The sequence below is a fragment of the Leguminivora glycinivorella genome, chromosome 18 (genome assembly GCF_023078275.1).
Source record: "Leguminivora glycinivorella isolate SPB_JAAS2020 chromosome 18, LegGlyc_1.1, whole genome shotgun sequence".
Classification (NCBI taxonomy): Eukaryota; Metazoa; Arthropoda; class Insecta; order Lepidoptera; family Tortricidae; genus Leguminivora; species Leguminivora glycinivorella.
Genome location: NC_062988.1, coordinates 7,531,783 through 7,603,871, shown reverse-complemented (window position 1 = coordinate 7,603,871; position 72,089 = coordinate 7,531,783). Strand labels below are relative to the sequence as shown.

At 37.4% G+C, this 72,089-nt stretch overlaps 1 protein-coding gene across 1 annotated transcript; it reads left to right on the top strand.

The window, feature by feature from the left end:
• The first annotated feature begins 42,235 nt into the window (after positions 1 to 42,235).
• LOC125235960 (aldo-keto reductase AKR2E4-like) lies at positions 42,236 to 51,819 on the top strand. Its single transcript, XM_048142621.1, has 7 exons — positions 42,236 to 42,446; positions 43,003 to 43,095; positions 43,648 to 43,815; positions 48,919 to 49,035; positions 49,435 to 49,602; positions 50,029 to 50,229; positions 50,776 to 51,819. The coding sequence occupies exons 2-7, from the start codon at positions 43,006 to 43,008 to the stop codon at positions 50,962 to 50,964; spliced, it is 933 nt and encodes a 310-aa protein (XP_047998578.1). The 5' UTR covers positions 42,236 to 42,446; positions 43,003 to 43,005; the 3' UTR covers positions 50,965 to 51,819.
• The last annotated feature ends 20,270 nt before the right edge of the window (positions 51,820 to 72,089 follow it).

The window sequence follows — 72,089 nt, the reverse complement described above, 5'->3', positions numbered from 1 at the left end:
AGATGGCGCCACAAAAAATGGCTTGTTGCCACCGATTATTTGTAGATTGGCATTAAGTGTCAATTCCGAGCCGTAAATCTATGTCAAAAGTGACACTTAACGCCATCTACAAGTATAATCGAAAGCTACAAGACATTTTTTTTGTGGCGCCATCTATGTGTGGTGGAGTGTAAGCGCGATCTTAGGCAGTCGCATTTTAATGTATGGGATGGTATGATCTTGTTATATTTAATTTATGGTTTAGGTATGTATAAAAATATTGTTAGTTAGTTCTACTATACTCCTAGCTTAGTTTCCGTTTTGAGTTTGAAGGTAAAACGGAATGTCGATGTGTCTTTGTTTCTGAACCGTTATAACTCTTCCCAAAGTCAGCTTATTCGAAGCTTAAGCGAAAACTTTTATTTGTTGACTCAAGGATTACATGAGAGGGCAGCTGAAAATCCTACAATTTATATACGAGGCTTGCGAGTTAGGAAATCACGGCGTTAAGATAAAGCCTGACGTTCAGCGTAGGCCCGGGAGTCGGCAAAGGATTACGGGCTGAGATAAAATGATGTTGCGGTACGAAGGAGAAAATGCATGGAAAATTTAAAAATCCTAATGGAATTTAAAAATAGAGGGTTTACGAGGTTCTTTCTCATATTATTGGAAACACACCATTTGGCCCCGTACGTAATCACCAGTTCCTAACTAGTTGCAATAGAAGAATTTTTGGTTTACGAAACCGGTTGCGATTCGAGAATTTTATTTTTTGTGCTATTATTTGTTTAGTTGCGAACATATTTTAAATACGCGTATTTCGTCGGTTTTCCTATTTCTAGCCTACCGGGTTTTCTACAAAGGATAAAAACTCTAAAGGATTGCAAAATTTTCATAAGTAGGTACAAAAATATTTTTGCGGTGTTCAAAGTCATGATAAAATATGGCAATATTTTTATTCGGTTCATAGAACAGTAATAATAATATAAGAGAGACTTTAAAATAGGGTCAAGTAGCCTATTCTATAGCTACAAAGCCAATATCAAGACCATGTAGACAGAGTAACTAAAATAGATAGATAATAACGAAGCATATATTAATCAAGGGAGTGGGGTTCGATATGGCACCGATACGCATATAAATTTGCATCAGACATCGCGTAGGTGTCAAGTAAGTATATACGTGTTCGTTTATAATAAAATATAATCAAAATCTCAGAGATGTATAAAGTCTCTAAGTGTCCAAAAGCTAAAATTAACTAAATTAAACGACAACGTGATGGTCTCTAGTGTCACCCTTAAGACATTACTTACTTAAGTTTAATTCTTACAAGAACCGAATGTAGTGTCTCGCAATCCGCTCAAAAGTAAAGTTAAATAATCTAACAAAACATGTGGCCCAGGTAAGCTTGAACAGACCAGTCTCCACAAACAGCACCCGTTCACGAGTATGACGCGTATCTCAGCCATCGCCTCCCTCAACCTCCATTCGGGAAGGTGGCGACCCGATCAACACGCCACCGTAAGCAAAGACTTTTAAGCGAGCATGACATGTTCAAGCTAACAGCAAATTGACAAAAGAAAAATCGACACAGTGAAACACGACATTAAGCTTGTAGGTGACATTAAAGAGGGCAACAATGCCTAGTATAGCTATACATAACTAATTACATGCTCAACGTGACTTAGAGATGTAAAGGTCTCTAAGGGTCAGTGTACTATCATACTTTAAATAAATTTTATATAACTACGCTATATAATGAAAACAAAAATCTTAGAGGTGTATAAGGTCTCTAAGCGTCCTACTAACATAACTAATGATACAATACAATCACATGAGAAAAATTACGCTGTGTCATTTTTACTGGATACTAGTACGGTTGTATTACAAACTTCTGCTACCATAATCAAGCTACTGGCTTAAAGGCATTTTTATCATTTATAAAATCATTTACCGTATAGTAAGCTTTACCTAGCAAACAGCGCTTAACATGTGACTTAAATTTGCCGAGTGGCAAGTTCACTACATCAATGGGGATTTTGTTATAAAAACGTGTACAGTTCCCAACGAAAGACGTACTAACCTTACGGAGACGGTGGAAGGGCACGGCAAGTTTATGTTTGTTTCTAGTGTTATAGTTATGGATATCACTGTTAAGCTTGTATTCATGGATGTTTTTCCTAGCATACATAATATTCTCAAGTATGTACTGAGAGGCAACGGTAAGAATGTTCACCTCTTTGAATTTCTCTCTTAGGGAAGCTCGAGCGCCCAGTCCATATATGGAACGTACAGCTCGCTTTTGCAGCACAAATATCGTCTGAATATCTGCGGCTTTACCCCATAACAGAATTCCATACGACATAACACTATGGAAGTAACCAAAGTATACCAGCCTGGCCGTCTCTACGTTTGTTAGCTGTCTGATTCTCCTTACTGCGTAGGCAGCTGAACTAAGTTTGTTAGCTAAAGTAGCAATATGTGCGTGCCATTGCAGTTTTGAGTCTAAAGTGACTCCCAGGAAAACAGTTTGGTCTTCAAACTCCAGCGTATCACCTTTTATTTGGATTTTGCTGTTATTTATCTGCTTGACGTTAGGTAACGCAAACTTGATGCATTTGGTTTTCTTGGCGTTCAAAAGTAGATTGTTTGCCGTAAACCAGTTAACTATAGTTGATAGGGCATCATTAATACTGTCGAAGCTATTTTCCTTCCTGTCCACTTTGAATATAAGAGAAGTGTCATCCGCAAATAACACTATATCATGTCTGCCTTTAACAAGAGTGGGTAGGTCATTAATATATACTAAAAAGAGGAAGGGACCAAGAATTGAACCTTGAGGCACTCCGAGGGCTACCGGGGACCCCGCCGAATGAGTTCCATTAATAACTACTCTCTGAGTCCTATCCGACAGATATGATGAGACTAAGTCGAGGGCACCGGCTTTTATCCCGTAGTGGCTTAATTTTCGTTTTAAATTTTCGTGATCTACGCAATCAAATGCCTTGGACAGATCACAGAAAATTCCAACAGCATCTTGAGCTTTTTCCCAAGCGTCAAAGATGTGCTTTAGGAGTACCGCACCAGCGTCAGTGGTTGATCGACCTTTGGTAAAACCAAATTGATTGCTATCAAGCAGTTTATTTCTGTTGAAATGCGACAGCAGTTGATTTAAAATAAGTTTCTCAAACACTTTGCTTAATGCAGGTAGTATTGAAATCGGCCTAAAGTTCGTAGGATCTGTCTTCGTTCCTGATTTAAACAACGGGATAATTTTGCTATGTTTCATAATATCTGGAAAAGTGCCAACATCAATGCATCTGTTGAAAATCTCAGCTAAATATGGTGCAATAGATTCAATAATGGAATGCAAAACTTTGACTGACAGGCCCCATAGATCTTCAGTTTTCTTTAAATTCAGTGATCTAAAAGTCTTAAGAACTATGTTCGGAGTGATATACGAAAATTTGAAGAATTCTGTACATTCCGCTACATTTCTCTTCAAAATTTCTTCAGCGACATCTGGCGACGAATTAAGAGACTTTGTTGTTTCTACCGGTATATTCGAGAAAAACTGCTCAAAATGATCTGCCACTTCACGGTCGGAACTTACTAAAGCGTCACCAATTCGTAGCTTGTAGTGCGGATCCTTCATTTTACGTTTCCCAGTTTCATTGCCGATCACCTGCCAGGCAGTTTTAACCTTATCATTAGAATTTAGGATCTTTTTAGACAAGTGATTAGCTTTCGCGGCGACACACATCATCTTAAAAGATTTTGAAAAATTCCGAACATGCTCCAGAAATTCCGGCCTTTTATCAGTGGCTTTTAAATCGTATAAGTCGTAGAGTTGGCGTCTTGTCTTATGAATATCCGGCGTAGCCCAGTCGCTAAATTTAGTCTTGGTCCTGCTTTTTACTTTCTTTTTAGTGAAACAGACATCAAATTCATTTTTAATGCAGTTAAATAAATCAGAACTCAAACAATTGGGGTTTTCTTGCGTACATGAAAGACAACATAATCGTTTGGTAACATTACGATTAAATAAATCTAGGAGCCTTTGAGAGATTGGCCTACATAAAGTATCTTGCGGAATTTCTTCTGTTTTCTCATTGAAAGAAGCTTTTAGACCACAGTGATCAGAACTTAGGTTGTTAATAACAGATTTACTAATCGCATCCTTGTTACTAAAAATGTTATCTATACATGTAGCACTGGTTGCTGTGATTCGAGTGGGTTCGCAGAATAAGTTAACCAAGTTAAAGGATTTGAAGGTGTTTAATAACCTTCCACATAATGGCGAATGTTCAAGTATGTTGACATTAAAATCGCCACACACAATTATACTTTTTTGGGTTCTAAAAACACTACTAAGTACGTCATCTATTACTGATTCAAATACATTATAGTCCGCCGAAGGGGGCCTGTACACGCATATAATGATAAATTGGTCCATCTCAACACAAGAAAGTTCAATATGGCGTTCTACAGACATGTCAACAATGTCTCTGCGCTCTTTACTTTTAAGTTATGCTTAACCATTATTAATGACCCGCCACGGTTACTAGATTTCCTAAAAAAAGAACTAATTATACTATGATTCTTAAAATTAAACATAAATTCATGTTCTTTAAGCCAGTGCTCAGTAATACAGAGTATGTCAATATTCGACGACTGCAAATACAAATCAATTTCAAGTTCCTTACAAGTGAATCCTTGGATATTTTGGTGAACCAGGTTTAATAAATTGGTTTTACCTATCATACTAGCATCGCAGTGATCAATAAAAATGGAGCCGGCTGGTGCACTCGTTGTCGGAGCTGTTAGTTTAAATTCAAATCACCAGACGGCTTCATCTCGAAACCCTCGCTACCGGGGCATGAAAAATTAAACCGTTTCATATTATTATTAAACGCCGTGCTAGCCACGTCGGGGCCTTTAATGTTATACGCTAACAGGTCAGCACATTCTACTAAACATCTCCTCGGTAGGTAGGTTTTCTTATAAGGCATAACAAACTCATCTATAAATTTATTCGTATCAAAATACGAAATCGTACTACTGTACAACGCCAAATTATATAATAAAGAGTTGTAGTGAAACACCCTCTTGTTGACTTTGCTAGACATTCTGTACGGGAGCGCACAAATAATGATCTTCGCAACCTCTTCTCGGTCGACCTTCGACAGAGTAGCGGATAGTTTTAAAATATCTCGCTTAGTACAGTCGACACTGTTCCCTATGAAAACTACGAGCGTGGAGTCGCAGTCAAACTCGCCTGCAGAGATACATTCGATCAGTCGATCGACGGTGGCCCCGGGTGACAGTCGTTGATGACTCGGTGGTGGAGGCGCTCCGCCAGCAGCGCGCCCAGGCCGACGCCCGCCTCGTCACTGTACAGCACGGTGCGGGCGGCGCGCGGGCGCGGGCGCGGCGGCGGTGCCGGGGCAGTGGCGGGCGCACGGCAGGGTGCGGCGCCCGGCGGCGGCGGCGGCGCAGTGGCGGGCGGCGACGGAGAGGGCTCGACGTAGGTCAGCAGCGCCAGAGCCAGCTTGGCGAGGCTCGGCGGCGAGGGAGCCGACTCGACGCGCGCGGCGGCGGCGGCGGGGCCGGCTCCGCGAGGCGCGACCGTGACGGCGGCGAGGCCGCGGTGCGGACGGCGGGCTCGGGGTCGCGGCGCGGCTCGGACGCGAGGGAGAGGCGCTTGGCGAACAGGGCGCGCAGGGAGGGTGTCCCCGGCGCGGCCAACGCGGCACGCAGCGCGGGCGACTCCGGCTCGACGGGGCGCGTCGTAGGCCGCGGTGACTCCATGCGCAGCGGGTACCCGCTGCCCGGCACTAGAACATCATTCATAAAAGCTATGTATTCCTGCAATGCTTTACTTGAGAGTTCCTCTTTATTATTGAGGTCTTTTAACTTTAGTTCTAATTTTCTTATTTCATTAGAGCGATGATTCAACTCTTCGACTGTCTGGTCCAATTGATGCTGACAAATTAAAAGTTCATCACTTAAGGCCAAATTACTTAACTTGGAGTGAAATTTCTTGAATACTAAATTATGGCGTTTCAGTAAAAGTTTTGATTTCCTTATGAATCTACTTAATTTTAGATATTTTTTGATTTTGTTGGATCCCTTCATACTAATTTTATTAACCTCATTGGCGGGACATTTTACAGGACTTGTTAAACTTTCTACTATTGGGGAACACACTGTTTCATTATGAACAAAATCTAACTCAAAACTATTAAGTTCTGCAAAAATACTTAAATTGTTATCCGTCGGTCTGGCCTGGCCCGAGCAATACTTGCAAGTCATTTTTGCTTCTGACTCCTCCAGCTGCTGTTCCAGGTCCTGGATGCGTTGCAGTGCCTGCTCGTGTATCTCCTGACATTGCTTGAATCTGTCAACGATGGCCTGTAATTCATCTCGCTGCCCCTGCATATCTTCGAATTCGACATCTTGAGTTGCAAGCTGGGCTTTGAGACTTGTATTTGTTCGAACAACAGACTCAATTTCCTGCTCACATTCTTCCTGTTCTTGAAGAAGTTTTGTGTTCAACTCATTGGCCGTTTTGAGCTCTCTCTGTAGTTGTTGCATTTTGGCTAGTAGGACGTCCCTGCGTGTTGTCATTTTAGTGGTTGTTGCTGGAAGCATATTTATATGTGAGATATATGAACAAAGAAATGTAATAATATGTAATGCTTCTAACAAAATATGGTGACTAAAAAGAAATAAACTATAGTATTTGCAGGTTTTATTTACTATATAAGAAAATCATTGAATAGCCTTTAAAATTCACTATTTTAAAAGTTAAATGATTACCAATGGGTATGATTATGCTGTTTTAAAGTGATCCACAATGGTATTAGTATGTAATTCAAATGTTAAAAACCTACTATGTTTCAATCAAGTTTCTCCTCTAAAACATGTAAAGTAACCACAAAAGGAAGTATGGCAATGAGTAATTCTTTGCAATATGGGCTAATAAACTAAATACTAGGCTTATAGATAATGAAAACAATACTCATCTGTAAAAATCTTCGGCGAAATACAGTATAATTTTAAATCTGGAACGTTAGGCCGTTGACAGTTGCCTTGTCCTCTGTCGTCGATATTTTGCTTCTTGCGTTTGACGTAATGTTAAAATAACATTTGAGCACTTTAATTACGACGTGAACTTTCTAATTATCACTATTATTATAAGAATAGACATTTACTTACTCAGAAATAACTGAGCTGCGGAGAATGTTTATCAAAAACGCAGCAGAGAAATACTGTACCTAAATAGTTAATCATGTATCACATCAAAAATAACTAATGAAACATCATATGACAAAGATAATCCAAAATTTAACCAAAACAGCGACTTGTGGTTTCAATTGTCTTAGGCCGATAGTCCACTATCATTTGTTTATCATAGAAATATGATCATAGGTCTGTCAGCCTCCCTTTTTTTCAAACGTGAAGAAAAAGGACGGCATGTTGCCTATAATCATATTTCTATGATAAACATATGATAGTGGACTATCGGCCTTATGGACGACAGGCTAGCAACCTGTCACTGCAATATCACGATTTTGTTAAATCTCAGCAGCTTTCAACCCGTTAACTGCTGAAAAAGGCACTGAAACTGGAGTATCTTCATGTGTTCTGCTTACCACTTTTGGCAATAAGGCGTGAGTTTATGCACCTATAAATATAAAGAACACTGTATGAGCGTTTTTCGCTGCATTTCTGTTTCTTCGCGAAAATTATTACTTAATGCTTATAGCTGCTTATTACTACTAAACAAGACATTAGATACTACTAAGTTGGTACAATTATGGCTTCTGGATTTAGCAATATACTTATTTAAGTTACTGATAAGCCCTTATAACAGTTAAGATATACAGAGTGGGGCCTGTAACAAAGGCGAAGAATTGAACTCTAGCCTATTCTCCTTATACTGATCAACATTTGTTCGGCGACTTTTAAAAATAACTTGTATTTTGATTTTTATCACCCTTGAAAGTTTTTTCTAAGAGGTAATGTATTGCGAATTCTGTTAAGTCTAAAGTGTGACAGACAACGTCAACGACAACAATAATGGCGTACATTGAAGCTAATATTTATTTTGTATGAAAAATTAAAAATTTAAAGACTTCATAATGTTTAAAAGTCACTGAACCAATGTTGATCAGTATAAGGAGAATAGCCTACAGTTCAATTCTTCGCCTTTGTTACAGGCCCCACTCTGTATATCCCTCTGCTCTAAGTTCAGAACACGTAGCTCAATTATGATTCATATCCACGCGTTCGAGAGATATCGTTATTACATTCACACTAGAACTGAGTCAAAGGGGGTAAGCCAGTGGGGATTCTGAAATAGAATATAGCGATATGTTCGTTACAATGTTACGAGGGGGGTCGCATCTTTTACATGTCTGCATTTTACTCAACATTTCTAGCATTGGAATGGTTTCAAAGTTTTATCAGTGTTTTTGGAAGAAGATAAATTATGTATGCATTAGTAGAAGGTAAATTATGTATGTAAAAATCGTTTTTGATTCAAGGTAAAGCAAACGAATACAAACAATACAACTATTTAAAACTAAATACCCAACCTACAAATAAATATTTTTTAAGATAAAAAAACCGCTGCCTTTGGGGTTCTGGTGAAAGCTACTTGCGAATGTTGGATTATGTAGAAATGTGTAGGTATTTTTTTAAACTGCTTTTAATGCTTTCATTATTTGATTGCAACAAAAATCAATATACGTATACCGTTAAGGATTGAGGAGTTTCCTCAATTCCTCATGAATCCGATTATAAAAAACCGAAGCTTGACAAAATTTGACTTAAAAGTCAACATGCTTAACAAATATATCTAAATAAATGTTACTGTTCTGAACTTAAATGCATGCTGTTCTTATAAAAATACCAAAGTCACTATAAGTGTGCCGTTCAGATTTGAGGAGTTCGGTTCTGACCATCATCTGCAGTTCCACTGCACCAAATGTCACTATTCTGGACGTAAGTGCATGCTGTTCTTAGAAAAATACCAAAGTCACTATAAGCGTGCCGTTCAGATTTGAGGAGTTCCGTTCTGACCATCATCAGAAAATACCAAAGTCACTATAAGCGTGCCGTTCAGATTTGAGGAGTTCCGTTCTGACCATCATCAGCAATTCCACTGCACCAAATATCACTGTTCCGTAACGTAAATGCATGTTGTTTCTTTAAAAACATAAAAATCGCCATAATGTATGCCTTTCAGATTTGAGGAGTTCCCTCGATTTCTCCAGGATCCCATCATCAGAACTGGGTTATGAGAAAAATCGGACCAATCTGTATGCAATACATTCAATGAAAAAAAAAACATAATCGGTCCAGTAACGACGGAGATATCGAGGAACAAACATTTAAAAAAAATACAGACGAATAGAGAACCACCTTCTTTTGAGAGATTTGAGGCGGCGGCTAAAAAATGCCATAAATCGCCGTCAATGGGCAAGGCAATGAGTGGGTGGGTAGGCTGGTAGCATTTCCACGCTGTATAGCGATACTTATTCGTTGCGCGAAATACTGGCCAGCCCTCTCTGGTCGCTTGAGATAAGGTATTAGGCGAGCCGACAAATCTTTGTAGTACCTAGTAAAAACAGACATTGAATGTTTTGGAGAGCCAACTTTTTGACCTACAGTTTTAACTTTCTCTAGAGTAACCCACAAATTAATCGAACTTCTAATGAACAAAGATTCAGTTTAACAGTTAGAGCCTTGAATGTTTTAACACACATCGTAAAGTGAGAATGTCCATTATTAACGGGTAAAATTTATAACGAAGTTTGAAATCCGCGAATATAATTGAGTCGATCAATTAAAAGATGATTTGTCCTTAATCGATATTCTGATGTGCTCTTACTTTCTATAGAACAACTAACTTCATTAAATTTGCAAACGTGCACTACTGCACAAACTAGTGTACAAGTTGGTAGCCAGGACCAATTGACAACGTTTCAAAATTTTCAATGTCCCTAAATCGAAAACCATTTCGACATATACGCTTGTAGATCACATAAATCATTTTTTAAATTTTTTTTCCGCATTTTTAGTATAAAAAACCTTAAAAATAGTTTAAAGGGGAAGTGACGTCAAATAGCTGATTTAGAGCTGCCAGTATATCAAAAGAATCTTCCAGTTGGGATGTCACTTTAGTTTGACAGTGAAACTTATCACAGTTCGTAGCAAAGATATTAAAAAAATCATGGCTTAGTCTATGATTCGTAGACATTCACTAGTGGTTGACAGTGACACTTGACAGTCAGACATACCGGACTGTTTAAGCTGACTGTTAAAACTTTTTTTTTAGGAATGATTTTGTCGTTTTCTTAGGAGTATGAAACAACACATGTGACGTCACGAAGCTGTGTCTTGACGTTTGTAACTTACGCTCTTTCTGCTCGAAGCAGTAATAAAAAGGGAATTTCTCATTAAAATAGCAGTTTTTGGAAAAATAAAAAAATACATGTAGGTATCTTCCTCCCCCCCCCGCCTCCGCCTCTTGTTTTACCTCTTAAGTTGTTGTTTATACTTGCTATGTTGTTTCGAGTATTGTATTGTATTGTATCTTTTAGTATTGAGTTCTTTCAAACCAAACAATAAAAAGTAGTACTCAAAAATATGAAATGTTGTCAATTGCGGATAGTTCGAAAAACTCGTATAGCTAGAAGATGTCGATGTCAACTTTAGCCAGTCTGCTACGAGACCACGGGGACAATGCCGTCCTTGAAACGTCGGAGATTAGTGTTTAAAACATAGTAATACGCGATTAAGCCCCGTTTGCAATTTTAAATAGGTATATGTAAAAATCGTGAAAGTTTAAATAAATGTACTACTTTCCTTAACGCTACGATATTCTAGTATTTGCAGAGATATACTTACACAATATAGACTTGTCGGTCTGTTTATTACACCCTTGACCTGAGCTGTCCTGTCTCCAGAATGTCTCAAGGGAAGTTAAATTGCGTAATAAACTTTATGTCCCATTGGTTGCAAATATTGCCAGGGTTTCGGTCGGTCTGTTTCGACCGCCCACTTCAATGACGTCCAAGACTTCTTGACATGTTAGATTTTTAAGCATCATTATGTTGGGATACTATTTTATATTTACAATGTTTTAGTTAGTAAAAACGTTTTTTTTTTTGTCTATTAAAGCTAAGTCATCATCCTCCTTGCGTTATCCCGGCATTTGCCACGGCTCATGGGAGCCTGGGGTCCGCTTTGACAACTAATCCCAAGATCTGACGTAGGCACTAGTTTTTACGAAGCGACTGCCATCTGACCTTCCAACCCGAAGGGTAAATTAGACCTTATTGGAATTAGTCTGGTTTCCTCACGATGTTTTCCTTCACCGAAAAGTGGCTGGTAAATAAAATGAAAGAAAAATGCTCCTCATTATGGAGCGAAACATGTCGAGCAATCTTCGACAATTTCATGTGAGTGACCCACAGATGTCATATATACCATAGATCAAGCAAACGTATCTACTTAGCGTGTCAAATGATCTCAGTGAAATCCACTGAGTTGTCCGTCTTTAATCGCAGCTTGCAGCTTTCGGGCGTCAATTTTTGTGAAGTCAATCAAAACATAAAAAATGCCTCGTTACGTGATATTCAATTGCAACAACACAAAAATTATGAACAATCAAGAGCCTGAGACATATTTAAAATTACAGGCAAGAAACAACTCAGTACAAAATTTGACACGCTCGGCCCCTATACAAATAGATGAACTTGTTTCTTCTATATAAATAAAGTTCTGTGGAGTGACCCAACTTTAAAGTTTCATGTTTAATATGTCAGTGTCTCACGGTAGTTTTGTTATTAAAATAATCTGTAGGTTTTAAAGGCAAAATAAAGATAAAATGTTATATGAGTCAAGCAAATTTCGCCAAAAAACTTTTTTTGTGTACTTAAGGTAAGATGGGGGAAGATTGAAGGGTTTTTCTTACGGGTTATAAAAGAAAGCCGCCTGTAGGGTTCACGATACAGAACATATTTCTTTACCTTACCTTATTTTTATTTTTATTTTTTTGGATATTGTTATTCATAAAACTGGCACTTTCTAAAAAAAAACACATTTTTTTTTCTAAAAAAATACTTTTTGCAATGAGTCACCAGTTACTTTTTCTATCAACGAGGATAGTTAGATTATGTCCGATAACGACATCATCGCCATCAAAACAGCGTTTGGTTCTGAGAAGTAATAAGTAATTATAATTTTTTTTATATGCTTACTCTGAAAGTAGGCGAAATCCAGAAAAGTTTATATGACGTTTTACTCTTCTAATATGATATTTTACTCTTCTAATACGCTGTTAAATTATTCGGTTTCCTCGTTTGTAAATTCATTGAAGACACTATTGTGCCTGAGCTGTAAGTTCACATTTTTGACACATTTGTTTTGAAGTATGTTGCGATAAGGCCAAGACGTATCCTTTGCCAAATCTAGCGATTATTTACGAATTAGTTGAATCGATTAGGCCTTATGTACAAGAGGCGCTTAAAAAAATATACGATTTCTATCAAATTACTGAAATGTCATTAGAATCGAAATGACAGACTCTGCCACAGCACTAGTTTAAAAATAAAAATGAATGATAAATGACATAATAAGTAAATCCTGCGTGATAAATTAATATCGTAAAATACTCACTAACGAAGATCCGCAAAAATGTAACATGTGTTAGATTATGTTTAAAGTAAGCGATATATTGTTTTTAAGTACTTGAGTTTTTTAAATACTATCACAGGATTTTGTTTAAAATTTCATTAGGTCGCGCCAGTTTACATTTTGTGGACGCTGTCATGTGTCAAAAATGTGAACTTACAGCTCCGGGACAAAACGTTGCTTATCAAGTTATCAGTAATGATCCCACGTTTATGCATACAGATCTGCATCCTAATGTGATCATACCACATTATGGTATATATTGACACGCATTGTGTTACGATATGTGCGATGCGATGCGACGAAATCAAACCTTCTAACTCTATGGACTTGTGTGCGACGCGACGAACTAGCGATGAACATGCAAATGTTAAGCGACGCGATGCGAATCAAACCGCTGTGTATATAACCATCTATTTTATTACTAGTCTCACATTTCATTCTTTATATTTTCTTATAATAAAAATTCAAAATATTCAAATTAACATAAGTTGACCAAAGGAGAATTTTCATGCACAGAGTTTTGTTGGATGTCGAGAGAGCAGAAGCTTCTACAATTTTAACTTTACTGCGGCTGTCGTTTGTTAGGCAACAAAAACAATTTCTATTTTACACTCATTGTAAAAATCAAATTATTGTATTAAATATTTTTTAACCAGAACTTCTTTTTTAAATAGTAACACTACTATATATTATAATATGTCTTTCCCATCACGGAACAATGGTATTCCGGACCTTTGGGAGGCGTGCGCGGGGCCGAAGCCAACGCGTAGAGGCTCCTTTCGACACTTTAATGAAATGTAACGGGGTAAAACACCGTGAACGGCTGTTGCCCTTACCCGTATCATTGGGACACACGCAGAGGCAATGTTATTATTATATTTTTGACGACCGGTCTGGCCTAGCCCAGCGGGGATTTTTACAGTGACCCTGAGATTGCTACGCCGTGGTCTCGGATTCGAATCCCGGTAAGGGCATTTATCCACTATGTTTGGGCTTATTACATTTGTGTGATGAACACCGATATTTGTTCTGAGTCATGAATGTTCTCTATGTATCTAAGTACTTGTATATTATGTATGCCATTGTCTGAGTACCCACAACACAAGCTATTCTCTTTCGAGCATGTTTGACCATTAGCCGGGCCAATAACTCAGTAAATCTTTGTGTAAGTTACTTACAAATGTCCTGTAATATTTATTTAATAATATTTTATAGCAATTATTCAAAACTATTCATTCTTGCCTGTGTGTTTTTCTCGCGTTCTATCAATGGCTATTTCAGAAATTGATTCTAAGGAATATTTAACTGTCAGTCGACACTAGATTTAAGAATTAAATTACATTTCAAATCGATATTAAATAGCATACGTTATAAGTAAATAGTATACGTTAACTACCGTGAAAACAATACGTTTATAATATTAGTATGGATTAAATTTTTATAAACATTAAGTTCATAAAACAGGTAAATAGTATTATTTGATGTGATAACTTAAAACTTTTTATCCTTGTTAGTATAAAATACCGGAGTTCTTAAAAAAAATAAGTAGAATCTTGGAGCAAAGAATTCGAAGCAGGTAAACAAAATCAAATAATCCATACTGATAAAACTGGCAAAGTGTGTATGAAAAGTTTGTTTGTTAATATAATTCAAGAGTTGAAGGCAAAAGTAGTAGAACATAAAATATAAAAAAGTAAAAAAAATGCAAAAAGATTGCGTTTCGAACTCACGACCTTATTCATTGCGCAAACGATTCCACCAAGAATAAAACTAGACCATTTGCACATTGTGAAAGATCTCGGCGAATCTTGTGATTCTAATCATCAAAATGCTAGTGCCGAAGTTTCGCGCGATGGATACGCGATGACCTTACCCATCGCCGTCGCATCGCGTCGCATCGCGTCGCGTCGCGTCGCGTCGCTCGTCGCTCACGCAAGACGGAGCGTTAGAGTGAATTTAATCAACCCTATTATGAAGAATATGCTGCGCCGACCCCAAATGAATGGGGACTGGGGTAAGGAGCAAATGATGATGATGATGAAGAATATATCTACTAAAAATATACGAATAAATATCTGGAAAAATTTAAACTATAAACTTCTGCGAAATCCAACATAATTTAATAAGAATGAGAAAAACAGGTATTTAGGGTTCTCAAAAGTCGGCAACGCATAAGTAGATGGCGTTAAGTGTCACTTTTGACATAGATTTATGGCTCGAAAGTGACACTTAACGCTAATCTACAAATAATCGCTGGCAACAAGGGATTTTTTGTGGCGCCATCTATGTGTGGTGTAGTGTATGCGCGTTAGACTTATATTGACCGGGATATAGACCGTGATTACCTTTTTGATTTTTGTCGAGCTCCCGATATTTCGACGCAGTTGCATGCATCATGATCACGGAAAACTGACGAAGGCGGGTGGATGTTAAAGTTGTATAGACAGCGCGCGAAACCGGTGAAGTCAGAATTGAACAAACGTAGTGACACTGTGAGTGTAGTGTGTTTGGACAGACCATCGAGTGTGAACGCGACCAGTGGTAACGCTGAAAGTGAACGCAGCCGACGCGCGCGAAGGAGGGTAGATCGCGCGCTGTCTATACAACTTTAACATCCACCCGCCTTCGTCAGTTTTCCGTGATCATGATGCATGCAACTGCGTCGAAATATCGGGAGCTCGACAAAAATCAAAAAGGTAATCACGGTCTATATCCCGGTCAATATAAGTCTAATGAAAATAACCGTGAATCATTCAAAACTCTTATTGTATGCGCGTTCTTAGGCGGTCGTAGTTTAATGTATGGGATGGTATGATCTTCTCATATATCTATGCTGTTATCGAACGTCACGGAAGTAGGATGTATCTAATTTTTGGTTCCAGTTACTAACCGTTTGAGGGCGCTATTAAATTTCTCCATAGATTTCATAAACTGTGCCAGACTGGCAGACTTGAATGTCATTCATTTCAGAAACTAAATTTCTATATTCTATTAATAACTTAATTGCGGTGTTAAAAATTATTTAAAGTTAGTAGTTAAAATAATAATCCAATGTGATGTCCCTCCTTTGAGCTTGTACACTCCTTTTCGCTGTGTACTTATACTTAACGCAGCAAAAGGGAGTGTACAAGTTTCTAATGGAATAGCAACGCGCATGTGACACTCTTTTTGAGTTGCAGGCGTCCATAGGTTACGGTGACCGCTTTCCATCAGGCGGACCGTATGCTTGTTTGCCACCGACGTAGTATAAAAAAATTATTTCACTTTAACTATATTACTCATCAATCATTTGTACCTACTCCTCACGTAAACAACGATAAAAAGAAACCTTTTGACTTACACAAAATAAAGGTCGAACTTCAGCCTAAGATTCTTCAAAACAATTTAACTCACCTCAAAATACCACGCAGAGGTTTTCCAGGGTCCCTAGCCAGTTTCACAATCACTTACGTTACAAAAGCGTATCGTAGCCAGCTCCCCTATCGCTCTTCTGTAGTGGCGCGACAGAGCCAGACTGCGTTCCTGCGCCACGTAGTGTCAACGATTCTGACTTCGGCTAGACCGGCAAGGACGTTTATTTTCTCTCGGTATGGGCAAAGAGGATCGAGTATTATAGAGAGTTCTAGGGCCTATTTAGATGGTACGAGAACTCGCATACGAGTTTTATTACATTGCGGTATTTGATTACTGTGCAAAATTGTATGTACCCTCAACATCACGCAATGTAACTAAAATCGCATGCGAGTTCGCACGCCGTCTAAATCAGGTCTTACTGTCAAAGTCAAATGTCAAATGTTTAATCACAGTGCATAGACTGCCATCTCTTGACACAGGCTTAAAACTTTTGAACTTCAGTTTTGACAATTTGGCCCATACCAAAGCTTGATATGTGTTGAAATGTCAAATATTAATATTAGCGCCATCTAGCTGAGCGTACCTCAAAGGTGTAATGCCATCTAGGCCACCGTAGCTTTTCCTGTATGGTACTGAGGTACGTTTTTTTCTTAAACATTATCTGTTTATACGGATGTATATATGTCTTTTGTATGGGCAAAGCTATTAAAGCAGTAAATTCCCAATCCACCACTAGGACGAATACCTAGCCGAATGACAATTGACGCCGAACGCCGATTGAAACGCTGCGCGCTGTCTGGCTCTGCCGCGTCAATACAGGCCGAATGGCATTTCTGCGACGCGAAACGCCACCGAAACGCCGCAGAAATGTAGTCTGGCTCTGTCGCGCCAATACGCAAGAGCGATAGAGATAGATAGCTACGAAAGAGATATTATCGTAAACGTTTCGTGAGCCTTTGTGCATTCGGTTACACACACTGAAGTGCGATAGAGAGCTAGCTACGTTAACGATATTATGGTAAGCATTTGTGCATTTGGCTACAAACCCTGCGTAGCCGAATGCACAAACGCTCACGAAACGAAACGCTCGTAGATATATCGTCACTACTTAAAAAAAATCTGTTCCTCAAAGTTAAAACGTAGTAAGTCTTCATTCCATACATACTTACTACAATTTTCTTTTCATTACCAGACGAAGATACAAGTTTTTTTTTAAAGTATAGTGACGATATATACAATACAATATAAATCCACTTTATTGCACAACCTCAGAAATGTACATAGGAACACACACATTACAATAAATTTTATTACAGAGGTAAACAACAGGCGGCCTTATCGCTAAAGATGTATCTCTATCGCTCTTGTGTATTGGCGCGACGGAGCCAGACTACCTTTCGCGGCGTTTCGGTTTCGTTTCTCGTCGTACAAATGCCATTCGGCTACGGGGCCTGGCTCTGTTGCGTCGATACGCAAGAGCGATAGAGATATAGCTACAAAATAGACATTATTGTAAGCGTTTCGTACGATAGAGACAGCTAGCTACGATAACGGTATTATGGTAGGCATTTGTGTATTTGGCTACGAATCCTGGAAATAATTTGGACGACAAACAACGCCCACAGAGCTACATTCTTATGCCTCCGTAGTGGGAGCAAAATAATTTATCAATAATTTATTATTTATCCTTGAGTTTGGGGAGTAGCTGTTTGCCAATAAATAAATACAAAGTTGTTTATTCGCCAGAGTGCTTTTGAAACTACAGATAATTAGAATAACGCTAAGGAAATATAAGTCATCCTAAAGTAACCGCAGCCTGTATTTTCGTAGCTAGAAAAAAAAATATGCCGAAACTTCAGCATTTACCAAAATCTACTATTATTGTAGGTAATAAATACTGTTGTCTGATTAAATGCAGAAAAACCGGCCAAGTGCGAGTCGGACTCGCCCACCGAGGGTTCCGTACAAACTTTCAATGGTTAAAATAATCATACTACTCATATTCATTTCTTCATTCAACGCCATTTTACACGGCCAGATTTGATTTAAAAAAATAAAATTCATACAACAATAACACTTAGAGAATAAATAGACAGAAGATTGAAATTACAAAAAGTTAGGCAATATTGACATAAAAAATGCACAAAAATATTTTTCTAATTAGGTAATTAAAAAATTGTCATAAGTGTAGAACGGGTGCTCGACCAGCCAATTTTTTAAGCGATAGGTACTTAAAGTTCGACACACTAGGCTCTTCAACCACATATTACGGCAATTTATTATAGACGGCAGGGTCCATCACATGTGTTAATTTGACCGTTAATTGGATTTCGCCAATTTACGGTCGATACCTACTATCTTTCTGGTATTTCGAATGTTGTACTTGGAACACATGTTGTTAGTTTTGTCACAGAATCATGTCTATACGGAGTTATATATGTCTTTGACTAGAAGTATAGGTACTCTAATGAGTATTATTGTATTTAGCGCCGTCTCTCGGCAAAATTTACTAAGTAATTTACGCGACTTGAGACTTGTGCGAACCTTTAGGCATGGAAAGTCACATGAAAAGTTGTCGAAACTAATAATAGATGGCGCTGCATTTGAATTTCTTGACTGATAACTCTAATACTAAATTGAATATACTCTAAGGTAGAGCAGAGTCTAACTGGGGAATTATCTCCGCTTTACAAAAGACCGCAATCAAGTAGCACTAGACTTTACTCATTGTTGTGTTCCTGCCGGTGAGTAAGGCAGCCAGAGCTCAACGAGGGTGCGGTATGCTGACGACTGGAGGACTTACGGAAGTAATTAGGACAATAGATCCTTCCTCCTTCCTCCTTCCTTCCTTCCTCCTCCTTCCTTCGGTCCTTTGAGTCGTCGGCACCCAGGCCCCTTCTAAGTACAGATTTGTACAAGTTTCTAATGAGTCGAGTCGGCAGCGCACATGTGCCACTCCTTGAGTGGCAGGCGTCCATATGTAACAGTGACCGCTTTCCATCAGGCGGACCGTATGCATGTTTGCCACCTACGTGGTACAAAAAAAAACTCTCGACGAATTCACCTTAAACATTAAAAACTAAATCAAAATCGATTGATTCGTTCGGGAGCTATAATGCCAGACAGACATGTCAAGCGTCAAACATATTATTATTATAACATTCCGTCGTACTTTTTTTGCGTTGTATATACATATACACACCATTTTTTGGATCTATTAAGGCAATATTATGGTCAGTGCAGTTCTAAACAGTCTTAAGCGCCTCCTTTTTAGTAGGAACTTAAGTCATTTTGGCAAATGATTAAAATTTTTAATAATTTCTAAACAGAAATGAATTTTTTTCTACCTGTCCATGGCACGTGGTTGAAAATCTCAATTTGAAAAACAATTTTACGCTAAGTAGTTTCGGAGGGGGGAATGGTTATTTTTTGCTTATTTTCTTAAATTACTTCTAAATTACCAAAATAAAAACTATAAAAAAAATATATTTGAGATGCTTATAAAATGCTCTTTTATTTGATATGTAGCACAATATAGTTCTAATAACTTTGATTTTTAATTTTCAATTTTACCCCCCAAAAGTGCCCCCTATGATTAAATTTCTTTTAATTTCATTTAATTATATTACATGTCCGTCTTTGGGCCACAGGTTTACATACGTGTGCCAAATTTCAAGTAAATCGGTCTAGTAGTTTCGGAGAAATCGGCTGTAACAGAGGGACAGACAGACACGCGAGTGATCCTATAAGGGTTCCGTTTTTCCTCTTTGAGGTACCGAACCCTAAAAAGCATTCAAGTAATTTATCAAGTACTTAAGACTTAGTTAGCAGTACAGGGCTTTCAATGAAAAACAACAGCTCTGAATATAGAGTCAATCTCAGTTGTCAGCAATTCTATATCACTGATACCTAATTATTTTTACGACCCGTCTGGCCTAGTCGGTAGTGACCCTGCCTGCTAAGCCGCGGTCCCGGGTTCGAATCCTGGTAAGGGCATTTATTTGTGTGATGAGCACAAATATTTGTTCCTGAGTCATGGATGTTTTCTATGTATATAAGTATTTATATATTATATATATCGTTGTCTGAGTACCCACAACACAAGCCTTCTTGAGCTTACCGTGGGACTCAGTCAATATCCTATAATATTTATTTATTTATTTATTTATTTATTTATTTATTTATTTATTTATTTATTTATTTATTTATTTATTTATTTATTTTTGTACTCCACCAAAACATAGATTAAGTATAAGAAGATCATACCATCCCATACATTAAAAATGCGACCGCCTAAGACCGCGCATACCCTACACTACACGTGTGTGTGTGTTTGTTTATTTGTCCGTCTTTCATGGAAAAACAGAGTGACGGATTGACGTGATTTTTTAAGTGGAGATAGTTGAAGGGATGGAGAGTGACATAGGCTACTTTTTGTCTCTTTCTAACACCCCACTTCCCTAAAATGGGGGGTGGAATTTTGTATGGAGCATGCCGAATATTTGGATTTAACGCGGGCGGAGCCGTGAGCTTGCTAGTAATAAAATAAAATAAAAAATACCGTTTTTGACATCAAAATTCACTAAAGTTGATTCCAATGGTTGTAACATTAAAACATGTACTTCTGTCATATAGGCTCTTTGATCTAGATCTATCTATTAACAATCCCAAATCGTATTTTGATAATTGTTTATTTGTATTTTGCCGTCGCTACGGAGCGTTTTAGCAGTTCACTACATTATTCAGTCCGTAGTGGCGATACCTTATATCTGGCCCGGCCACGCTTATATTTCGTGGACCCTGCATATTTTACCCGCGTATTTGTGTAGGGTACCAGCCTACGTCATAAACGCTTACGCTTGGTAAGCGTATCGTAGCTAGCTCTCTCTATCGCTCTTCTACATTGGCGCGAAAGAGACAGAATGCGTTTCAATCGTCACGTAGCGTCAACCATTGCCACTTTGGCTAGGCCAGCAAGGGGCGGAAAGGGGGTTAATAAGTGCTGACGAATCGAAAAACGTAGGCGCGCAAAATATTTATAATGCCTACTTAAGTCAGCAGAATATAAATTAAGCATTTTTGGCAATACACCGTATGTTTACGTAAGTCTAGAAAGTTACACTAAATCAGTTCACGCAAATGTATCAAAGATAAATAATAGTGAAGAGGTACGTGTATAAATCAGTTCAGTCGCAATAAATAAAATTGTATCAAAGATAAATAATAGTAAGCGACGATATACGAGCTTAAATAGATAAATACGAAAACATCCACGACTCAGGAACAAATATCTGTGCTCATCACACAAATAAATGACGGGATTCGAACCCGACAGGTATTTTGTTACAAAGAGTTATTAAGTAACCTACTTAATTTAAGAGGATAATTTGGTCAGTCGGTAAATAAGTAATTAAAAGATACAGATAGCCGCGTCCACACTATCTGAGCAGCGTCGCGACTTCTGCAAGGAAAATATATCAATAAATTCATTCACAATTTTCCATGCACTTTTACAGCTCACTGTACATCTACATTTGCCGTTAGCTGCGCGACAAAATCGCCTGTGCTTAGGTAAAGGCAAATTCGTGCCTTTACCACAGTATAATAAAGACTAATATCGTACAGTATAACCACTCCCGCTCTCCGCTGAAAGTGCCCCCCACCCGCTGTCGGTTGCTTCACAGTTACCGCCTGTCAAAAACGCGAACAGTCCACCTGCCATTTCTGACTCATATAAGAATGGTACGCGTTCACCTACACGAGGCTAGGAACGCGCCTCTTTCATATATTTGATCGCCAGTGTCCGAGATGTGTCTTTACCGACCGAGCTTTTGCGTGCGAGTTTTCCTCGGCCGAACAAGCTGCCTCGGACGAGGCTTGTCTACATTGTCCGTTGCCCGCGCAAAGAAAATGCTTTGCGAGTCTCGTAACGTTCCTCGCTCTGTGTGGGCCCAGCTAATAAAGGCTAATTAATAATTAAAACACTTTATATAATTATATAATGTGTTTTTATCAACAAAAATTTTACGTCTAACTTCGTCCCCAAACTTAAAAGTGGGGATTTCAATAAATCAATATAAAATTCAGTCCAACAAAATCAGTGATGGCAAAGTAATATAAAGTTGCGAACTTTCTTAATTCGTTTCATTACGGGAATGATAAAGTCTTCAAAAGGGTTTTAAGGGTTAGAAGAGAGCGATGGCCAGAAAACTGGTAAAACAAAATGGGTATGAAAAAAGGAATGTTAAAAAGAGGTAAGAAATTTTCTATGATAGAGAAAGCACAAAACATAGGGTCGAGGTAGATGGGCAAGCAATAAAATATGTCGACGAGTATCTGTACCTTCCTTCAGCCATAGATCATATCTATGGCTGAAGATATGTTTGGGATAGATCATATCTATGGCTGAAGGAAAGAAGTCGAAAGACGAATCCAAAACGCGTGGAAGAGCGCGGATCCAAAACGCGTGGTCTATGAAGGAACTGATGAAGGCGACGTTCCTCTGACCTTAAAACGGAAACTCGTCGACATGTGCATCCTGCCTGTCCTAACCTACGGTGCTCAAACGTGGTCACTTACCGAGGCGCAAAAACCAAATTGAAGGTTTGCCAAAGAGCCATGGAGCGCAGTATGCTAGGAGTAAAACGGATTGACAGAATCCGCAATTCTACGCTGCGCTCAAAAACAGGCATTAATGATGTTGGAGTTAAGACCGCCAACCTGAAATGGGACTGGGCCGGCCATGTCTGTCGCATGCACCCACAGAGGTGGGCAAAAATGGCCACGGTCTGGGTGCCGCAAGACGGGCGAGGATCTGGCAGACCCAGGCGGCGATGGCGGGATGACCTAGACGCATATCTTAGCGACTGGCCAGAGATTGCTCAAGACCGTGACGGATGGAGATCCATGGGGGGGCCTTTGCCCAGCAGTGGGACACCATGTAGGCTATTAATAATAATAGAGAAGGCAACAGAAGAGGCGGATCGCCTGTAGGTAAGCGATTACCACGACGACGCGTATCAATGTCAAGTGTCAATGTCATTGTGGTGAATTGGCCCACTGTATGTCAGGCGGTCTTCAGCCTCTTTACAACTATAGAATTACCTACTTATTTCTTCTATCAAAAAATAACGTACCACACGTTCGTTTCATGAAGGTTTGAAAGTCGTATCAATCCAAAAATACCCCAGGCGATATTCATTCTCAATTTAGCTCTACGAGGCAGTAAGTTTCCCCGAAGCCTGTAGTTCTTTTTTTAGAACTAAAAGCCAGTTCATCGCATTTGTCTCTGTGAGAAATGCTTGCGTGTGAAGCAGATATACATCAATTGCCACGCTATTTTAACGTCAGAATAGGGATAGCGCCGGTTTTGCAGTTCCGCAGTAAAATAAACTGATTTATTGTTGTAATTATACGCGTTTAAGATTTATTAATTTGTTATTAATAAATCTTTTAAACGCGTATAAAAGTCTACTCCAAAATAATTTTCTAAAAAGTAGATAAGTACCTAAAATAAAATTACATTTATTGTGGACTCCACAATGTAGATATCTATGTGTTGGTAGGATATCCTCTATATTTATTGAAGAAATAACTTATAAAATATATGTTTATAAACGTTAAACATTCGTGAGACATATTCAAGTAGGTATTTAAATATACAGATAGCCTCTATACCTATTACTCGAAACATGTCGCCAATCGCGATATATTTACGTGAGTACCTATATCCCTATATTTGAATGTTGTTGTTGTTTTTTTTTAAATTACATATTCAGATATGTGTTTATAAGCGCTGGTCGCCTAGTGGTAAGAGCGTGCGACTTTCGATCCGGAGGTCGCGGGTTCGAACCCCGGCACGTACTAATGAGTTTTTCAGAACATATGTGCAAAATGTCTAATTCCAATAAGGCCTAGTTACCTTTCGAGTTGGAAGGTCAGATGGCAGTCGCTTTTGTAAGACTAGTGCCTACGCCAAATCTTGGTATTAGTGTCAAAACGGACCCCAGGCTCCCATGAGCCGTGGCAAATGCCGGGATAACGAAAGGAGGATGATTCAGATATGTGTTATTAAACCATTTAATGGATTTAGTTTACCAAATATAAAACTAACCGAACTCTATTCACAAATACAAACCTTCTTGGAAATAGCTTACGAAAAAGATAAGCAAAGGAACGTTTGATAAGAAACAGATATCGAGGCCGTCCATTTTCTTAAATAATATATCTAGAGATTTTTATTGGTGCCGTATAGCTGTATTTTTAAACTCAGGACTCTGGAGGGTAATCTTTAATAAAATTTTATTGGCCGTATTGAAATTGTCAGTGTTTTTAATGTAAGGTAAAAGGACCAGTGCTCGTCAGTGACCCAGTAGATGCCACTTCAGTCTTAAATAGTAAGTCAATAAATGTGATATACTCGTAAGGATACACTGCGGTACTTTTTTTATCTTTCTTACTAATTGCTATTTATCGTGATGTATTTAGATATGAATGAAGCCTTTGGCAAAGAATACTTCTTTGTGCCTTTTGGCGTAGAAACTCTAGGTCCATGGGGTTCCAGCGAACAAGTTGTTCACAGAAATCACGAAGCGTCTTGTTGAGGTAACTGGTGACCGAAGAGCTGGCGACTTCCTCGCACAACCTATCAGCATTGAGATACAGGGAGGAAATGATGCCGGTATCCTTGGTACATTGCCTCAAGGGCCTATTTTAAACATTAGCCAGCTTTTAAGTTTAGATGTGATAATATTGTGAATACCTACTCGTGACAGCCATACCATATAACCAAGTAGGAAAATCAAGAAAATATGTTTTCATTTTCACGTCTGACACGCATTTTTGATGTTACACGTGCTTGAACAAAGCTTCCGTGTATTTTAACCGTTCTAAACTTTATTCGTGTAACACGAGATAAATGATGAATAATTTGAATTTCTGCGAATCCTCGATGTTACGTAAAATTGAAAATTGTAGGAAGCCATAATACCTGCGTTAACACCGCAAAATGCGGTCACAGATTACAGAATACGCCAATTTATTGATATGTAATATCGATATTTATTGTCTATTACATGCTTAGGGTTTTAAGTAATCGAGAGAGAGGCTTTACCTACTTTGCGGAAATCCATGATAATCAAAATCTATCAGATTAAGTACTTTACTAATCCGCGACAACGTGATAATAGTCAATCAGTGCTAATTTTATGAATGAATGTCAGTTGCCAGATTTCGAAGCCGTCAATATCTCCTGAGGATGCCTCGTAGAGAGGTGAAATGCGTGTCGAGTTTTGTATTTTTAGTGGCGAGTTCTTATGTATATTTGCGGAGGTATACATTTATAAGCATTAATTCGCGAATGAAACTCCCAACACCAGAAATAAATAGTAGGTAACTAAATGCATTGCCGACGTTTAAGATGAAATTACGATATTTTCATGATGTTTAAAGGTAGTTGTTTGTTGACTGTATATAATTGATCTCATAGCAGGTATAATGTGTATTTTTATCCCATGTCTCGAATTGTTTTACTAAAGCAAAAAACATCATGCTATATTGTGTGGCATATCTGCCTGTGTTGCGTTTAATCTTCCTTGTGGTTTTGTGTTCTTTTAAAGCGGTACGGAAGAATATTTAATTGGGTTTTGCTTAGCTTTTCCTTGTTAAATTCAAATTATATCGTCTACAGAAGTACTTGAGGTTGAATAATTAGATTAAGAAATCCGTAACCAAGGTAAATTCGTGATTTTGTACTAAATGGATTTGTTTGAGGAAGCGTATTTTGTAAATTTTGTTATATCTACGGACGAAGATTCTGTCGACGTTTTAAATGCTAATATTCGAGGGAATCAGGCGTTATTTTGCGGAAATTCATCTTAACATTAACTTTTGCCCGCAGCTTCGCCCGCGTTAACATCTAGCGACCCACCATACAAAAAAATTGACAATCAAATTTGAATCAATGGTACTATAAAACACAGCTAAATTTTTTTTTTTTAAATCGAAAGAATCAAAACAAAAGCTACTCAATTCTATTTAACGTAGATTCAAATTCCATCGTAGGTGTTTTGTCCTAGTATTAGGACATTGAACCCCAGGGGGCCGATTTTTGAGTCTCACTTTCACTAAAATACCGGTTGAAAACGGTGAATTGCCTATTATTTTCAGTGACAATTTTCTGAATTCGAACGCCGTGAGACTCAAAAATCGGCCCCCAGGAGGTTAAATTTGAAAGTTGCGGTATGATCCATACAACCTTCCACCCCCATTTTAGGGAAGTGGGGGTTAGAAAGAGACGAATAGTAGCCTATGTCACTTTCCATCCCTTCAACTATCTTGACTTAAAAAATCACGACAATTCGTAGCTCCGTTTTGCCGTGAAAGACGGACAAACAAACAGACACACACACTTTTCCATTTGTGTTGCTTAACTTTAAACCTGGATAAATCCATTCTACTTTAAGGTTGAATATATAAAAAATATACAGCGCGTAAACCTAATAAGGGCGATAAATGAAACCAGGCATATAATTCAATATTGTTATCGTTAATTAAGAGGTGTTTTTGAGTTACTTTTAATTTTCACCCCATAATGAATTTTTGAAAAATTTCCCTGCAGCAATGTGCTGTAAACGTGGTTGCGATGACAATCAATGACAACTGTCAACGAGCGGTTAACGCGAGTGTGTTTGCATTACGTTGCGGGCCGAATTATTTTGTATGAATAAAAAAATATTTCAATTTTAAGTAAAAGTTATCTAATTCCATTTTTTATGTCCTATACTCACCACCGTTAAGAGGTTCGCCCGTATTAGGTTTACACCCTGTATGATCTGAAATATAATCAACCTTACAGCAGAATGAATTTACCCAGTTTTGAAGTTTAACACATTAATAATATTATTATGGATGGGCGCTGATTGTCTAGCACGTTGTCGCGAATTAGCAAAGTAATCTTCTAGATTTTGAATGATGATAATATTTGATAATTTTTTATCATATTTTGAAGATTGTCATTTTGACATGGTTGTAGAGTCGCCTAGGGTCCCAATTGGTTGACTGTACTTGCATTTTTCAAGAGTTGAAATACAAATTGTTCTTATTTTGAGCTTAGCTCTTGTGAATTGACGTGTACCTACTTTAATATCATGACAAGTATGCAAAAAAAAACTACCTAAGGATTCATATAGAGAGTGCAAGCACTAATTGCTCGGCCTTAGAGTTGGTCAAAAGGCGCCTAGCCTTATCAGAGATAACATACACTAGATAAATTTTGTCGGGGACCACGGCTGGCGGGTGGTCTAGTGGTAAAGACGTTAGCCGCGTACGCTGAAGACCCGGGTTCGATTCCCGACTCGGCCACCAGTGGGCCTTGTCGTTTTTTATTTCGTGTATGATATGTATTTCAATTTATAAAACTACCTTATTAGACTACTACCCCTTATTTTCCAAGGACAATGCTAATGGATTATAGTGGAAAACAATAGTAGGTATGTTTAATATACTCACTTCGGTTCGGTATAATAAATGTTGTATTCTGGCATTAGGGGATTCCTTTAAGAAAGCAGGCTATTTGTATTCAGGCCGTCGATTCAGACGCCCTTATGAGCAAATAATGTGTTCGAGTTTTTCTGTCGAACATATACATCTACATGTATATGATGACGCAGAATATTTCTTTTTCCTTGCGTTTTCCCCTTCATTTTTGACCTGTGAGAGCTTGGGGTCTGCTTTGACTTCCCAGGATTTGGTGTATGCACAAGTTTTAAATAGAAATAGATATCATTTATTCGTGACAAGTGACAACACAAATTATTTACACATAAAAAGATAGGTACATAAATAGGTATTTGCCACGAAATGGTCCCGATTCGGCATGGTGTTAGCCTGGTGCCGTCTGATCTTCCAATCGTAAGGAAAACTAGGCCCAAAGGATTAGACTGGATTCCTCATGATGTTTTCCTTCACTGAAAAGCTTTAGCAAACATTACATGACATTTCGAATATATAAGCTACGAAAAACTCAGTGGTACGAGCTAGGGTATTAATGTTATCTCTCACACTTTTGAATTAAATAAGCCTTAAATGAGGTCCGGAAAATGCCTTTTTCGAGTTCGACTAGTAAGTACTACGCAACGAAGATACGGGTAAGATATATTGGCATACCCAATACTTTTTATATTTTATCCTCGTTACCACTAAACTAGACTTCGACAGTTTTTGCAAACAATTACTGTAAGTGGCAATACTTTTTTATAACATGTCTGCTCACTTCGCCACAATCCATTATATGGAAATTTCCCTTGGGCAAATAAAGTCTGCATGAATATCTGATCCAGTCTTCATTAGAAAGATAGTAATGTAAAAAGCTGTCGGCACGTGAATGGGCATATTTAAAGACGCGTTATTTTAAAATGGTTGTTTTCTTAAATGGATTTTTTAAGGCTTGAAATGAACAATCTTACGACTTCATTTAATCTGTCCCATTCTATTGCCCAGATACGGATCTTAACATTTGAATGTTACTGTGAACTTGTTTTTTTCCACAATGGTGGGCGGACTACTGGGAATTGCCTGCCTAGGATTTTCTAATAACTTCAACAAGGGCCACTTGCACCAACGAAAATGGAGGGTTAACCCTCGGGTTAACGCACCATTTTATATGGAATTTGACAGATGCCCACTAACCCTGAGGTTGGTGCAAGTGGGCCTAAGTGTTCTAAAATTGTTTTAAACGTGTAGACCTATAAGACCTTTAATCGTATGCATTATAGGTTAGGTTATAATAAACGCTTAACACAAGGTGACTGTTTTCTTTAATAGTATGTGGCGAATATTGTCAATTTATCATCTTTGTAGATAAATACTATATAGGCTATGGATGAAAAAGAGAAATAGGTTATGAATGCCATATGACCTGGTTTTCCATAATCTCATTACGAAAGCGCTCCAGAAATGTTTGATGAGCAATGAGGTTTGATGCCTAAAGTCGGATATCTAGTGAATGCTACGATTGGGCGGTAGAACACGATATAACACTTGGACGAATCGCAATGGACAGACTCCGATCCATTCAGGTTTTCCCTGTTGATAATGGAGTTGTCAACTGTCATAGTTTTATAAGTACGTTGGCATAAATAGCGCCATCACAGAATCTAAATGTAGATCGGACTTCCGGTTCGAACGCCATCTTAGCGGTATCGTGTCGTGAATAATTTCTCCTTCTTTTGCTCATTAATGTTGTTTAAAGTGTAATATCGTGTAAATATCTATTTATGTAAAAGTATGTGTAGTATATGCTGTATATGTATATATATAGTTTGCTTTTCTTAGTAAATCACCTTTTTGTTTTCTCACTGCACCATTTGTATTGAATCTCTGTTTGGCCCTATGGTTGACTGGTAGAGAATGCCTTTTGGCATTAATTCCGCCATTTGTACATTTGTATTACGCCATTTGTATATTTTGTGCAATAAAGTTTAAATAAATAAATAAATATCGATAGCTTATTATGCAGTAAACTAATGTTATAGTGAGATGCTGATAAATAATTAATCTCGAAACACGTTTAGCCACTTTTTTTTTATTTAACCGTCGCCTCATAGAAGGACGGTTATCAAGTCGTCTGTATGTTTTTTTTTGTTTTTTATTTTTATTTTTTATGTTTGTTCCTCGATATCTCCGTCGTTACTGGACCGATTTTGAAAAATTTTTTTTTGATTGAATGTATATGCATACAGATTGGTCCCATTTTTCTCAGAACCCAGTTCTGATGATGGGATCCTGGAGAAATCGAGGGAACTCCTCGAATCTGAAAGGCATACATATGGTGATTTTTGTGTTTTTAAAGGAACAGCATGCATTTAGAAACGGAACAGTGACATTTGGTGCAGTGGAACTGCTGATGATGGCCAGAACGGAACTCTTCAAATCTGAACGGCACGCTTATAGTGACTTTGGTATTTTTATACGAACAGCATGCACTTTCATCCAGAACAGTGACATTTGGTGCAGTGGAATTTCTGATGATGGTCAGAACCGAACTCCTCAAATCTGAACGGCACGCTTATAGTGACTTTGGTATTTTTATAAGAACAGCATGCACTTTCGTCCAGAACAGTGACATTTGGTGCAGTGGAACTGCTGATGATGGCCAGAACCAAACTCCTCAAATCTGAACGGCACGCTTATAGTGACTTTGCCATTTTTATAAGAACAGCATGGACTTACGTCTAGAACAGTGACATTTGGTACAGTGGAACTGCTGATGATGGTCAGAACCGAACTCCTCAAATCTGAACGGCACGCTTATAGTGACTTTGGTATTTTTATAAGAACAGCATGCACTTACGTCCAGAACAGTGACATTTGGTGCAGTGGAACTGCTGATGATAGTCAGAACCAAACTCCTCAAACCTGAACGGCACACTCATAGTGACTTTGGTATTTTTGTAAGAAAAGCATGCATTTAAGTTCAGAACAGTGACATTTATTTAGTTATGTTTGTTAAGCATATTGAGTTTTGAAGTCAAAGTTTGTCAAGCTTCGATTTCTTATAATATACCTAATCGGATTTATGAGGAATTGAGGAAACTCCTCAAACCTTAACGTTATACGTATATTCATTTGTGTTGCCATCTAATAATTAAAGCATTAAAAGCAGTTTTAAAAAATACTTACACATTTCTACATAATCCAACATCCGCAAGTAACTTTCACCAGAACCCAAAAGTTGACGGTTTTTTTTTCTTAAAAATTATTGTCGTCAACGGCCGACAGTCCACGTGCCCCTGTAAAATCTAGCTATCAATTTACAAGTGCCAACTACCGAACACTGTTGTACTTACCGTACCAAAATCAATAACAATTTGCTTATATTACCTTGACACTGGCAAAATGGACTGAGGCCATTTAATTTTAAAATTCAATTCAATTCAATCTAAATGTAGATGGATAATCATCTAGCTTGCCTCTGTCTCAATGTTTTCTTCACAAATCTGACGCGAGAAGCCATGGTGGCGATATCTGGTAAGCACTTCGACCAGCCAACCATTACTTTTTGAAGATAATAATGGATGAAGGAAATTATTTATTTAAGTTTTTTTAAGTTTTCAAAGAGTGTAATCATGTAAAATGAGTTCAAATAACGTGTAGCGATAATAGTATTTACAAAATATTTTTTGTAACTTACTTACTTATATTTTTTGGTACCGAATTCCGCATATGAAATTATCCAATCAAAACCTACCAGTTAAGTGTTAAATGTTTTGCTATAGATTGCCGGGTCGCAAAAACTGATCCCGTCAACACATATAATTTATCTTCAGCTTTACGATGCAATAAATTACAGCTTATCTTGTATCCCATTCAAAAGAGATTTCGCTGCCGGCAGTTTCCTTGTACAAATAGGAATATAGTACTATGAAGTTCTCTGGCATTTGGTCGTTTTGGATTTGAGGAAAGGATGTAATCCTTATAATGGGGGTGTGTGGATCTGTGGCGCGGGCGTCGGCATTTCTTAACGCACGTTTAGGCACAACCTAAGATGACAATTACTCTATTCATCTTGGCGTATTACAACTCATTTTTCGTCGTGAAAGTAGGGATTGTAATAAGGCCATAGGCAATGCAGCAACACGATCATTCAGCTACTTACATACATAATTGTAAAAACGATACGTGTGGAAAAGAGGTTAGAAAATGGTTAGAAACGAGTGGTGATATAATAAAAATTGTAGTGTATTGTAGGAAGTTTTCAGTACATAATATGGCCTTGAAGTTTTTACCATAGATTAAATATAAGAAGATCATACTATCCCATACATTAAAATGCGATCGACTAAGAACGCGTACTCACTACACCACACATAGATGGCGCCACAAAAATAAATGTCTTGTAGCTGGCGTGTTGTAGATGGCGTTAGACAAATAATCGATTGCAACAAGGCATTTTTTGTGGCGCCATCTATGTGTGGTGTAGTGTATGCGCGTTCTTAGGCGGTCACATTTTAATGTATGGGATGGTATGATCTTTTTATATTTAATCTATGGATAGGGGTAATAGGCATGCCAAGTTGCCTATATTTGTAGATATACACCTACTCGTATTTGCTTTAGGGAGTGATATCGGTTTATCTAAAGCCGAATTTGCTATTCAACACGTCTCTTCGCTCTATTTCCCCATACTAACGCCAACGAGCGTCCAAGTTCACGACTAGTTTAATTTTTGGCTACGATTTGTTTTCTTGCGAGTACCTAATACCTGTAAGCGGTTATAAATATATAGATGGCTAGATAGAAGCTCTATTTGAATGCTGCAATAACACACAATTACAAATTACAAATACAGAATTATCATCATCATCATCATATTATCAGCCGAAAAACGTCCACTGCTGGACATAGGCCTCCCCCAAAGATTGCCACAATGACCTGTCCTGCGCCACCCGCATCCAGCGGACTCCTGCGAGCAGTCCACTTTGTGGGGGGCCTAGCCACGCTGCACACAGAATTACGAGTATATACAGACCTAAATCTGCCCCCAATGTCCAAAGTGTAGGTTAAAAATTTTATCATCTCCTGTCCTTCATTGGGCGTCGTAGAAATCAACTGTTGAATATGGGTACAATTGTGGTAAGACCGCTAGGCCTGTAACCTGCCACTACAGCTGCAATATCGTTTTCGTTTTCTTTCAACCCTTTAATTGCTAAGTGTGGCACTGAAAACGTTGATGCCGTTGATGTGCAATGTGCATATACACCGTGGACTTGAATAGCCCGAAAAATTTTAACCACGTAGTTTTGAAGTAAAAACAAACAAAAAATATTTTAATAACTTTTTGTAATTTTTGGACAAAAATATATTTTTTTTATTATTTTTAATTTATTTTCACATAAAAAGTAAGTGTTATTTATAAAACTGGCACTTAAAATGAGTTTTAACGTGTTTTTTTTATCTAAAAACCTTTTCTTTTTAAAGGTGTTACTTTTCATTTTTTTTCTAATTGGTAATAACTCTGAAACTAGGCAATATCCAGAAAAGTTTATATGATATTATAGTCTGTCGGGAATACACTGTTAAAATCTTTCGGGTTATTCAGGCCCACGGTGTACACTGATTTTCTGGTTACACTTATACCGGCCAACTCCAATCGTGTATCAGTGAGAATAACATCCCTGACATTATGGTAAATTCCAGCGGGAGCTGCTGTCACGACCGAACCGAAGGAGGGAAAATAGGTCATTAAAGTATGTCATAAATATGTATGGGCTAACTGAGGTCGAATGGCTGCTAAAGTTATTTAGGTCCAATTGAGACGTAAAACTAAGGTCAGTGTTGTGTTTCAGAACGGAGGGTTAGGTATATATATTTCTATAGGTATTGCCTTATATTCTCAAAGGAGTCGGAAACAATGCTCTTTTACAAGATTTTTATTCAACCTGCCTCGTTAGTATAGTATGTTAGTGTGCGTCAAAACATAGAAGCTAAATTTGACCCACTTCCCGGTTTCCGATTGAGCTGAAATTTTGCACACATATGTAAATCACGTGACAATGCAATATTATGGTATCATACCTGATCTGATGATGGAGCAGAAAGGTGGTCATAGGAACTCTGTCATGAAACGTCGTATCCCCATCGAGTAAGGGGTTTTTAGAAACGTCTCGGAGAGCAATAGATGACTGTTGAAAGAAAGGTGCTGTCAGCGATAAAAGCTTGTGCCAAAAATGAAATTTTGAAAAAAATATTTCGTGGTCCAGAGTCAAATACTATTAATTTCGAATACGAGTAAAATATCTCAAAAACGCTTAAGTATAAACTTCAGGTAAATATGTCTTGAAAATAAAATTACTTAGGTATTTATAAAATGGGAAGTTAAATATTAGAAAGGAGATTGTTTAGTTGGAAAAATTCAAAGCTTAATTTTCGCCTTAAAAAATTCAAGACGAAACGCACTTACTTGAAAAGTATAAAATAAGGAAAGTAGATAAAAAAATCAATTAATTACGGCTAGTTTCATTAAACTAATATTTATCACGACATTTAACTACGTCGAAATATCGGGAGCTTGACAGAAAAAAATAAAAAGGTAATCACGGTCCATATCGCCGTCAATATAGCTTATAGGTAAGTATATACATAATAAGCATATTTTTTCATGTCTGACACCTAGATTGTTAATTGCTGATATGGAAGCTTTTAAAAAATATCACTAACATCAGTCTCAACACTCTTTATCGTACCTTTTATTTAATCCGCCCTTTAAAAGTACCTACTTCCAAAAAAATGGTCACGCTCCTCAATATTCAAAGTACCCTGTCGATTGACGGGTTATTGTCACATACCTAATTTTAAGCCTGCAGGCAACCCCGTCAAGTGCAAGATTAAAACTGTAATAAAATACGAAAACGGAAAATTGGGGGAAAACTCTTCGCAGAAAATTGAGAGGGCGAGGTAACGGCAACACAAAGGTTACTTTTCAAAACTCGTTTCTCGTCTCAAGCCCGATAGAAATGTAAATTTTATACCATTCCGAACAAGGGTGCATTTGTAATCTGGAGTCAAGCAAAATGCAGGGATGGTTAAATAAACAATCGAATTTTAATGGGCTGGGAAAATTGTACCGTTTTTCTGATGTTTGGGTATGAATATTAATCTAACGTGGGGCTTCAAACTAATTTGCGGATATTCGTAGTTTCTATGTTTTGATGGAAAGTTTTTGGCTCTGAAGTTGTTACACAGTTTTGTCTAAAAACATGGCTGCTAACAACTAATTTGTAACTGAAATTAGAGAATCTTTTCACAATATCCGCTGATTGCTTCACCTTAGAGGGTTTAGAGGATCATCATTATAATTGACATTGCGTTTCAAGCTTTCAACACAATGAAAATTGCAATGCATTGATTCTTAACATAATTATCCTAATATGGATTTTAGTACACTCTAGAGAGAAGTCTACAAAAAATCAAAATAGAATTATTTTTAAAAGCAAAGTAATAGAATTGGTCAGTTTAAGGAGCACGGGCTACTGATAATTTTTTTGCTCCTAATGGTAAGGAGAGTGGTAAGACACACCATGAAAACGCCCAGATAATACGATACTATTCATACCCAGCTATGAACAGGAAATTCTCCTCAAAGCTGAAAGCGATAGCTCCGGAATGAATTCCGGAAATTGTTTTCCCATTAGTCCGCACTATATGCCAGTGGCTTAGTAAGTAAACAGGGCTACGGGCTAGAGTATAGTCACCATCAATAATATGTAACACAATGAAGGCTACAAAAATATTTTGGTAGCAGATCAAAAAGATCGGATTGACTGATTTGAAAAACTAAGATTATTGAATAATTAAGGTTTTGATTCATGGTTAGTTTCATTAGACTTTATATTGACGGGAATAGACCGTGATTACTTTTTTCTTCTTTCGTGTTTTTTTTTTCTTTTTGTCGAGCTCTCGACATATAGACACGACGGATGACCATAAGACGCCGTCTAACGCAGAAGATTTTCACACAAATTTTGGAAAAAAATGGTTAACTTACAGGTTGATAAAGGCAAAAAAGAATATCTTTTTTTTTTATCATAGCAACACTTACTGTTCTCATACAAAATTTACTTAATAGTTACCAAATATAAAACGGTTCACTTAGACGGTGGCGCCCCTATTAATTTCATCTCTTTTTTAACCCCCGTCGCAAAAACGACGGGACGACGTTATAAGTTTGACGTGTCTGTCTGTCTGTCTGTCTGTTTGTCTGTCTGTGTGTGTATCTGTCTGTGGCCGATTTAGATTTAGTTTTTTTGTCTGGTGTGCTTAGCCAATTTTCATGAAAATTGGTCTACTATGTTGCGGTCAGGGGTTTTTTCAAATTTTTAATTTTGTGGTTAGATTATTGCTATATTACTAGGGTTACCTACCGCTAATAATATAATTTAAGTTCACTTCTGAAACAGCCACCAGAGTTCCAAGATATATTGAAAATTCCCCAGCAAAGATGGGCTGTCCTACACTATCGAAACTGGATTATTAAAGCACACAGAAGCCCAGTGTTTAGTTTCAATATCCCAGAATACTAAACGAGGCTTGGCAGTATTCATGAGTCATGGCACGTAATGTGGGCTGCGAAACTGGCCAGTAATGATCAGAAACAGTCCCGCCTATCAGTCGTGTAATGCGAGCATACCTGGGAAGGCAATAGCCACTTGTTTGTACTAACGTAAGTATCTGTTTTCCTCTGTGTAGTTTTGAAGTGAAACTTCTGATGAGACTTCCAACGGACAGCGTTAAACGTTTAACGCTCAGTGTTGCCACTTCCAGCTGACAGCGTCAAACATTTAACGCTCAGTGTTGGCAACTCGAATTTTAAAAAATGACAGATAATGCCAAAAATTAATGCCAATTTTTGAAGTGAAACTCTTGAACTGGTCCGTATTTCATGAGTTTATTTTTTCAATAATTTGAGCAATTAGCAATGTAAAATATTTAAAACAGTAAACAGATGGAAGTAAATAAACGCAAAAACGTGACAGACACTTGACATAATGTTTTTAAGGTTATGTTACGAAGTTTCACTTCTTCAGCGCGGAGGGACTCCATGCATTTATATTTTTTTCTACTCCCATAGTGTTATTCGTCATTTAAAGTGTCGTGCATAGATCTTTAAAACCCTAAATAAAAGATGCCAGCCGAGGCCCGGCGCCCCGCGCACCCACGCATACGATATAGCTCTTAAAGCATTGTTAGGAAGCCTTTAATGGATATAAGCGTGGGTGCGCGGGGCGGCACCGCGGGGGAGTGCGAGCGACAGGGTGAGGCAGGAATAGAGGGGAAGCCGACAAGTCAAAATACAGGAAACGGTGCGAATTTCACGAAAGTTATTCTAGAAAACTATTAAAAAGTAAGTGCATGGTCGTAGAAAAAGTATTGTATGCAACGGTGTTTAACTCAGTCAAAAAATACTCGTGGCGTCTTTATTACAATTTTCGGCTTCGCCTCAAATTGTTACTCACGCCACTCGTCTTTTTGACCTCACTTAAACGCCAGTTGCATAAAATACTATTAAAATACACATATAGTATACTACTAGTAGTAGGTAGGGTGACATAATGTAAAACTTCGGAGTGAATTAGTAGATTGTACAACAAGGGCATAAAGTGACCCATTTTTACCCGAGGCCTTTATAATGGACATTTATGCCCTTGTTGTACACTCTGCTTTTCACGTCGATTGCGAAGAAAATAAGTATATTTTTCACGGCAATGTACACGACGAAATTGTAGTAAAGCGAAAGAACTAACCAAAAATAAATTACCAATTCCCGCCAACTGACTTTTTTTTTCAACATGTGATCAGAGTTTCAGACGCTTCCACTTCATGCCCTTGTTGTACAATCTACTATTATTTTATAGGCTCCTTACTCAAATAATTAAATGAGGATATCATTTCTATGAAAAGGTGGTATTGTGGTTGTCCTTCCATATTAATTAAATAGGAAGGGTAGCAAGTTGATAAGATAAAGGTACGTGAGACCTGTGTTTCATACATATATGCGGCGTTCCACGGCTAAAGGATCCTTTATCAAGATCTGCAATAAGAGTGAACTTCTGAAGGAATCGCAGAAGAAATTCGTTTTGAAATCGAAACATAACGACCCTTAGAGAAAGAAAAGACACAGAACGGTATCACATAGAGTTATATTCGGGTTACGAGGAAAACCGTCTAATGTTACAGCGATAGTATATATTTATAAATAGTCGCTTAATGTACTTTATACATTTTTATGCGATTTTTGATATATTTTACTCCTTTTGAAATGTAGGGTGGGTACACTTAATCGGTATTTTTACTGTAGCAAATACCTTTAGATCACAGAACTTTATTTATATAGAAGAAACAAGTTCATCTATTTGTATAGGGGCTGAGCGTGTCAAATTTTGTACTGAAGTTGTTTCTTGCCTGTAATTTTAAATATGTCTCAGGCTCTTGATTGTTCATAATTTTTGTGTTGTTGCAATTGAATATCACGTAACGAGGCATTTTTTATGTTTTGATTGACTTCAACTTACAAAAATTGACGCCCGAAAGCTGCAAGCTGCGATTAAAGACGGACAACTCAGTGGATTTCACTGAGTTCATTTGACACGCTAAGTAGATACGTTTGCTTGATCTATGGTATATATGACATCTGTGCTTTAGATGAATGAACTTTCGTAATTACATGAGTTGATTCAGTTAGGAGGTCGAACTAGTTTCGCTTCTACCTCAGAGATGGCGGGTTCATCATAATCCTTCGGTAATTGTGTCATGTACTTGAAAATTTCGACCCTTGCCACCATGTCCGAATGGCCGAGTAGTTTAGGCATACGTCGCGATAACGGAGGACGCTGGTTCGAATCCAGCTTTGAACACTTGGAGGCCTTGGTCACTTTTTCTTTGTATATGACATTTATTTCAGTTTATAGTTAAAATAGTAGTGTGTCTACTAAAAAATACAAATGAAATAATTTTCTATGAGGATAAATTAATTTGTTCTAAGAATAAACTTTTTCTGTGAAAAGTCTCTCGAAACCTCACAGTAAGTATGCATAGATCAGATACTACTTCTACATCTCTTGTTTCTCGTACCTGTTCTAAATCAAGTGTTGGGTTACATTATTGACGTTTATTGGTCGTGATGTTATGATATTCTGAATTCGCTATGCTATAGACTATAACCTATTTGACAATCCCTATCACAATGTATGTATTCGTAGGAGTACCTACGTAATACCAGCTGCAAAATTGCATAGAGAAAATATGAATGAATTCATTGATAAATTCGCCATGCACTTTTTACATTTGGACAGATGGCTAAAATACAACTTTTTTTTTAAGTTTGAATAGGAAGACGTTTGACCACGATCACACCTGATGGTAAGTGATGATGCGGTCTAAGTTGGAGCACGCTTACCTAACGAGTGGCGATAAAAATAATTTTTAAGAAAAAAAACCGCCTTCCTTTGGGGTTCTGGTGATAAATACTTTCAAATGTTGGATTATGTTATCAATTCGTCTGTATATTTTTTAATGTTTGTTATTCGATTTCTGAACCAATTTTGAAATTTGGATGATTCTGAAGTACTTACAGATGAGAATGGTTATCAGAACGGAACTCTAACCAGGGGCGGCTCACTCTTCATCAGCAGTTCCACTGCACCAAATGTCACTGTTCTGGACGTAAGTGCATGCTGTTCTTATAAAAATACCAAAGTCACTATAAGTGTGCCGTTCAGATTTGAGGAGTTCCGTTCTGACAGTCATCAGCAGTTCCACTGCACCAAATGTCACTGTTCTGGACGTAAGTGCATGCTGTTCTTATAAAAATACCAAAGTCACTATAAGTGTGGCGTTCAGATTTGAGGAGTTCCATTCTGACCATCATCAGGAGTTCCACTGCACCAAATGTCACTGTTCCGTACGTAAATGCATGCTGTTCCTTTAAAAACACAAAAATCACCATATGTATGCCTTTCAGATTTGAGGAGTTCCCTCGATTTCTCCAGGATTCCACCACCAAAACTGGGTTCTGAGAAAAATGGTACCAATCTGTATGCATATACATTCAATCAAAAAAAAATTTTCAAAATCGGTCCAGTAACGACGGAGATATCGAGGAACAAACATTAAAAAAAAAAACATACGGACGAATTGAGAACCCCTTCCCTTGAGATTTGGAAGGCGGTTAAAAAAACACGATCGGATGGAGCGTTTTTAAATCATCACTAGTTGCAAATTACCTGTTCAAGTACCGTATCTGAGACTTGCTATAAACGATCAATGAAAAGTTAAACGAGTAAACTGCCTCTCTAATTTTGCTATAAAAAGCCTGCAACACTACAAAGTATCTCGTTAGAAATTACCTGTTTCACTACAAGCTAGAACTCCATAAAGTCTTACTGCCTTTAAAGCTTTAAAAACCCTCCTAACCAAGGCAACTATCAGCCCTGCACGTTCCGGAAACGTATAAGCGACATTCGTAAACAAGGGAACAATTGCTGTTCACAAAGATTGCAGGGTAAGGGTATAAGTATGTCGAGTCTATCTGTGTATGTGTCTGTCTGTGGCATCGTAGCTCCTGAACAGATGAACCGATTTAGACTTTGTTTTTTTTTTGTTTGAAAATTGAATTACTCGGGATTGTCCTTAGCCATGTTTGATGGAATCGGTCTACTGAAAAAATGAAAATGAAAAATACGAGTATTGATTCCTTTAAAAACATGCCATTTCATACACGTTGCCAAAGATCTCCTAGTATAGGTATTATTTACCTATGTCAGGAGATATGTCGGGACTTTTCAAAATTTGAAATTTTGAGCACAAAATTCGCGAGTGTTGCAAGGTAGACCTTTAGCACCAAAAACGAATACAGCACAAATGGTACAGCTCAACTTACACCAGAAACAAATCACACCAAAACCAAATGTTTGGCGAATCAGTCTTCAGTTTCTAAAGCAGCTCAAAGCGCCTGTGGGTACACGGCGGTACGACCATTTGCGTGGAGCCCGGGGCTTTCTGCCACTTTTGATGTGACTAAAGCTGGGGAATTGTTTTAAATAATAAAAAGGGCCAGTTTTGTATTTTTATCGTTACGGGGATGTCACAGCGGTTTGGATCAGGGGACGGAGTTTTTGGAATGGAATTGATTGATAGAAAGCTACTTTTGCTGCTGAACACAAATAGTTATTTTACCTGCTGCAGTATTCCGGCGTGATATTCTACTACACTTAATAAGTTAGTATCAAAAATCCAGGCAGTACCTATCATACTTGTGCTTGGTCGAATGCTTATAGTGACTCTGGGGCACTTCACCCAAGGCGGAATTCGTTGGAGGTGTTAGACTGTAGTCTTTGAATGGTTAGTCCGTCATCGCACCATGTTTAATAGTTATTTGTTATACAAGGGGGCAAAGTTGTATTTTAAGGCCGAGTGTGGAATTGAAAAACGAGCAAGTAAAAGGATTCTATAGTTGAACCACGAGCGAAGCGAGTGGTTCGAGAATAGAATCCTGAACTTGCGAGTTTTTTAACACACGAGAAGTAAAATACATTTGCACCCGAGTGTAACACAAAACTTTTCCCCTCACTATAGCGAGGAAACTACAACGCAAAAAATGCGTTTATCACTGCTTCCAGTAGTTCTACAAGTGGTAAATCATCATTATTACTAGATTCACCTACTTTTATCAATTTTAAAGCAGTAATTTTGACTTTATTCAAGGTCAAATTACTTTACCCACTAGTGGATAAAATGCGTTTTTACCCGCTGGTATTAAAGGACAAAACACATGTTTCCGAGCTAGTGAGGGGAAAAATCCTTTTTCCAACGTCAGAAACGCGTTACTGCATTGTTGTCGCAAATGTCAAGAAAGCATTTCATCTTGACATCAATCTATAGAATTTGATGCAAAAAATGACAAATAAAGAACTACTTAGTTCGCGACATTACTGCATTCAGTCTGAAAAACACCTAAGTACTTATACATAGCACATATACTGTATAGGTGCTATCAGGGAGTCTCGCCGAAAATAATGGATTTTCATTTGTTTTGACAAATATAAACAAACAACTCGGCTCCAGTGACCTAAATTAATGCTATTCCACAGTGTAAACAACATAAATAATCATCCTTCAAGGTCAATGGGTATCACATTTCACGTTTCACGTGCCACTGAACTTCGAACATCGAAACTTGAAGATTTATCTCTGTTCGTCGCATGAATAAGCAAAAGAAATGGAGGAAAAGGCATTCTGGCACCGCTTCCCAATAAAAACGTAGATTTTATAAAAAAAAATATAGGCGACAAGATAATACAAAACATTTAAATTAGGCTAATTTTTGTATTGATAAGTTTTGGGTGTGTTTCAAATCAAATGTTTAAGTAGTACCTTTTAACGATTTTATATTTATATTTTCCAATCGATTTTAAATCGAAGTACAAACGCGCTATTAGCATGCAATGCTAATGCCATTTGAAGTTAACTACCTAAGCGATGACAAGCCACAAGCAAAGTACTTAACTAAATAATTAAAATTATGAACCATTTATTATTTTTCGTTAAAATAAAATCGATTATCCATTTCGTTGAATCGATTCCCAAGTGTATATTCCTGCTGTCAATGTCAGTGAAGACACTTGTCACTTTTGACAAGTTGACAGTTTAAATCAGCTGGTGTCGGTGCCGGCGATTTCCTCGAGAGATCGATATTCATTTTTTGTAAAAAAATTGATTAAAACAAATAAACCTTGTTTTGGAATTTTGACCACATACGTGAATGTGTTTTTTGACGGTTTGAGACATGAAATTTGTGTTCTATTTTGTAATCTTTTAATTGTGCGGTAATTGTTTACTAACTTGTTCATGTAAGTACCTACAAGTATAATAATCACTACATTACATACATATATTAGTACATTTCGATTTACAAAAAAATTATAGTTCTTGTTCAGTTAGTCAATAGATTGACAGAAAAAAAAGCATAAATAGTTCAAGGCAAAGATTAGGTTATTCATTTTGGTATTAAGTATTTCAGAATTAAAACTACATTCAATTGTTTTTATGTTTAAATTAACCTTTTTATCTAAGGAATGTATTTCCTGCAGTAAAATAATTTCATTTAATTACATTTTATATATACCTACCCTACCTACATCATTTCATTTATTGCTTATATAAACAAGTGGCACACAAACTTGAGTAGTTCATGTGCTCTGCTTACCTCTTTACGGGATACAGGCGTGATTCTATGTATGTATGTATGTTATACTTTGCCTAGCAGTGGGTACCAATATGGTGGAAAAAAAAAAAAAAAAAAAAAAACTTGTGCTTCATATTAATCAAGTGAATATACAACTTCAAGTATTTGTATACAAATAGTATTTGATACCTATCTGATATGATGATAACATTTTGATTCAGATAATGGCGGGCAAGGCTCCAGTGCTCGAACTGAATGATGGGAATAAAATTCCAGTTGTTTCTTTGGGCACCGGGAGAGGGACCGCAGGACATGTAAGTTTTAATATTTTGACTGACTCAAATCTTCCCACAACTTTCAAAGTTTATTAATAAGATTAGTTTGTAAACGCTGTGTTTTTCTTTATGATGTACATAACTACATAATGCTTTCCCTGTTAAACTAAATATACATAACCTTTGGACATAAGAAGTACCATTGTAACTCCAGAGAAATTTTGGAAAACAACAGATATCTACTTTCAATATCCTAACCACAAAATTAAAATTTTGGAAAAACCCCCGACCGTGACATAGTGGACCGATTTTCATGAAACATGGCTAAGAACACTCCCAACTAACTCAGCTTTCAGACAAAAAAAACTAAATCTAAATGTTCATCCGTTCGGGAGCTACAATGCCACAGACAGACACACACACACAGACAGACAGACAAACAGACAGACAGACAGACGGACAGACAGACAGACACGTCAAACTTATAACACCCCTTCGTTTTTGCGTCGGGGGTTAAAAACTATAAAGTGTTGATTCTGTAGTTCTTAAAAAAAATATTTGGAATGTTTTCCCCAAATGTATTTTTCTCAGGCACCTATGGATGAAGTTCGCCAAGCTGTGTTCTGGGCTATCGAGCAGGGTTACCGCCACATAGACACTGCTGCCTTCTATCAAGATGAACCAGAAGTCGGACAGGGCATCGCTGATGCTATAGCTAAAGGCATGGTCAAGCGGGAAGACATATATGTTACTACTAAGGCAAGATACATTTATTTTTATAAGCTCACTTAACCATAATATTATATAGGTGAGTAAACTAGGAACTATTTTTTTTTTTTAATAAACGAGACTGGCTTGACATCTAGGTATATGTAAAATTAATTTAATCTAAACTCAATACTCCCACTAATTTTACATATCGTTGCATCACGCCTGTCCCAACATATTCAAACAAACAAAAAAAATACACTTCTATATTTGCTTAACTAAGTACAAGATCTCTGTTCACACAAAACTTTTGTAAAGGCAGAGCTTTTGTCAGAAAATCAGCTAACTGGTTTGAGCTTTGAACATACTGAATTTTTAACAATCCTTGCTCTACCTTTTCACGGATAAACTTATATTTAACATCAATATGTTTTGATCGTTGATGAAACACAGGATTACTTATTAATTTTATAGCAGCTTGGTTATCCACCAACAGTAACATATTATTCAGAGATTCACCTAAGTCTAATAAGAATTGTCTAAGCCATAAAAATTGTTTTGTGGCTTCACATGCCGCTATGAATTCAGCTTCCATTGTGGAAAGAGCAATGGTTTGTTGTTTTCTACTAGCCCATATAATCGGGCCATTATTCAATAAGAAAATATAGCCACTGGTAGATTTCCTCGATTCAGTGTCACTTGCATAATCTGAATCACAGTAACCAACCAGGTCTGAACTACCTTTGTACTCTATACCAATATGTTTGGTTGCTATTAAGTATCTTATAATACGTTTAACAGCATTTACATGCTCTATGCTTGGGTTATTTACATAACGGCATACAAGATTAACAGCAAATGAAATGTCTGGACGAGACACTGAGGCTAAAAACAACAATGAGCCTACTGCCTCTCTAAAAGGAAAATTGATTGTCTCGCCATCATTACTACAGTTTGTTAATGACACATTTGGGTCTACTGGTGTAGAGCAAGAATGAGCATCTGACATATTAAATCTTTTAATTATCTGCTCTATGTATTTGCTTTGAGTGATGTGAATGGAATGTTCATTCCTACTTATTTCCAGTCCCACAAAATAATTAAGATCTAATATCCTTACACAGAAATTTGTTTTTAAAGCCTCTATCACAAAGTTTAATGTCTCTTCACTTGAGCAAAATATGAGACCATCATCAACATATATAATCAACAATATTTTCACATTATTTATGTAACTTGTGAATACACAATGGTCAGATTCAGTCTGTGTAAATCCATAGGACTTAAGGAAATTGGTAAACTTTGCATTCCAACAGCGAGATGCTTGTTTCAACCCATAGAGGGACTTATTTAACTTGCAAACTTTACCATTTTCTACATTCACGCCTAGTGGAATTTCCATAAAAATTTCTTCTTCAAGCTCTCCATACAAAAATGCTGTTTTAACATCAAATTGAACAATTTTATAATTATGCTTTGCAGCCAAGCTTAGTAAGATTCTGATGGAATCATATTGAGTAGTCGGGGAGAAGGTCTCCGTATAATCTATATTTTTAACTTGTGTGAAGCCTCGAGCACACAACCGAGCTTTATACCTCTCAATATTGCCTTCTCGGTCCTGTTTGATATTGAACACCCATTTTGATGTTATAGGCTTCTTGCCATTTCCAGCTTCTTTGTCAACTATTGTCCATGTTTTATTATCCTCGTGTGCCTTAAGCTCGTCATTAATTGCTTCCTTCCATTTCATTGCATCAAAACTCTGCATTGCTTCCTCATATGTTGAAGGCACCGGGTATTCAGTAAAGTTAACTTCATCGAAATGAATATTCCTCCTAGGTCGCAACAGTATAGGGGATCTCACATCAGGTATGTTAACTGTCTGACTTGGTTCAAAAGTAACATCATTTTCCTCACAACTTTTCAAACTATCATCTACAGTTGAAGTTTCGGCCCTGGGCGGAGTTGACGCTGGAGTCGAAGTAGTCTGAGGTCCTGAGGGAACTTCACTGTCTGACTCTTCTATTTCGATCAGAGCAGATTTGTTAACAATGTTGTCACCACAGGTTTCATCAAATATAACATCGCGTGTCACTTTTATCTTCTTGGTAGTTGGATCATACATTCTATAATTTTCATTTTCATAGCCAACTAGGTACATTTTATTACTTTTCTTTTCAAGTTTTGTTCTACATGCGTCAGGAACATGAACAAAACCACAAGATCCGAATATTCTGAGATGTTGCAGCTTTGGTTTTTCACCATACCAAATCTCAAATGGTGACTTGTCAGGTGTTTGTGTTGAGGTTGTCCTGTTCAATATGTACACTGCACATCCAACTGCTTCTGCCCATAAATTCATTGGCAGATTGCGACTGTAAAGCATTGAACGTGCACTTTCCACGATCGTGCGTAATTCTCTTTCAGCCCGGGAATTTTGCTGGGGCGTATAGGGTGCTGTGCGTTCATGTTCAATGCCATTTTGGTTAAGGTAGTGTTTAAACTCATTGTTCACATACTCCTTGCCATTATCAGTATGCAGGATGCGTATATTGTGACCAAACTTGTTCCGTATTATAGCATTAAATGTCTTAAAGTGTTCCAGCACTTCACTTTTATGCCTCATAAAACTTACATATAAGAAACTAGAGGCTGCATCTTTAAACAAGACAAAGTACACCATACCTTGAACAGACGATTCACTCATTGGTCCACAAACATCACTGTAGACTAGGGCTCCAGGGCTCTGCTCACCTCGGAGTGAAGTATGGAATGGGAGGCGACTTTGTTTCCCATACATACAGCCTTCACAAACAAATTTTTCATCACTTAAGTCTTTACACTGTAGAAGTCCATTTTTCACCATTTTTTGAATTTCTTTCACATTCAGATGCGCAAGTCTTTCATGCCAAACTCTAAGATTGTTCACAGGCGCAAGCACAGAATTACAACTAGCACTTTTCACAACTTCAAAGTTCATCACATATAAGTTATTACACTTTTTGGTTGCACTCAATACCACATTATTGTCTTTGTAAATAAGAGCAGAGTTGTTTTTCTTTAGTATAACATAGTTATACTGCATTATGGTACCCTCTGAAAATAAATTCCTTGTTAATTCAGGTACCCATATAACATCTCTCAGTATGTTTTCCTCCCACTGACCGTTCAAGCACTTCTTTATAAGTATGGTACCTATACCACATACTTTCAAGTTCTGTTTGTTTCCTAGTTTCACATATCTTTCGTCATCATCGCTGTACAGATCCAGTTTCATAAAGAAATCTTTTCTAAAAGTCATATGCACTGAAGCGCCGCTATCTAGCAGAAAAACATCTTCAGATTCTTCTGATAAGTTTAAGCATTGTTCCACATGAAATGCTAGCATGTTACCACCATTACTACCTGGCTTGTTATATGATTTCTTTTTAGATCTGCAATCTCTGGCAAAATGTCCTCGCTTGTTGCAGTTATAACAAATGAAGCGATGACGTCTATCTTCATCATTGTGAGAACTGGAGTTCTTTTTCGGTCTAGCCTTTTCTTGTGTAGTGACCAGAGCTACATCGGCCTTCTCCTCCGCCGTCAGACTGGCTTCTTCATCCATCAATCTTGCTGTCAGGTTTGATAAGGTTTGCTGCGATGACGCCAAAGATAACCAGGCCTGTCTAATGGAGCGGTATTTCGCCGGTAAGGTGCTTAAAATTTTGGTTATGATGGCTGTATCACTGATCTTCTCATCACAATCTTTCAGTTGTTGGGCTAAGCTCTCCACCTTGGAGATGTGCTGTGCCATGCTGTCAGACGGGTTCATTTTATATTGATAAAACTGCTCGTGCACGATCATTTTATTGAATTCAGTTTTTTTTTCATATATAGATTCCAGTTTTTCCATAATTTGTAAAGCAGTTTTACAGTTTTCTACGAGTGCTATTTGCCGGTAATCCATGGCCGACGTCATTATGAACATCGCCAGGCCATCGCTCTTGAGCCATGATTCCTTATTAGTCTCGGGTTCTGGCTTACTTATATCAATGCCCTTCGCTCGTAGTGCACACTTTATTTGAAATTTCCATTGCCGGAAATTATTTCCATCAAAATGTTCCACGTTCATTTTGAGTCCGCCGACCTCCATGTTTATAGGTTATACATGTGAATTACTTTGCACAAATTTCACTGTACCTAGTCCACACAATGCTCTTTGTATTTTTATTAAACAGCTGGGCCCACAACCTATTATAGTTTGTAGGAAGTTGGTCGCTCTTTTAATAAAAATGCAAGAAATTCTATATACTTCAATTTATTGAACTGGTATTTCTATCGAAGAGATTCAAGAGAAAGTTACATTGACAGTGGCGCTAGGTGAGTAAACTAGGAACTATTTTTTTTTTTTTTAATAAACGAGACTGGCTTGACATCTAGGTATATGTAAAATTAATTTAATCTAAACTCAATACATAACATAGGTAAGGGTATTGGGTTGTTTTTGACCCACCAAGTTTAATAAAATTGGTTAAACACAAATTACAGACATATTTTAAAAACATAATTTTAAAAGGCCACTGATTTTTATGACACTTGTTCTTGCTTGTTATAAAAGTAGTACATGTAGCGACACCTAACTTTAGCGCTGACCGCTATTGTGCAGAAGTCAAAACAGGTCTCTCAGGGGATTACAGGGCTACGTGTCCCCATGCGCAGCTATCCCCCTAACATTTCACTCAGTGCTAAAGTTACATGCCGTCACTGTAACTCTTGTAAGAGTTTTATTTTGTTAATTTTGACAATGGTATATTATTAATATATGTGCGCTAAGGGATAGAAAGGAGAATTAAATAATAACTAAGTCAAAATTTTAATATTTCTTTCACAATTTTGAATTGAAATAAATATTAAAGATTACACAATAAGCTTGTTTTGTCAATAGGTCTAGGTAGGATACAGTCAGCATCAATAGAAACGAAACTCACGAAAAGTACCTAATATCCTGGCCCCAGGTCACGTGACTTTCCTAGAGCCAGGATGTTAGATACTTTTGACGCGACAACATGGTCATATTGGCATGTGGGGTTGGTCATGAACTCATGACCGAGCGTAATGAGAACTCTAATCTTAGGTTGGCATTTACGTATTGTTATAAATGTCACATTTCAGTTATGGAACGACAGACACGCCCAAGATCAAGTGGTTCCCTCGCTCCGGGAGTCCCTCAAGAGACTCAATTTGGAATATGTGGACCTTTACTTGATCCACTTTCCTATAGCGCTCAATGTAAGTAGTTCTCTCTTTGTTGTTTTCTCTTTCTTGATAATGTTTCGCGTATTCGACAGCGACATATTATGCCTGTTATAAAGCAGACGAGTGTCAGAAATTTGGTCAAAATTGAATTCAATAATTTAGTCAAATAGGCTTAAAAATTATGGTGGTTAAATATATGCCCCTGACCTATTAAGGGTTATGTTTCTAACCTAGTGCACCTCACTTCATAGCAATTACTTTGTCAAGTTCGTAAGACCCAGTAATGGACTCAGCACTTGGATTTTGGTCGGGCTGGGCTTAGGCAGGGTCCAGGGAGAAGGTTGTTTATGATGAGATTCTCCTTAGGAGTTGCTTAAGTATCATTACCCAACTACATACGTCTCTGGTTAGATCCAACTTAATCGTTTGCAGGCTGATGGTTCTGACTCCGATATCGACTACTTGGAAACCTGGAAAGGAATGGAAGAGGCAAAGAAGCTAGGTCTTGCCAAGTCTATAGGAGTGTCCAATTTTACCATAGAACAACTGGACAGGCTGATTGATAACTGTCAGATCAAACCTGCTGTCAACCAGATAGAGGTAATCATATAATATACTTAGGGCCACTTGCATCAACCGCTTAACTCAAGGTTAGAGGGCTGCCAACTGTCAAATTCCATATAGAATGGTAACCTCGGGTTAACCCACCATTTTTGGTGGTGCAAATGACCCCAAGTGACATAGTAATCACAATCAGTATATGTGGCTTTAGGGAATAGGGAAATCTGACTGGTTGAAAGAGGTAGTGTTATGTAATAGAAAGGGACTACATGATTTGACCTTGAACCGTTGTGAAACTGCGGTATTGTAGGAAGTCGCCTAGTAAATAATGTAATTTATCATTATGAAATAAATAAAACTAAACTAAATAAGCTTTAAAACCAATGAAGAGTAGCTGTGCAAAGGAATATACCTATAGCTAGAATCATTGGTAATAGATTTTTTTCATGGTGATTTAAACAACAGGTCCACCCAGCCCTAACGCAAGTACCTCTTGTCTCTCACTGCCAGAAGCTAGGGGTGGCAGTAATGGCATATTGCCCGCACGGATTCCTAGTTACCCGCAAATCTAAGGACATCCCGCCTCCCCAATTCGATGACCCTAAGCTTGTTGCTATTGCTGAAAAGTACAGGAAGACCACAAGCCAAGTTGTTCTGCGGTACTTGGTGAGTTTTTTAAATTCTAAACTCTGCAGAGCTATTTTGCTTCCAATTTTATCACTGTATCAACGTGGATAAGATATCTGTCAATCTCAGACTGATGCATGCTTGCAAGAACGTGACGGATGCTTTATCCACGTAGATAAGTGATAAAATTGTAAGCATCATAGGCCTGCTGATCTGTCTAGATGTTTTGTAAAGTCTTCAAACCTAACCTGAAACTCATTATCTTCCTTGCGTTGTTCCTGCATTGTTTGAATCTATGTCAGTAGCAAGCAAGCATACGGCCCGCCGGATGGTAATCAGTCTCCGTTGCCTATGGACGAATGCAACTCAAATGATTGAGGTAGACATTAGTTGCTTCTAACAACTGGCTTCTGACAGTTCTGACCTTCCAACCCAGAGGTTGACTGTTAGATTTAATGCAATTGGTCGCCAAATTCGGACTATAACGTGCAGTGTAATATTTTCTTGAATAAACAGAGGGTTTTAATTTTCTGGAAATTCCGTTGTTATGAGCATGTCAGAAACAAATTTTTTCATATTTCACAGCTGGACAGAGGCCTCATCATCGTCCCAAAATCCACGAACCAAACGCGCCTAGCCCAGAACCTGGATCTCTTCGATTTCAAACTAACAGACGAAGAGGTCGTCACCATCGGACAGTTTAACAGCAACTCAAGGGTCATAATACATCCTTATTGGAAAAATAACGTACACTATCCTTTTGAGAGAGATTGAGCCATAGTATGGGAGATCGAGGAACGTATTAACTATTAGTAAGCTCGCAACAGGACAGGTTTTTTAGTTTAAGTCTCGGGCTAACAAACGCGCGCTATTGTGATTTTGCTGATAGGGAATACAAGTAAGTTTCTAAAAATCTACGTTACAACAACTCGCCTCTGTCACAACTCACCTCGGTCTCCCCTAACTGAAGGACCAAAGATCAGTTGATAAAGATTTTCACTGCAGCTACTTGACACTTGTCTATATTTTTACTAATTTAAAAATAGCCTTCAATTTTCGAGTTTTTTGAATATTAAATAATTAATTTCATTATAGTGTGGTGTGATCATTTATTTTATACAAATCAATATGTATTTTTAAGAACCGCTAAGTAATGATTACTTTTACTTACATTTTATAATCTTAAGACAAGTACTCTTTGTGTTATACTCACATGCTCGTAATTCAGGCAGTACAGATGTAAAATGTGATGTTCTCTAAAGTTAAAAGTTACTGCGTTGTTGCTTTCCGTAAAACTAAACTTGGTCGTTTTGTTACAAAAATAACCTGATTATGTTTAATTGAAAATGTGGTACCGTTTTCTTGTGTGGGGAGTACATGTTATGTACCTAAGTATAAATGAAAATGTCATGTACATAATATATATAAAAATGTTTATGAACTACCTCTACACTACCTCTTCTATTAAGTAATAATTTCCAGGTAGAAATTATAAATTACACAATTTACAATCTTTTTATTTTATACTAACAGGTATGTAAATTAGAAACCTTTACACCAATATGTCCATAGACATGACTACTAATAATAGGTATTTATTTGACATGATTCAAATTTCCGCTGTCTACATGTTGTCTACTTACTTCCCTATTAGCCTCGTAGTTAAATAAATCCTCTCAAATTAGAAATACCTACCTAAAAACTGATTTTCTTTTACAACAATGTTATTGAGAAATGTCACCACAGGACATTGTCCTAACTTGGTATTCCATCGGCAAGGGAAACATATATTTTTACCTTCATTGATTATGTAACAGACTCCAGCTTTCCCACAAAAAAGTTGATTTATCGCCTTAGCCACTGCAGACTTAAAACTGTCACTTAGGAAGGTGACGGAGACCCTCTAAATGATTTAGCGCACGGATAGCCCCAAGCTCGCACAAAACAAAAATCCCTCGAGTCCCATTCCTTTCATTCAAAGAAACTCTTTGATTTATTGAAAATCCATTTTCCTGGGGCGGTATTTGCATGGAAAAATGGATACATTGTACTTGAGACCTTGATGAAATGAAGATCTATTTTCCTTGGAGACTTATTGTGGGATAAGCCTTTCTTGAAGCCCGAAGGCTCTTCGTTGGCTACGTTTAGATTTTATAAGAAGAAAGAAATTCTATGATTGTAATACTTTAGCATTTCACAATATTTCATGTAATATTTTGAACGATTTGTGTCTTAACATAAACACAAACATCACCAAACGAAACTCGTGCAACGCAAGTGAGCCACTCGTTCCTAACCTAGTAAATCCCTGGTAAATTTTTATGTTTTTTGAATTTAGGGCATACTCTTGGGTCGTTTTTCGTCACGTTCTTAAATTTGTCCGATTCTGCTTTCGTCAGCCATTCTTTATTCGTCACGATTCTCGATGGTCTTTCTCAACTAGGGATCAATTTTGTTGTTCATCTTTATCTTTATCCGTCTCGTTCTTTAATCGTCATAATCTTCAAATTACAAATCATTTATTCAGCAAATAGGCCACAGGGGCACTTTTACACGTCAATATACAAGTTGAACTGAAATTACCATTGATAATACTAATCCTAAGTTCTAACTAAAGTATTACGCTTCTACAATGATTACTTCTTTCGTAGTCTTAGTCCGTTTTCACATTATCCGATCCGATATCGGATGTCGGAAGGATTTCAATAGAAAAAATCAAAGATGGCGCCTCTAATGTAATATGGGATATTGGTCGACATCCGATATCGGATCGGATAATGTGAAAACGCACTTAGGTCGGTACCAACTTAGAATATGAGCAAATACGAAATGACGAAAAATTGAGAAACTATTGAGTCGAAATAAGAAAAAGGCCAACAACTCAATATGGTCAAAGACGATAATGACTGCAGGTTAAGTTGATGAATGAAGAATGGTTGACGAAAGCAGAATCGGACAAATTTAGGAACGTGACGAAAAACGAACTACAAGAAAAGCGAACTAAAATCTCAAAGTATTGGTGCTAGTGTCAGTCAAGATGAATATACGACATTAAATAAAGTGATTAGAGCTCGAACTGGCACTTAAAATAAACATTTTTTTTTCTAAAAAAATACCTTTTTGCTATGAGTTACGATGAGAGAGGATAGTTAGATTATGTCCGATAACGGCATCATCGAAATAATAAGCTAATTGTAAATTTTTTTAAATGCTTATAACTCTGAAAGTAGGCGAATTTCAGAAAAGTTTATAATTATGACATTTTACTTTTCTAATATGATGAGGAATACGCCGTTAAAATTATTCGGTTTCCTAATGTTACACTACCGTGTATAAGACACATTTCATTTCATTTCATTTATTTCATGCAAAACCATGGATACAAGAGGTGTAACATAACATAGATTAGGTACATGGTCACCCTGCAAGGGCGTAGCACTGTCTTATAAAAAACTAGCTTAAAACTAAAAACTTTACATGTACAATAAATAAAAGAATATCAAGCTGTGAAAGTATTACATTACTCGTACATTTCTTATTTTCCGTCAATAATTAATAATATTAGTTTACAATTTCCAACTTTCAGATCAAAATTATTACTATAAAAAACAATATTAAAATAAGTTAAATGTCTATGTTAATAAAAAAGTCAATTAATTAGTGCTAGAGCGAGGAAGCAAAATTGTCATCAAATAACTCAGTAATTGTATAATAGCATTTTGAAATAAGAGCACTGAGCTTAATAGGTACCGATTTACAACCATTACTTGGTCCGATTTTATGAGGAAAGCCACGGTATACTATATATATTTTTTCCCTAGGCATTGGCAATGCATACTTTATTCATTTATTTCAATGTTACAAACCGTCAGCGGCAGAGGTTAATCTTTCCGGAACTTGTCGCAAAAACATAATTCAATTTACGTGATAAGGGTCCGCCGATTGATCTCGACCATTCTGGATTTTACTTCCTTAATTTTTTATGCAAGTCTGATGAAGGTCCTGTACCTACCTAGTTTCATAGCAGTGAAAATATGTGAGTGCACGGGAAAACGTCCCACTTTTTCGATTGCTATAAAGCAACTTTGTCAGTTTATTCATATAAAGATACAAGTAGGGTATACTCGCCTCATTCGGTGACATGCCTAATTCGGTGATACAAGCTTTGAAGCACTATTCCGAAAGACGATTTTTGGTTGTTTCACCGAATTAGGCGTGTCACCGAATGAGGCGAGTTTACCCTAAATCTGGCCTTAATGGTAACCGACAAAATGGGACGTTTTACTAAACACACTAACAATTATGCGCTACCTACGTACGTAATTTTCTTTTCATCTTATTTAAATATAATAAGTGGGTAGTCAGGACCAGGTGCGGGTAGTTCGAAAAACTCGTACAGCTAGAAGATGTTGAAATATCTGTCCGAGACCACGGGGACAATGCCGTCCTTGAAACGTCGGAGGTTAGTGTTTAAAACATAGTGTTTAAAACATAGTAAATACGCGATTAAGTCCCGTTTGCAATTTTAAATATGTTAAAATCGTAAAAATCGTGAATGTTTGAATCAGTATTTAAATATTGTCACACACTCAGTACAGTACCTGTTTGTGAGTAGGTATGGATTATGGAGTAAGCAGAGTACATGAAACTGTATTCAGTAGCACACTTATCCATTGGGGTTGGAAGAAAACGAATATGTTATATTGCAAGCACAGGTTGCTTTGCTAGCCTATCGCACACCACAATTGAACCCATATCCCGCAGTCGACATTTACGACACCCGCGTGAGGAAAGGAGGCGATGGAATTCTTTACACAATTTTTTTTGTGTTTTTCAATACAGAGACACGTTATAATCGCGAAACATTTTTGTAATATTAAAAAGGTGGTTGGTATATAATAGTATATCCTGACTGAAGACATAAGGGTCACTTGCACCACCCGCTTAACTAAAGGTTAGTGAGCTGTCAACTGTCAAATATATAAAATGGTGAGTTAACCTCTTGTTAACCCTCCATTTTCGCTGGTGCAACTGACCCAAAGGCCCACTTGTACCAACCAACTTAACTCATGGTTAGTGTGCTGTCATCTGTCAAATTCCATATAAAGTGACCCTAAGAGGGCCATTTGCACCAACAAAAATGGAGGGTTAACCCCATTGAGGTATATGTACTACGTACTAGAGGCGACGTTGCCAAGCGAAAACACTGCACATGCTGACAAATGCGCGGGGTGGGGGGAGCGGCAATTTACGCATAGAGTAGGTCCACCATCAGATGTGACACATTATTATTATATTCTGCCTAACGGAAATTTTACATTTTAAAATACGGCTATTCTAGTCAAAATGATTTATTTATTTACAACTTAAACAATACAAATTAATATAATTGTGCTGTACTTATCTTCTTCTTTAAAATACAATGAATGAACATATATATGTGTTGGACAAAGTGTATCCATTGTTCCCTTTTTTTCATGACCAGATCAAAGAAAACTGCAAAAAGTGAGCGTGCTAAAAATACAATTTCACTCAAAAAATATTAACAATCAATAAACAAATAAACTTTTTTTATATTATAGTAACATAATTCATGAAGTAGTAATTAGTTACCTAATAATATTCCAAATAGAAATATATATATTTCGCAAATATATTAGAGGTGAAACACTTAGTAGGAACAATGTAAATGGCACATCTGCGTAGTCTATGATTGCGTCACCAAAATGGCGGCAGTCCCGCTCCCGCTCGCGTATTTGTAGAATATTCAATCTTAAAATATTATAGACGAGTTTTTTGTTTAATTTACCGATGAAATGTCACACCTTGACTTTTATTTGATTTTTTCGAGTGATTAGAACAATTTTAAGCACACAAGAACGCATTATTCACGTGGAAAGTAAATGCATCACGGCATATCACTGCACTGCGAGGGCCTGGTGACGACTGACAACGTTGCGGTCCATGGACCGCAGTGGGGTGTGTAAAAAATTCTCTTAGCAGCGTCGCCTCTAGTACGTAGTACATATACCTCAATGGTTAACCCACAATTTTATACGGAATTTGACAGTTGACAGCCCACTAACCTTGAGTTAAGCGGGTAGTGCAAGGGGCCCTTACAGTTCAAGCAACAGAGGTTACGAACAGACATTCATTTTTTTTTTAATTATTATTTGGAGCCTGTTGTGTCCCACTGCTGGGCAAGGGCCTCCCCCCTCTTTTTCAAATCTTCCCGATCTCGGGCAGTTTCAGGCCAATTATTAAGGAAGCAATCCAAGTCGTCCCGCCATCGCCGGCGGGTCTGCCAGATCCTCGCGTTAGGCTGGGTTGCCACTCTGTGGCAATCCTAGCTCACAGCTCACTCGGCATGCGGCGGACGTGTCCAGCCCAGTCCCACTTCAGCTTGGCCGCTTGCCGAGCCACATCGACAATTTTCGTCTTGGAGCGCAGCGTAGTGTTCCGGATACAATCCATTAATTTTACGCCTAATATCTGCGCTCCATAGCTCGCTGGCAAACCCCGAAACATTCATTTATTTAAATTAATCTATCAAACACTAGACTGGCGTCTTGACTGCCAGATTAATCAAATCAGGACCGAAAATACTAAATTATTCATAACACCCTCATTTAGGTGGTCTTAGTAACCATTTCGTGTCATAAAAACACCCCTGATTACCACGGGACCCTTTTCATGATTTAATACGATTCCCCATTATTAAAAAAGTTTGTGACATTAGCGGTTGCGCGCTTCACACAAAAAATACCGGCCAAGTCCGAGACGACTCGCGTATGAAGGGTTCCGTACTATTCTATGAAAAGGACACAAAAGGACAGGTAGGTAATGATCTTTTGTACTCCGTCGCCGCGAGCACTCATGGCGATGATGGTCCATATGACTCGAAACTTGTCGCCAATCGCGGTATATTAAATACATCATCTGCGAAAATTTGAAATGTCTAACCAAGGATGATATAATACAGGACAGACAAAGTCCAGTACAAAAAAGCGTACCCCTGAAATGTATGGGCCTTTTGTAAATCCTATATAAATCATCCTTGGTCTAACTATCATTGTTCATGACTTGCAGTCTGGTGATCGACGGACTGATAATAGGACACACGGACAACGGAGTCTTACGCCGTGTCTTGCGTGGGCGACGGTCGCGCGACTCATCGCATCGTCTACTTCCATATCGATAAGGTTTGATTTCGTATGCATCGCATCGCCGTCGCGCGACCATCGCGCGACCGTCGCCCACGCAAACCACGGCGTTAAGGGTCAGTTGCGTCAAACAGTCTGTTACTGAATTTAGATTTTTGAGATTTTTTGTACCTAAGTGTATTGCCATTAACTTCTGATGAACATTGAGGTGTCTGTTAACTGTGGTTAAAGCAACTGGCCCTTAGTAATAGGAGTCCCCTTTGTCGTAGTAGTAGTAGTAAACACTTTATTGCACAGAACAAATTACAAGTACAATAATGGTTATGTACAAAGGCGAGCTTATCGGATCCCTTTAAGGGATCTCTTCCAGCGAACCTTAGAATAACTGAGAGAGGAAAATAAGAGATGGTAGATAAACACAAACTACCTATCAACATATATTTACACATAATTATACATCCCTACTCTAAAAATGAATACAATACGTATAAATACATAAATAATATATATTTATATATAAATTGTCTACGGAACCCTAAAAGGCACCGTTTGCGTACGCGGTTTTTAGGTCAATTTTGGGAATAAAAGGGTGGTGAGATTAATTTGGGGCAGTAAGGGACTCTTAACTTTATAAGCCTTAAATGGCGCGTTGTGTTTAATAGCGTCGTGGTTTCATTGAACGGAAACACTTAATAATAATTACGTTCACATGAGGCTTTGGGGACTCTCTAATTTATCGCAATTTGTGGGCTTAAAACGGGATCGGTGTAAAAAAGAAAGTATAAAGTAGGAAAACTGAATTGTACGTTGCCCGCGTTGTGTGATTCGCACTGCTAATGTATTTTTTCTACTCCCGTAGTGTTATTCGTCATTTATAGTGTCGTGCATAGATCTTTAAAACCCTACATGTCAGATGCCAGCAGGGGCCCGGTGTCCCGCGCACCCACGCATACGATATAGCTCTTAAAGCATTGTTAGGGAGCCTTTAATGGGTATAGCCGGGGGCTGGCGGCAGCGCGGGGCAGTGCGGGCGACAGGAAGAGGAGAGGCCGACGCGTCAAAATACAGGAAACAGTGTGAATTTCACAAAAGTTAAGAAAAAGTATTGTATTTAACTGAGTCAAAAAATACTCGTGGCGTCTTTATTAACAATTTTCGGCTTCGCTTCAAATTGTTACTCACGCCACTCGTCTTTTCTGACCTCACTTAAACGCTAGTTGCATAAAATACTATATATATGTGAGTGTGTTTACTGTTTAGTAAAACGTCCCACTTTGTCGGTTACCATTAAGGCGAGATTTACTTATAATATCTGGGCAACCGAGCTTCGCTCGGTTCTGTTTCGTATCCTTGACATGTGTCGCCATCTAGTTCAAAAATGAATAGTACCTACATCGAGCGAAAAAATTCTCAGCCTTAACAACACAACTACTCCACACGAGATGGCGCGCATTTCGCCACAAAAACTCAAATAGTGTATTTTCTATTCGTTTTAGCCTTGACCTGTGTCGCCATCTAGTGTTTGCAATAAATAGTATTTACATCGACCGAAAGAATTCTGTCTTAACAGTACAACTACTGCACACGAGATGGCGCGCGAAGAAAAACGCATGAAAACTCTAAAATTCGCGTTTTCCGGGACCTAAGGATAAGTTAGACCGATTTTTCACCCCAAAAACCCCCACATAACAAATTTCTGCGAAATCGTTAGAGCGGTTTCCGAGATCGTCAGTGTAAATAAATATATATATAAATAAATAAATAAATATACAAGAATTGCTCGTTTAAAAGTATAAGATTTCTATATGAATAAACTGACAAAGCGGCTTTATAGCAATCGACAAAGTGGGACGTTTTCCCGTGCACACTCACATATATTATGATATTACATATGGCCCTTGAGACATTGTACCAACCAAGGATGACCGTTCTTCGCTGTATTGCAATGCTTGTGTTTGTACCAATGCTGAATATTTATTGGTCACCAGTTACATCACACCTATTTGTGATGGTATGGACGCATGTATATCGTAAGTAATAATTGAAAATGTATTGTAATTTTTGTAAATCAGTATTTTTAAAACCGAAGTACGTGCCTACTTGTAGAAGTACAATTTATTTCCTGCAGCAAAATTCTAAAATAGTGAAAAGTAAATCCCGAAATAAAAGTGGTGAAGGCAAAATCGTCGAGCCGCTGTGTTGGCAGACGTGTCGCCTGGCCAAAGGGATGTGCAGTTATAGATATCGATATAAGGTACAGCGGGACAAATCTCCACTGGGGGGCAATTAACTGATCCATTTTTTCCATTATTACACTATGATGTTGAGTTCTACATGTATCCACTGAACAGGCCTACCATATATAACCACCGGTGGACATAATAATGCAAACATTGTAAAACATGGAAAAAATGTACCAGTTACATTTGCCCCCAGTCGAGATTTGCCCCGCTGTTACTTTACTAATAAGTGTAAACTAAAATAGGGTGCCACACACTAGAGTTTTTATTTTTATTATAAAAGTTTTTATTTTCCTTAAAGCGTCTACGCTTACGAGTCTCTCACGTTTACGCTCCATGAGCTGACTGCATTAAAATCACATAACCTTTTACGGACACTAATATAACCTCCAAATCCATATTTTATTATTGCTACAAATGAAAACAACTCGCTAGGCTATAAGCATTGTTATTTTTTCAATTCGAAGAATGTGGATATTAGATTAAAAAGCGCTTAAAACCACTTTTAGAAGTCTGTACCTCTAATCCTACCGACTGCGCCATGTAAAATATGTATTGAGACGGAGGAGTAAATAACACACGTAAGCTGGTTTTAAGACTGAATTGTTATTCATCTACCCACACATACATATGAAAGTATATTAAATGATATTTGTTTTCTTGACACCTTCCGCTTTAGCGAAGAATTCAAAGAAAATGTGTGTAACTTTTGGTACTAGTTAGCATTCACTTTCATCATACAATGAATGTCATATTCAGTGACTTTAAATTAAGGGTGAATAGGCATCTTTTGGGAGAGCTCACTCCATCGTAGGCCACGTCTTTGCCTTTGGCTAGTCTGTGACCAAGAGTAAGCCCATTTTTATTTATTAAAAAAAAAAAAACAATTGCTCAATATAGTAACGTAATAAAAAAAATATAAATATGGTATCGATAAAGAGTGTCCCAGCCCTATTTCCAAGCTGCAGCGACCCCGCGGCACTGGAATTAGATTTGTAAGCTATCAGCGGCGCCGGCGACGTATTACGATGGACTCTGGCCCTGACAATGAATGGATATTATGCTGTCTTAATGCATAGTTAGAATAAAGGGTAACATTTGAATAATGGAAATGGAAATTCAATTTTCGCATTAAATAATGCTTTGACGACTGTCAAAAACGTCGGATCCTTATAGCACAGACCACGGCACCTAGCTAAGGTGTCATTATTTTAGGTTCCGTGACGAATGAAAGGCTTGCTGGTCATTGAGGTATAATGTACTAGAGAGGACACGGCGAACAAAAAGTTTGCGCCACGAACATAAGTCCAGTGGACTTATGTTGCCTCAGTCAGTCTCTGCGCGTGGTGGGAGGAGGTTGTCTCTGACTGCACACAAATAAAATGAAAAAATGCCTTCCTGTGCTATAAGATACTGTTGAAGCCATACGAGAAAATCTAATAAAAGTGACGGTGTCACATTTCATCGGTTAGTAGACAAGCTATTTTGATCTAACTTAATTTAAGTAATTATTATAATGAAGGGACGGGCTCCTTAAACGCGATGCTATGGCCGCCATTTTGACAACTGGAATCATAGATGAATCGCGCAGACATGACATGTAGGTAATAAGGTATAATAATTGTGATCATATTCTGTTTTCAATATATAATATAAAAATATTTATTTCAATTTATAGTTTTGAATATTACACGGTTCTCGTATTAGAACCGTTTACCATTTTAGTCGATAATATTATACAATAAGCATGATTTTGAATTATTTCTGAATTCTCATTATTGACGAAAAATAGTGACAACAAAACTGAAATAGTATTTAATGCAACCGGTGTTAAAGGGAGGTAAAACAAGGTGAATGGCGCGATTATTATTCTGAGCGACAGAAACTTACAAAACTAATTTTATTCAAAGGAAATTAAAATTTATGAAAAAAACAATTACTTATTTTTATTTCACTGAGTAGAAATTAAATATAATACAATGTATAATAGTGCTAAAAGTAAACTACTTAGTATTTCACACACAAAGTATAAAACAAAGGTCTACACTAAAAGTGTCGCGTCTAGGTGGTCAAGTCTTACTCTATGACACGGTTCGCTTCACGCGCATGCGCCTCGCGCTGCCGCCGCTGCCGGTCGGCGCACAGTAGGCTTGTGTCGTTCACGAACTATGAACTGTTAGGAATAAAATCCCATCAATGACCGAAATGAACTGAATCTTTCCGTGGTCTGAGAATCGGTCTTTGCTCATTTAGTTCAGTATAGGATCGGCGAGCGCGAGCGGTTTGGACTTTGACCGAGTGCGTCGACTGCGTCGACCGAGAGCGAGAGCTATTTAGCAGAGCAACAAAAAAGTCAAGATTTCATATTAAACTTCGGTTACTTACAACCTTTCGGCCCGGAATGTTACTATCTGTGGGCTATTCGTATCATTTTGACACTATTCGGTCCCATTCGTTCTGATCTTTCCGACCGCAGTGGTCGCTGGTCTGGCTGAACTAAATGAGCAAAAGACCTAAAAGAGCGAACTAGTTCGTGGGAGCGATTGAACGAGATCGGAGCGCTCCGATCAACGAACGAAACGGCACAAGCCTAGCGCACAGAATATGTTCGAGTTGTCATTTCTAGTACGTAGTACATAGTAGTTCAATGTTGCTGGTAGGTTTGTCTCACTTGTGGAAGTTACCTACAGAGAGAGATAACCGTGTCATCCGATACTGTGCAAACGATTGCCGGATTGTCTAGGCCTGGGGGCCGATTTTTGAATCTCGGCCATTCGATTTCGTGAAATTCGTTCAATATTATCTCCACTACTAGCGATTTAAATTCTACTAACAGAATCGAAAATGAGTGGTCATTACCACTAGTTTTTAAATTACTAGCCGTCCTTTTTCATTACGTCGTTTTTCACAGACTTTCGAACGGCGAATGCGCGTTCGAAATTTAAAAATCGATTCCCTGGTCAGGCACCTTGAGACTCGTGGAATTTGGCGGGATCATAAATACTGCCCCAACTAAGAACTGGTAATTTCCACAGATTATTGCTGTCTGACCCTTGATCTAATCTTAATCTTGTGCCTATTTTAATTAAGAAATGCTGCCTGCTAGCATCTTTGGTGCCAGCCTCAACAGCATTTTTAGATTTACAATAATAATAATGCTGCGTGAGAGAGCGTGCGGTGCAGACGCATCATCGATTTATTTAAAAATATTAATTATTGGCGTGAGCAAAATTAGACCTTAACCCTTAAGACATTAAAGTTATTTTTGAACGAAAGTTACGCAGGTGTTAATTCTTTCCGTGGCTTAACAGGCATCAGGTGCTTATATCAGAGTTCACCGCAAGAACGGCCCGGTGAACCGAAATAATAAACCAACGGTTAACTAGTGTTTGACACAAGCATGAGCCCACCACCGTTGCAATCTCAACCGGATTTATCAAAAGTAAGTGAAATTGAGACAGATATTGATAATACTTCTATCCGTAAGAGAAAACGTTCAGAGAGCAATGATTTAAGAAGAGACATCAAAAATATGCGCGATGAATTGCTGGCACTACTTACAGAATTTACAACGAAACAAAATACTAAGATGGAAAGTATTGCGATAGACATATCCACAATTAAAGATCAAATAAATGTTATACAGCACAAAACAGATCATCTCATATTAGAACAAGATAAACTAAAAAAGGAAGTCACTGATCTCAAAAGTAGCGCCAATGACGCGGCTCAAAGAGTGGACTCAATCGAGGCAGAAGTACGAGATAGGGTGAAGAACTGAAGATAACTTCGGGCCCTTCTCTGACAGCGCCTACATGCGAAAATCTGTTGCAAGAAATTAATGAACGCTCTGTACGCGAAAATAATTTAATCATTATTGGTTTACCCGAACCACAGTCGGACGATCAAACTGAACGAACAAACTTGGACACTGAAGAAATTGTTAAGCTAACTAAAATTGTAGATAATACCTGTCCTAAACCAATAAACAATTTGCGGTTAGGAAAATATATGCCGGGCAAAAAAAAAACCTTTAAGAGCCACCTACGATGATGCTCTCACAGTTAAAACTATTCTTAAGAAGAGGGGAAAAATCGAAACAAATGACGTGAAAATATATACTCAGATAAGACTCAATATCAACAGAGGCAATGGAGGAATCTTAAAGAAGAATTGCAGACCCGTACCATTAATGGAGAGACAAACCTTACCATAAAATACATTAGAGGTATACCAAAAATAGTAGAATTAGAGTCAAAAACCTAATGGGTCATTTATAATAACAGGCATCACGTCACATCAGGCAAAATATGCAAATGTAATAATTAATTTTTAATTTCTAAGTTTTTAAGGTACTATAGTTTTAATTTTTATATTTTAATTGTTTAAGATTGTACATACTAGTCACTTTTTATTTATTGAATAAATTTATTTGATTTTTAAATATAAATATGTACTTATAATAAAATGAAATCAAATCTATTAAATGTAATATATATATATATATATATTAATAATAAACAAAATGATTAGATTCCATTAACTCTCAAATAGTCCTTACACCCTGGCGGGTGTTGCCTCTGCGTGTGTCCCATGATACGGGCAAGGGCAACATCCGCTCGGTGTACCCCTTTTACATTTCATTAAAGTGTCGAAAGGGCCTCTACGTGTTGGCTTCGGCCCCGCGCACGCCTCCCAAAGGTCCGGAATACCATTGTTCCGTGATGGGAAAGACAAACAAAATGAGTAAATAAAATTATTGGTAGCTAAGCAAATTGAAATTCACTTTTTTTTTTACGTTCAATAAATTAATTAAAAACATTTTAAGGCATTCCTACTTCAATAGTTATAATAATATAATCCTATGTATATGGAAACATATATCCAATATGCAACTATGTTACTAAAATAATAATTTACAAAATTTGCATGAAAGTGTAATGTAATAAATATAATTACAATTACAAATAATGTTAACTCTTTAAGTATGTATAAGCTAAACCGCTCGGTTACATCAACAATTAACTTTTGTGTAAAGTGCAGTTTAACCGGCCTCTTAGTTGTTTACCGCATCGGATTAGTTGCCACGGCGAGTTATTGAATGTTATTCTTACTGTTATTGCATGCTACCCTCTCTTACCTAGATTTATACAAAAACATTGTTTTCTCTGTAAGTGATTTATTGTAAATCTTAAGAGAAATAAATATCTTAAACCATAAACCATAATAGTCGTATGCTTAATTTAAGATTCATGTTTTCGCGTTGAAGTCGCAAGCGTCCACGGTAACTGTTTACAATCCAGTAGCCCGTTTGGCGTGTTTGCCACCATTTGGTATAAAATAAAAGCAAATAGAAAAATCCTCAACCAAACTCGTCAACGGTAGTAAAAACTGGTATTAAAAAACGTTATTTTCAATAAGCTGTTTGTGGGGTAAGCTTTAACATGATCGGGTTACCGATCGTTTTCATTTCGTTAAGAACCTTGATGTGGGCTTATACTGTTTGATTTGGATTTTAAATCTGAATTTTTCAAACAGCTTGTTTTTCTCTCCAACGCCGACCTCTATAAAAATACAGATACTTAAATTTTCTGCTTTGATTATTATTATATGTACATACATAAAGTCATTCTGTGTATTCACAGGGTAGGCAGAGCACATGAAACTACTCAAATTCCAGTGCCACTCTTGGTAATTAGGCCCCTCCCCCCCACATCTGGCGTCTCGCTAGCGTAGCGTCGTCGGGTCGGGCCGACTGTATGGAAAAAGACGCCGCTTTGGTGACGCGGCGTCAGGCTTTGCCCATACAGTTGGCCCGACGCTACGCTCGCAAGACGCTAGATGTGGGGGGACCCGGGTCGAAAGCAAACGAAATTGTGATATTGAATTCACATTTCCAGCACACCGCCCACACCACAATGGAACCTATATCCCACAGCCGACATAAAGCTTAGAAATAAATTGAAATGGCTAAATGTAAGTACTTAGGTAAAAGTACAAGGACTTGAAAAGTATACGACGAACGCAACGGGTCGTTACTTAGTGCTCTTTCATCTGATCTACCACCGACTGATGAGTTTCGAATCGAGAGCTATGGAAATAATACTATATGTTCGTAATATTAATTTGCTTGATGCTATACAGCAGAGCCGCTTTGGCAAAAGTATTTAACACACTGCTTTCATTCCTACAAATTTATTCTTCTTCTATCTTTTACTCAAAAGACTTCCCTCCTAACTAATCAAATAATGCTTGTACAAAAAGGTAATTTCTACGAAACCTAACCGTCTTCACCAATATTTCATCATAGCGTAGCCGTATCTCCGCGACTTTCATCCATCAAAGTCTGGGCAGGAATTATATCCACTTAGCGATCTGATGTGTGAGACGGGTGTTGTCACAGAGTATTAGTAGGGCTAGTTCACTGTGGCTAATAAACGCTAGCGATATTTTCATTCCACGATTATACTCAGCAACTTGGGCCCAGATCGAATTGGAGGATATTCAATTGAAACGGATGAATTGAATAGTAATAACGTCTGTAGGTATTACAATATATACGAGTATGACAGAACTACGAAATAAAAAAGAAATTGAGAAATCCTGCGGTGAAAACGACAATTAAAAAAAAATCTTCTACAGATGATGTTTATTTTCTCCACTAATAGTTCGCAAAGTATAGTACATTTCTTGTCAGGTCGAAAACTCTAAACTTCATAAATTTTATTGTGTACGGGAAAACGTCGTACGGTAGGATAGGTACACGTGCAAAGAAGCAGTTAAAAGTATTTCGTGTATCGAAATGAGCAATTAAATACGTATTAAAGATGTAAGTATGTGTAAATTGTTATGCTATTGCATGGAATAAGTGAGGCTTTTTTCGTGAAAATGGACAATGTTAGTTTCTTATACTGTATAATGTCGAAAGTTGGACTCTAAAATAGGATCTGATCGACACACAAAGGGTTTTGGAAATGTGGATTTATCGACATGAATGGACTTTTCATATTTTTTATTAACGAAAAAAATATATTGATCACTGAACGCTCTGTATACTTGCCTGTATTCACCCTTGCCTATACCGATATTTTATACTGTACTGTATCTAATAAATACAGTACAGTGTTATTAGTAACTATGCGTTGTCATAAAAATAAACTTTAACACAACTGGCAATAAGTCTCATTTCGTGTTGTTTCGAAGACGACGAAAATGTAATTAGTTATAATATCAAGTTTCAGTATATATTAATAAAATTATACGGTATCTAAACATAATTATATGAGCAGGTACTTATAAGTTTTTCGCTAATATTACATGAATACCCTTCCTAGTAGGTACATAATGTAATATTACAGATATATATATCTAGTAGGTACATAATGTAATATTACAGATTATGTAATGATCTCCTGAATTCTGTACTCATTTTCTGGTCTGAATATGTATAATAATACAGTTTTATGTGTGTTAACTAAACAATACCTAAAATAAATAAATAAATTCATATTATGTGGTGTAAAATTGAAAATCCTCTGAAGACGTTAGCAGCGAAATTGTCGTTAACGCTTCATTTTATCGACATTTCGCATCACTAGTAATGTCTGTGATCATATTTGTCGTATCGTTTGTTATGACAGGACGCTTAGGTCAGAATACGGATACAATAATGTCAATATCCAGGTAGGAAAATTGGGACTATTTATTCTTGTAATTGTAAGTAAAACAGTTTTATATGTTCCTACTTTCGTCTTAAATCTACTCCATAAAGTGTATTTATCGTTTTTGTCGGACACCGCTCGTTATCGCACGACAACGAGCGATACATTACGACAAACAGATCGACGCGACACGACAAGAGTTCGGACAATGACGATAAATCTTGTTTCTTTCATAGATATCTTAATGGGCTGAGGTGTATCAAATTGTTTGTCCTAGTTTTTTTTATGTTATTCGTGGATGAATGAATGAAAATGAATGAAAGTTTATTCACAATGAATGAAAGTTTATTCACGAGAACATATGGTGCGTTACAGTAGATGTTATAAAGTGTTTACATTGGAGATCCTTAATATGCTCTGCCACAGGGCATGTGAAAATTTCCATGTTCACTACATGTCAAAGCTATGTATGTGAATATTAATTGCGTACATGCAATGTCTTCCTTACAAACTAAGAATATTAGACTAAAAAACACCGAATGCTTAGTGCTATATAATAAATGTTGAAAGGCATGCATGTTATCGTTACAATTATATTTAAATCATAAATTTATACTTAGTATTGAATGTCAAAGGATGTAAATTTCAAATGTGATTGTTCCTTTATGTGTTTTAGTGATATCGAAACTTTATAAAATAAATATCATTAGTATCATTACTGTGGGTTACTTGCGAGAACTGATAAAATCAATATTAATCGAAATTTAATGCAAATCACAACTCATGAACTCAGCCATCGGATATTCAGGATCAGTGGGTCGTACATAGTTAGGTAGTAGCAAGTAGTAGGTAGCCAATGTCAAAATTGCTTACGTTTCGTAACCTTAACGTAGCTAGCTCTTCCTATTGCTCTTATGAACTGTTTCGATTGCCACGATCATCAACGATTGGCCTTCTTTCGGAAGTGATTCGAATGACTTGATACAGGTCGGATGTAATAATAAACGCTTAAAAGTTGAACGACTCAAGTAGCAATAGCATAGCATATTGCGCGTAAAACTGCTTTAGTAGTAAGGTTCTTGAGAGGATATGAAACGAAATTGCGCTGCGTAGGGGAGATAAGACATTATATTTCATATAACACACATAAAGCTACCCTTTCACTAACCCGTGAAACCATGAAACAGGATTACGGTAACGATTTTCAATTATCTATAATGACTCTAATTACAAGGAAACGGTTTAAGTGCCTTCTAAACAACTTAGCAAAAGTCGTTTACATAATTTGCGACATTGAAGATGGTTGGCTTTTCTAAAGTACAATAAGTCCTTAGTTATTTTACACGCAGACGCAAATAAGTTCTAGGGTGTTTTTGATAAGGTTGGCTTTTCTTGGATCGGTTTGCTCTGTTAAAGGTGTAACATGGTCTTTAGGAGTAATTTTACACGAATGGGGATGTTTTTAGACTAATTGAATGTATCAAGCCCCTACTGCGGATAACTAGATAAATAAATAGATATTAGGGAGGTGTTTTGGTAAATTCAATAATAATCATTCATGAATATACATAGGAATCCGTGGGATAAATTTACTTGACGTAGGGACTTCCTATATCGATAAACTTAATTATCGATGCTCATTCTACACATATTCTACTGATCAGGTTTACTTGTAAAAGTAAGTTTTTATTAGTGTGAAAATCAAGTAAAATAATAACTATACAAAAAATTCTTGTTTCTATTTTTGAATTTGCTATTGTTAAAGTAAACCACCTTAGTTCCATATTTCATATTTGATTTCATAACAATAGTTTCAAAAGAACCGGCCAACAGCGTGTCGGGCTACGCTCAGTGTAAGGCTTCGTAGTTTCCTGTTCGTCACAATATGACAATTTAATAATTCAGAACAGTGCCGAAGTACAGCGCCATCTTTTGAGAAATTGGGTAAAAATTACTAAATAAATAATGTCGGTTTTTAAAGTTAATTCTAAACTGATTGATAGCCGGCAAGACATCAGAGACACGCCACTGTGCAAAGCCCTTAAGTCACATTATTAATCATTCCTCGTCGAGTTTCATACCTACGTCATAATATTTCATTAACATCATTAACGAGTTGTTCGGGATCCATACTTCGTAAGTGGGTCAAAGGTGGCGCGAAGTTACTCCTCAAATTTACATATTACCCTTTGTGAAGTACTGTAGCGGCAAAGGCTGTAGTTTCTTGGGGTACCTAATTGTTATGATAATTATGGTATGTGCCTTATTTGAATACAGGTGAATCAAGCATCTGTACAAGTTTAAGATTAACTATACGAATACAGGCTGATTTAGGAGGCTATCACGATTAAGCTTACTTGCTTGCTAAGTGTTTTTGAATCGAACTTCGTATACACCACATAATTATTTCCCTTTAGGGCTAGTTCAGACACAGCGGAAATCGCACGGTGTATTGTGAACGTTCTAGAATAATGCTATTAAAATAAGTAAGGTCTGACCGAGATTCTCGGCCACGAATAAATTCAGGAACCACCCTGTATATCGGTTTTCGTTAAATTCGATTTTTTTTTCCTTTCCATACATAATAAATGAATTAATTAGTGTGAGAGGACCAATCATAACATTAAAGTCAGTGTCAAGTGTCTGACGGCAAATGTCAAAACAAATAACATGGAAGTGGTAAGGGATGCCACACACGTGTTCAGTAATTAAATTATTTTTTGTATGAAGTCTCGGACGATAGTCTCGAAAAAAAAGATCCGCTGCGTTTGCATCCACTCGAATTCTTTTATAAATAGGACAATTTGGTCTATTGGTCGACAGAAATTATAAGTAGGTACTACAGGATGACCATAAGATTTGATTGAATTCAGGATGTTTTAGTCTTTCCCATTAAATATTTAAATCAATTGCAAAATTTTATTTTCGTATACTTAAGATTATTTAGTTATTTACAATCATGGAATCATGTAATTGTACATTCTTTCATTTTTTAGGGTTCCGTAGTCAACTAGGAACCCTTATAGTTTCGCCATGTCTGTCTGTCCGTCCGTCCGTCCGTCCGTCCGTCCGTCCGTCCGTCCGTCCGCGGATAATCTCAGTAACCGTTAGCACTAGAAAGCTGAAATTTGGTACCAATATGTATATCAATCACGCCAACAAAGTGCAAAAATAAAAAATGGAAAAAAATGTTTTATTAGGGTACCCCCCCTACATGTAAAGTTGGGGCTGATATTTTTTTTCGTTGCATCCCCAACGTGTGATATATTGTTGGATAGGTATTTAAAAATGAATAAGGGTTTACTAAGATCGTTTTTTGATAATATTTATATTTTCGGAAATAATCGCTCCTAAAAGAAAAAAAAGTGCGTCCCCCCCCCCTCTAACTTTTGAACCATAAGTTTAAAAAATATGAAAAAAATCACAAAAGTAGAACTTTATAAAGACTTTCTAGGAAAATTGTTTTGAACTTGATAGGTTCAGTAGTTTTTGAGAAAAATACGGAAAACTACGGAACCCTACACTGAGCGTGGCCCGACACGCTCTTGGCCGGTTTTTTTTGATTAAAAAAATATTATGAAATTGAAATTTGTCTGGTCGATCTACACCAGAGACACAGTCTTCTTTTTAGCCACTTTTTGCTACATATTTTTTATGCTTTTTTTCGCTTTTATGTTCTTTTACGCCTTTCCTCGTTCCGAAAACAATATTTTCTAACGGATTATCTACCTAGGCATCCAAAAACAAACATTTTATGCTAGGTATTGTCCAAGATGTTCTGCCATAAACAAAACGTTAATCCTGAACATAAATATAAAAGTTTTATAATGCCTCAGTTAATATCAGTGTTGTGTGTATTATATTCCGATGGAGAGATTAAATATAAACAGACACACATACCTACTGTCTTAAAGTACAATTTGAATGGATCTTCATAATTATTATAATTTGTTTTTCTATACACCGGTTAACCTTAAGTATATTTAACGACCGGTATGGCCTACTGGGTAGTGACCCTGCCTGCTAAGCCACGGTCCTGGGTTCGAATACCGGTAAGGGCATTTATTTGTGTGATGATCACAGATAATATCAGAAAATACTATTGGTTCAGCCTTCTTGACCTTAAATATGGGATGACCGTCAGTCTGTGTAAGAATGTCCTATAATAATTATTTATTTATATGCTCAGTTACTCCAATATAAAACTATTTTTTAATAAACGTACAAGTTCTGTTACCTAAATTAAAGATAACAATAAAACAAGCAACAAAATTGTAGAAGTTCAAACACGCATAACTAGTCTTTTTTAACGGAAAATATTATTTTAGGACGGTCTGTTCAACTGAAATAATCCTGCTGATGTTATGCTAATTGATTTCGTGTTTATAAACAACTGTTTATAAACACGAAATCAATTAGCATAACATCATGTCATCATGTTATGCTAATTGATTTCGTGTTTATAAACAACTGTTTATAAACACGAAATCAATTAGCATAACATCAGCAGGATTATTTTTTGTTTTGTTTCTAATATAGACTGAATCGGCATATTCCATCAGGTGAGATTGCAGTCAAATGCTCTGTTCCCAATAAAAAAAAAACGCTCAAAATGTTTTGTCCTATCAGGAGCGAAAGATTCAACTACAGAGTACTTCTCAAACTGACCACCTTATTCAATGACTAAGGGTCACTTGCACCTCGAAAATGGGTGGTTAACCCGAGGCTAACCCACCATTCTATATGGAATTTGACAGTTGACAGCTCACTAACCTTCAGTTAAGCGGGTGGTGCAAGTGGCCTTAGGCTTAAGTGTTAAAAAAAATACTTCCTAA

Coding starts and splice junctions, on each gene's coding strand:
- LOC125235960 (XM_048142621.1), top strand. CDS start 43,006: ATGGCGGGCAAGGCTCCAGTGCTCGAACTGAATGATGGGAATAAAATT. Junction 43,096..43,647: donor GGAGAGGGACCGCAGGACAT/GTAAGTTTTAAT, acceptor TATTTTTCTCAG/GCACCTATGGATGAAGTTCG. Junction 49,603..50,028: donor CTGCTGTCAACCAGATAGAG/GTAATCATATAA, acceptor TTTAAACAACAG/GTCCACCCAGCCCTAACGCA.